A 66,505-nucleotide genomic window follows, 5' to 3' on the forward strand; every position below is an offset into this window, starting at 1 on the left:
TCAGAATTACTCAACGGAATCTCTCTTTTGGAAGAACAAAACTCCATACTTAAAAAAAATTATTATTGAAATCTATTGACAGATAATATTGTATAAATTTAAGGTATACAACATGTTAATTTGATACATTTATATATTGTAATATGATTGGTATTGTAGTGATAATTAGCATCTATCATGTTACAGAATTATCCTTTCTTTTTAGTGGTTGGACAAAGCTCTATTCTTGTGAAAACGAATGGAAGCAAAACCCAGATTGATTGTGGCAGGAACTCTGGGGGTAAAGGAGAGAAAAGGTTCAGGTATCGGGGGGCGGGGGGGGAGTAAACAGAGGAGGTGTATCTCTCTCTGAAATATTGGCAATGTGGCTATGCTGAGAGGTCGTATTTTTTCATACTGTATGGAAACAGCAGAGAGTGAACTATGAGAATGATGAGGCTAGGAAAGCTATCCTGGCCACCCCACTCCCTACCAAACAAATTCCTCAGTTACTTACATGTGAGCAAGAGAAGATGGATTGAGGCAACTGCATATAGAGATGTGTACTGAGTTAAATAGCATCCCCTGGAAATGCCCGTCCCCTGGAACCAGTGAATGTGGCCATATTTGGAAATAGGGTCTTTATCAAGTTAATATGAGGTCATACTGGGTTAGAGTGGTACCCTCATAAAAAGAAACAGACCCTCGGGGAGAAGCCCATGTGAAGATGGAAGCAGAGATAGGAGAGTTGTGTCTAAAGCCGAGGGATGCCAAGGATTGTCAGCAACCACCAGAAGCTGGGAAGAAGCAAGGAAGGATCTTCCTCTAGAGCCTTTAGAGAGGGCATTGCCCCGGTGACACCTTGATTTCAGACTTCTAGCCTCTAGAACTGTGAGAGAACAAACTTCTGTTATTTTCAGCCCTGTAGTTTGTGGTACTTTCTTACCGCAGCCCTAGGAAACTAATAAATCCTCATTCCATTCTCCCACCAGTTGGTGGCAGCCACTAATCTGATTTCTGGCCCTATGAATTAGCCTTTCTCCCAGAATTTTGGATTCAATAGGTCTGGGCTCCAGAACGTGCATTTCTAACAAGTTCCCGGGTGATGCTAATGCTGCTGGTTTGGGGCCACGCTTTGAGAACAGCCACTCTACAGCATCTCGAGTTTAGACCACTTGGGGTGCAGGTTCCGGCCAACGAAAGAGCAAACTAGGGCCACCCCCCAGCCCCTAGAGCTCACCCTGGAATCTGGACTCTGTCAATCAATTCATCTACCAGCTCCCCTTCCCAGACTGGCTGCCCAGTTTGCTGTCAATTTCAAGGGGAAGATCTTGCAATTCTTTTGGTGCGTGTCATAGTTCCTCACTGATCACGCTTTGTACCTCACCCAGTGGAGGCTGCCAGGAGTCAAGTCTAGAAGCATTTGGAGATAAGGAGGTGGATCCTGAGGAAGATCGGCAGCCCTGTGTCAGGCAGCAACCTCAGAGGATGGTCTTTGGACAAGGGGACACTAACCTGCTTCTACCAGAAAGGAGGCACTACAAGTTGGGGGCTCAAAGTGCTCAGACCGAGTGACAGGTGCTCGTTTGAACACATTTTGCAGGTTCCCTGTCTCATTCCCTCTTTCTGGGTCCCCGCCCCCCTTGTGGCATTTCAGATTCTGTTTCCAGTGAGAACTCTCCCTTGACTGAGCCAGTCTGGTTCCATCGGAGTGGGAAACTGTATTTTCTACAAGACACAGATCTTCATTTTCTCCAGGCATTGAATCCCTCCCATGACCTTCTGGGACCCACACTTATATTCCTTTTGACTGAGATGTTCCTCTCACTTGGACCTTGGAATTTAGATCAAGGGCTTGAGACCACAACTCCTGTGAGGCTGCAGTGGTCAGTCAGACACCTGGGGTCCAGCCAAAGCTGACCCACCCCTGTGAAATGTAGTCTAAATCTTTGACTTCAAATCTTTCCTAACCAGGAAATCACTTGCACAGCAATATTGAAATCTAAGTTGTGGAAAGGGAGGAAGATGGGCAACGTGCTCACTGAGACTGGATTCTGTGACAGTCATTACACTCCAAAGTCCATAAGCACCTGGATGGAAGCATTCAGATTCTCAGGTCCTTTTCCTGAGACCCAGGAATCCCAATCTTCAGCCCCTCCTCTCTCAGACCAGCGTGCCCAGGTTCTTATTCCCCTGTTCTCCAGGATCCAGGTGTCCAGGTGTCCAGCCCACTGATCCCTCAGGACCCAAGAGTGTGTTCCTAGAACCAACTACACCCCCAGAATCCAAGAGTCCTTGCCCCAGCACTGAGGACCAAGATGTCTTTCCATTCCTAGTGCTAAATGAACCCAGAAAACTACATTTCCCATGAGGCTGTGGGTCTGCTGTGTCATTTTTTAAAATGTCCCCTGTTTTTGAGTTACCTCAGAGAAATAGTTCCACAACACTAACACAAGGTTGGGGACAGGGGGAGGGGGAGGGGGAGAATAACAAGTCCTGTCCTGTCAAAGGGCAGGGATAGTCCAGAGTCCCTGGGAACAACTTAGTGGAGCAGAAATCTGAGGGCTGGCCAGGGGAGGGGGGCAGAAAGGCTGGGACTTTCCCACAGCCTTGTGGCAATGCGGGGGAGGGGGGGGCAAGGGGAGACAAGGAAGCTGACCCCATTTCCTCCCTCAAACACATGTGCTCACTCTGATCCTCCTCTCAGACTCTTTATTATTTCAAGTAAGAAAAAAAAGAAAATAAATAAGATAAATAATACAATAAATAAAGAGGAGACTCAGTAATAAACAGCCTGTAGCTTCAGGAAGTGTAGCTGGGGCTTCGGCCATGTGAAGGTCCCACCATGCTCAAGGGGTCCGAGGAACCCACGTTGGGAGGCTCGGGGGCCAAGATCCCTGGAGGCTCCAGGGGTGGCGGGAGGAAGCCTGGCAGCGGCAGGAAGCGAGCAGGTCCCCGGGGGGCCAGGTCCCAGTTGGAGGAGCGGTGCGGGGGCAGGCGGAGGGGAATGCCAAGAGCCTCAGACTGGTAAACGTTGTAACCATCCTCAAGAAGCAGCTCCCGGAAGCTGCAGGCCTGGGGGTTGAAGTGGAGCTGAGGGGATGAGAACAAAGATCAGAGACGTGGGATTCCTCTACACCTTCCTCCTGCAGGAACCCCAGCTCCATCCTCTCCCACACTCAGGGGTGCAGGCCCCCAGCTCTCTCTTCTTTCAGACCACAGAGTCCTGTCCTCCAGCAGGATGTGGGAGTCCCGGGACTCCTGGGGAGCCAGGGAACCCACTCCTTCCTCAGATGCAGAGTCCAGGTCCCCAGCCCCTTCCTCAAAACCACAGAAGCAGGCTCTTCCTTTACCCCTAGGCAGTCCCGCCAGGCTCACCTCCTTGCCCTCACTTCACAGAGAAGAATATTCCAGCCCAGGGATCAGTGGAGGCTCTCTAAGGCCTGGCAGGGGCATCTGGCTAGCACCCAAGGTCATGTTCACTTTACAGGCCATCGATTCCCAGAGTGACCCTGCACCCAGCATGAGTCAGGTCTGTAGGAGGCTGTGTGGTCAGCATGGGTTACGAGTCACAAGACTCGGTCTCCCAGGTCATTCTGTCATTCACAGGTTTTGTGACTTGGGGCCGGTGGTGGCCCTGCCTGAGCCTCAGTTTCCTCTTCTTGTGAACATGGATGACAACAGCTGCCCCCTCCAGGGATTGTGGCAAGGTCGGGGCATGCAGAGAGCATCGAGCCAAGCCTGGCCAAGGTCAAAGGTGCAAAACATGGTCCCCCAGCCTGTGAGGGTGGGGAGTGGAAGGGTGGAGCACAGGGACAGGGGTCCTGGAAACTCACCGATCCATACAGCCTCCCCTCTGGCCCCTGGCACAGGAACCTGGATGTTTTAACTCCCAAGATTTGAATGACCCCTGGCTTTAGGGCTTTCAGCTCCAGAAGACCTGAGAGGAGAAAGTGATCAGGGACTCAGAAGGCCTTTGCCCATCCCTCTCCTCCCTCAGACCCAGGAGGCCAGCCCCCAATTCTCTCCTCCCTCAGGACCAGGCCCTACCCCTACACTCACTTTCGGGGCTCCGGCGGGCCGTCCCCACCACTGTGCCATCAGCCCTGATCTCCAGGTGGGCCTCCGTCTCCTGGGCGTCATCCGTGTAGAGGTATCGCTGGCGGACTTGGCCCCCAAATTGGAGGAGGGGGCTGGAGTCAGGAATGGGATGTGCCTGGCAGGGTCCCAGCAGGACAGCTAGCACAGGGACCCACAGTCCCAGGTGCTCGAGTTTGGTCTTGTCGCAGCCCATCAATGGTTCACGTCCTCAAGTGAGGTATGGGGTCTGGGCTTTGAAGACCTGAATGGTCTAGATTCTGTTTCAGAGCCTGGTTGTCGGGGAGAGCAGATTCACGATGGCTTCTCTGGTAGCTGAAATGCCTGGGTCCTCTTGCACGTAGATTTACAGCTGACAGGACACCCAAATCTCTTGGGAAGAATGCAGATACTCCAGAATTTATACCCAGACAGACCCGCCCAATCACCTTCCCGACGCTTGACCCTTGATATTTGACCCACATGGCAGATGCTAGAATTCCACGGTGGCCAGGTCAGCCTGATCGGATGATGCAATCAGGGGTCCTTCCAGCTGAGGCCCTGGGCTCCTGGGTCTGAGGCATCAGGGGGATAGAAATGTGATGAAGTGGGACCTGAGTGAAAGGGGCTGGGGGCCCAGACCGTTTGGTCTGAGGCAGGAGGGAGCTGGGGTTTCAGACTCGTGGGTCTGAAGAAGCAGGAGGCTGGGGGTTCAGGCTCTTGGGTCTGAGGGAGGAGGGGGCTGGAGGCCTGGACTCCTGAGTCTGAGCAGGAAGGGGGCTGGGATCCACCTCTCTGCCTGACTGATGCAGATGGTGTCCCACAACTGGCGTTTCTGCATCTCACCTGACTTTCTGGGTTTCTGGGGGTCAGACACTGAGGTTCCTCTGGCATTTCTGCATCTCACCTGACTTTCTGGGTTTCTGGGGGTCAGACACTGAGGTTCCTTGGTCATTAAGAAAGCAGCAAGTGCTGCATGACCCAAGCGTTCTCCTCAAGGACACAGGAGTCCTGGTGTGGGAGCTTCAGACCAACCTGCCCACAAATCCCAGCCCAGGCACTCACACACCAAACATCCCAGCCTCCTCCTCCTGGACCCTGATGCAATCCTGATGTTTCTTTCACCAGAGAAGCTAACCAAGATCAGACCGGTGCCCTCAGAATAGCCTGGGGAAGTGGGGGGAGGGTGAGAATCTTTGACTCAGAGTTGACAACTGACGCAGGCTCAGGAGGGAGAAGTTAGACCCAAGATCCCAAAGGGAATGAGGGGTTGGGCAATTTCCTGGAACCTAAACGTGCAAGAGTCTGAACACCAGATCTGAAGGAGGCAGGTGACTGGAGGCCCGGACTTCTCATTCTGAGGAGGGGGCTGGGGGCTGGGAATCCTGGGTCTGGAGAAATTATGATTGGATCTCTAGAGAGTCAAGTCCAATTCCTGGGTCTTTGCTTTCTTGAATGGTAATGGTCAGACCGCTCGGGCCAGGCTGGGGGTTGGCGGGAAAAAGCCTCGGTGGAGGGAAGCCGCCTCAGGTCTGCAAAAGAGGGAGGCTTTTGCTCCTAGCCGGGTCTGCCTCGGCCTCTGTGGAAGAGAGTTTCTCTTCCACTTCTGCTTTCTCTGTTCCTGTCCTCGGGAGAGGCGGGACGTTCCCTTCACCGTCAGGTGCCGGACGCTAGGCTTCGCTCAGACGGAGAGACTGGGAGCCGGGACTCTCGAATTTGAGGGTGGGTGGGGCGGAGGGGGGATCGGCGGCCCCTGGTGGGCGCGGGGACACGTTCCCGCCAGAGGCTCTCACGCCGGGACTCAGAGCCGGCGGAGGCTTTGCACCCGCCCATGGAGCAGCCAGGTTAACAGGTTCTGCATCTCCACGGGAGGACGCGACAGGGGGCGGAAGCCGCTGGGCCGTGGCCGGACTCGGCGCATCCTGGTACACAGGGCGGATGGTGAACCCAGAAACTGGAGGGGAAGAGGGAGAGGTCGAAGTCCAGCATTGCAGCTGGGCGCTAGATCACGGTGTCCACGGAAGGATGGGCTGCTAGGAGGCCAGGTAGGCTGCCCCTCGCTGGCCGATGTCAGGCAGGAGGGGGGCTGGGGCGTGGGTCTCCTGGTCCGGGAGAGGGCAGACGGCGGGGGCTGCGGCCCTAGAACTGGGAGCTGGGGCTCGGCGCCAGGGAAGGGGCGGGGCTCCGCCTCCGAGCTACCTGCCGGCCGGGGAGGGGCGGGGCTGGGACCCTCCGGACCGCGTCCCCTCTCCCACCTCCGCTTCCCGAGCCCTCGCAGCCAGTCGGGGGAGGCGGCGTGGAGGGGGAGGGCTGTCGGGCCTGGGAACCTGGAGTCCAGGGTTCCGGGGGCCGCCGGATGTGGGCTGCACTTGGGGCCGGAACGCTCCGTTCACGCCAAGCTGACTGTGGAGCTCAGGTAAGTGAGAAACGCAGATGCCTCGGACCCAGGAATCGGGCCTTCAGTCCCAGGAGGCGCTCCCCCAACCTCTAACCCCCTATGACCCCCAGGAGTCTCCTCCACCCCAACCCCCAACTCCTGCTTCTCCAGGAAACAAGATCCCCCATCCAGGCCTGGACCTCCAGCCTCTCATGTTTTACTTGGCCCGTTGCTTCCTGCCACCTCCCTGGTGGACTCTGCCCCTCACACACAGGTTCACTGAGAAAGAAGTTGGGGGAACACTGTCCAACGTCAGTGGACCTTACAGCCTGGGAGAGTGAAATTCCAAGATGTGAGGACAAGGTGGTGGGTCCTGGACCATTGCTATTTTGGAAACCACTAATTTTCACCATCTTCCATCTGCCGCGATTCCAAGCCCTTAGCTTCTCCTAATTCATATCCAGGAGCCCTGATCCCCTTTTCCCTCAGACCCAGGTCTCCAAACCTAGAGTTTCCTTTCTCTCAGGCCTCTCCTCCTTGACATTCATTCTCAAGCTTCGAGTATCTCGTAATTCACTTTTCTTCCCTTGCAGCCATGTGGGCACCCAGGCTCCGTCACCTCTATCTGACCTTCCTGCTAACCTGTGTTTTTACCTCAATCTTCTTCTTCCACATCCGCCAAGACCTCTTTCACAATGGCTTAGGCCTGTCTGCCCTATGTCCAGACCGTAACCCAGTGACATCCCCTGTGGCCATCATCTGCCTGTCGGGCACACCCATAAACCCCAACGCCCCTTTTTCCTGTCCCAAGCATCCTGCTTCCCTCTCAGGAACCTGGACTATCTACCCAAACGGCCGGCTTGGGAACCAGATGGGGCAGTACGCCACGCTGCTGGCCCTGGCCCAGCTCAACGGCCGCCAGGCCTTCATCCAGCCTGCCATGCACGCCACCCTGGCCCCTGTGTTCCGCATCACCCTGCCCGTGCTGGCGCCTGAGGTGAACAGCCGTACACCTTGGCGGGAGCTGGAGCTTCACGACTGGATGTCGGAGGAGTACGCCCAACTGAAGGAGCCCTGGCTGAAGCTCAGCGGTTTCCCCTGCTCCTGGACTTTCTTCCATCATATCCGGGAACAGATCCGCAGTGAGTTCACCTTGCACGACCACCTTCGGCGAGAGGCCCGGAGTTTACTGAGTCAGCTCCGGCTCAGCCGCACGGGGGACCGCCCGAGCACTTTCGTGGGTGTCCACGTGCGCCGTGGGGACTACGTGAAGGTGATGCCCTATCACTGGAAGGGTGTAGTGGGTGATCGCGCTTACCTCCAGCAGGCTATGGACTGGTTCCGGGCCCGGCATGAAGCCCCGATCTTTGTGGTCACCAGCAACGGCATGGAGTGGTGCCGGGAAAACATCGACACCTCCCGGGGGGATGTGACCTTCACTGGCGATGGGCAAGAAGATGTCCCCAGCAAGGACTTTGCGCTGCTCACACAATGCAACCACACCATCATGACTATTGGCACCTTCGGCTTCTGGGCCACCTACCTGGCTGGTGGAGACACTGTCTACCTGGCCAACTTTACCCTGCCTAACTCCAGCTTCCTGAATATCTTTAAACCCAAGGCCACCTTCCTGCCTGAGTGGGTGGGCATTAATGCAGACTTGACTCCACTCCAGATGTTGGCTGAGCACTGAGCAGCAGGGAGACTTTCTGAAACAGTCTGATCAACCTAGGGCCAGTGTTATGTATCTCTGGAAGCCCAGCAGCTTCTGGAGAAGCTGGTGGTCCTGCAGCTGGTGGACACCCATTTCTAGAGTGATTCTAGTTGGCTAGACTTGGAGAAAAAGGGGGGCTGGCGTTCTGCAACTGCCAGAACATTCTAGAACCAATGGAAGATCTTTTCATGATGGCTGGCAACTCTGCAGAAGCTCATGGAAGTTCTAGAATGCACAGTGCCCACCTGTTCTTCCCAGCCCATATCCAGAGTACTTCTAGATCACTGCCCCACCAGGAACAGGGAACTCCCTGTTCCAGCATTGACCATCCTGGTCTTTTTGAGAAGAGATATTTCTCTTCCCTGGGTCATCAGGACAGAAGGAACTCATGGATGTGCTATAGCAAGCACTCACCAACTTCCCTTCTGTGTTTCTGGCGTGATTCCAGAGGAGGGATTTTTTCCGGAGAGGGTCAGCTCTAATGCCTGTAAAGAACCCTGTGGGGACCTTCCAGAGGGCTTGGGATTCTGGAATTCCAGATTAGCTCGGCAAAGAAGCTAACAAAGGTAAAACCAGCAGCCCAACACCTCACCACTGCTAGAAAGGTTGATGGACGACAAACTGTCTGTAGCTGGGGCAGTTTGTGTGACAAGTGGAACTTTACCCAACATTTCAGCCCCTGAAAAACCACAGATATGCTAAAACATGGGAGGGGTGGGGGAAGGGATGCTGCTGAATGCTGCAGCTTAAGGAGCAAAGCTCTGCAGAGATCTAGGGACACCATTTTTTTTTTTTAAGCTCAAAACTGCCAAAGGTAGACATGCACATCTTGGCTCCAAGTTCATGTTGCTTTACCCAGTTAAGGAAGTTTCCTCCTCTGCAGCTGGGCTGCTGGGGAGTGATGGTGTAACAGGGAAGAACAAAATCTGACTCCATGTTGGATGTTTCTTTTATGTTAACTTTTGCTTTCCCTTGCTTTTGTTACTATAATCACTAAAAGGATGCTATAAGCATACATGATGGTCTGCATGGGGAACTCTGCCCCTCTGACTGAATGTTAAACCAAAGTGCCTTTGTTCAGCTCACAGGGAAACATCCTGCCCACACACCCATGAAGGACTGCAAGAAAGAAGAAATTAACACACCCCCTCCCCGATGCTGGCCAAGCCAGGAGATGTTTTGCAAGACTTATGGCCTTTTTACTTTACTTCCTCACATCCTCCCCCTCTCTGTTCTATAAAAGAAACTAGCATCCAGGCCCCATAAGATGGTACTCTAGGACACTAGTCTGCCCTCTTCTCAAACACCCGGCTTTCTGAATAAAGTCACTGTTCCTTTCCTCAACACCTCATCTCCCAATTTATTGGCCTGTCATGCAATGCAGCGAGCTTGGACTCGGTAACAATGGGGTTGATTTACTGAAAGTCAGCTGGCGTAAGGGTGCCCTGTGGGCTTGCAGAAAGCTGCAGGTATTGTGCCCCTTGCCAACCACTCTCTGCCCCTGAATTCACAGAGCCTCTAAATCTGGCTTTGGGTAAGTCAGGGATGAAAGAATCAGAAGGTATGCAGACCCAAGACTGGTCTCCAACCCAGGCAGGAGCACAGCGTCTGGCCAAAGAGGATGGGATTCTTGACTCAGATTTCAGGACTCCCTTGAGGCTTTTTGAAGGAAGCGAAGGTAGACACTTTAATCACAGAGTTGTCTGAGAATTTAAGCCCTTTTCTAGTCTTCTCAGGGAGTTTTGGAGGACCAGTCCCTACTCAGCTGCCATAGGTGGGAGAGAGGGAAGTATGAATTAAAAATCCTCATCACCAACCCATCTCTGCAGGGTTTTGTTTTTTTTTTTTCCCCTTCGGTGTGCGGGCCTCTCACTGTTGTGGCCTCTCCCGTTGCGGAGCACAGGCTCCGGACGCGCAGGCTCAGCGGCTATGGGTCTCGGGCCCAGCCGCTCCACGGCATGTGGGATCTTCCCGGACTGGGGCACGAACCCGTGTCCCCTGCATCGGCAGGCGGACTCTCAACCACTGCACCACCAGGGAAGCCCTCTGCAGGTTTTTTTGAGTCTCGTGTGCATGAGGGTGTGTGTAAGTGAGTAGGAGTAAAGGTGTGGAGCTTCCGGGGACTCTCACTTCTCACGTCTTGGGATACTGTTCCTGCTCTCTTGTTAGTGCACTTGTGTGAGTTATGGTCTCAGAGACCCAATTCCTTTCCCGGACTCTCAGCACTGGCCTCCAGACCTCTCTTTCCCCTGGGACCTCAGCATCCAGCCCGAGGCTGGAGAAAGAAGGAGGAGGGGTGGATGGGGGAGTGAGCAAAGATTATAATTAAAAAAAAAAATTTTTTTTTGTCCACGCTGCTTGGCATGCGGGATCTTAATTCCCCCACCAGGGATCAAACTCGAGTCCCCTGCAGTGGAAGCGCAGAGTCTTAACCGATGGACCGCCAGTGAAGTCCCAACATTACAATTCTTGAACTACATTTCCCATAAAGCTATGGGGTTGTCTGCAGTAATCTCCTACGGAGAGACCCCAGGGCCTTCTGGGAGTGGTAGTCCTAGGGCTAGAAAGGACCACTTCCCACGTTTTCGTGGCTAGAGGACAGTTTTCCGAGGGCCGTGGGCAGCTAGCCAAAAGCCTGGGTCCTGGGGCCCAGAGAGAGGCGGAGATTGAAGGCTAGAAGCCCTTTCCTTAGCTTGGAAACCAGAGTCCCCAGGGTAAGCCCCCTTCGGTAGACTCTGGGAAAGTTCTAGTCTGAAAAGGGGGCTGTGACATCACGGAGCTATGGGCGGGGCCTCCCTTTGTTGCGGTCCAATCAGGCTAAGAGTTGGGCTTCTGGGCGGGGCCAAGGAAACCTCAGGGAATATCTCTTGGGAATTTGGGGCCCTGCGTGGGTAGCCGGAAGGCAGAGGCTTGGGAGTTCCTATTAGTAAGGGGCGAACCGTGGCTGTGAGCCCCAGTTAAAAACTGTCTATACCACGCAACCAACCTCACCCTCACCACCCTCCTCCGCCAAAATCTTTAATTTTGGTCGTGGGAAAAAGAGTGGAAGGAGTGGCCTGTTCTTCCTCTCTGAAAGCCCTCAAAACCTGGACTCTTCAGCGAACCCTAGTGTTGGAAGGTACAACAGTCAGGAGTCAAGGTCGGGCTGCGGCTGTTAGAGTGCTTCGGGACTCCTCGGTTTTCTAATGAGAAGTGTGCGCCCTGCAAATTGGGGCTACATTAGTCTCGGGGAAGGGTTTCTCTCCGTTTAGCTTTCACCTTCTCGGTTTGGGGTAAGAGGAGCCTCCCCGGAGTTCGGCGCGAACTGCGCGCTCTGGCCGCAATGGGGCCGTGGCGGCTCCCCCTCCTGGTGGCGGCTCTGGCCGGCTGCCTGCTTCCTGCCCGGGGCTGTGTCATGTGTGATCCAAACGTCGTGGAGGCGCTAAACTCCTTGGAGACGGATTACCTGCCTGGCCACCTGGAGGCCAAGCATCACAAAAACGTGATGAAAAGGGTAAAGCAGGCAGTGGAAGCTTTCAAGGACCTGCCGATTGACGAGGATTCCTATATGGGGGTCGTCGGTGAGGGCGGAGTGCGACTCCTGGGTCCTGGGAAAGGAGGGGTCTGGGGCCAGGATTACTGGGAGGTGCTGGGGAGAAAGGGCTGGAGGTACAGTCTCCTGGTTTCGGGAATGGAGAAGCCTGGGATGCAGATTCTGGGGTTCCCCAGGGCTGGCAAATACTGTTCTCCCTACCTTTTATCCTGCAATTTTATTCCATATGTAATAAATAAGACTACAACTCCCAGAAGGCAACGGCGTGGGTTAATCCCTTTACCAGGCGAATCCTTGCCCATTGGCCCCGTGGGTGTTGTAGTTTCTAAGACTAGGTGAGCCAATGAGACAGCAATGCTTGGAATCTGGGGTTTATCTCCCCCCACAGATGAGGCCACACTGGAAAAGGCAGCTTGGAGTTTGCTGAAGGATCTGAAACGCATCACGGACAGTGATGTAAAAGGTAAATGCACAGAGGGGGCAGGAGAGGGCTTCCAGAAACTCTCAGGGAAGTGATTGCTGGTGACACCTGGTCTGGTGGTCAGGTACTGGACTCTGGAACCAGACTGCCTAGGTTCAAATTCTGGCTCTGCCGGTTTCCTAGCTGTGTGGCGTTGAGCGCTTTGTCACCTCTAAAATGGAAACCATAACACAGCCTTCATCCCAGTTGTTGCTTAGCCCAGTGGCCAGCATTATGTTAAGTGGTCATTAAATTGTATTGTCTTTCCCTGAGGAGACCCAAGAGCCACGCTCTGCAGGCAGAGGTCAACTTCCTGTGCCTCACATCTGGGAGGAGCAGGAGGGTGGGGGTGGGGACTCCTCTCCGTCATCCTGCTTCTTCCCAGGCGAGCTCTTCGTGAAGGAGCTGTTATGGACGTTGCACCTGGCAAAGGATAACTTTGCCAGCTACGCTGCTCAGTTTCAAAAAGCGGGTGAGAGAAGATGGGAGGCCGGCATCCCAGCGTTCTCTTTTCACAGTCCAAGAGTCCCTGACCCCAGCCTTCTGCTTCTCCGAGTCCCATCCATCAGCTCTCCCAACCCCTTCCTCCCTCAGACCCAGGGGTCCAGACACCCAAGTCTTTCCTTCCTGGAACTCAAGAGCCCCAGCCCTAGCCTGTTCCTTCACCCCCTCTCTCATCCCCTTTAACGTAGAAATCTGATTTTTTTTTTTAATTCTTTATACCGAGGCAGCGTTTTGTCCCAACAAATGTGGTGAGTCCGGATTATGGGAACTGGTCCTCTATCCCTCATCCCTGCCCCGTGAATACCCAGCCTCCCTCTTTTGGGTCTGTGTGTTTTTTCATTCTCCACGTGGAGAGGTTCCTGGGTCTCCCGTATTCCTTTTGCACCTCGGACTTCTTGGGAAGCGTGCATATACTTTTTGCACTCTTTACTGAGCTTGGTTAGACCGGCTTCCTACAGGGCTGTGTTCTAGCCCAGCCCCGCAGGCTGACCTCCTCAGGATTCGGCTCTTGAGCCCGCCCCAGCCCTTGGCCCTGCCCTCTCCTCTTAGCCCCGCCTCTTAGTGGGAGAACACCGCCTCGAACCTGCCCCTTCAGGTTTGATGTTGCAGCCTCTGATCTGGTGCAGTACCTGCCAGAAGCAGGTTCACTCTTGTCGAAAGTCCTCGAATTGCGGAGGTGAGAAAGCTGGGCCCAGCCGGAGGGGTTGGCGCAAGAGGGGCGGAGCCAGAGGAGAGATCAAGAGTCTAAAGAGGTCGGAGACTGGAGACAGCCAACAAGAAAAGGCGGGGCGAGACCAAGTGGAAGGGGGTTGGGAGAGGGCCCAGAACCGTGAAAGAGCATCCCACAGTAACCGCCTATTCCCAGAGCGCAAAGTCAAGGTCCATCAGATGGAAGATATGATCCTGGACTGTGAGCTCAACTGGCATAAACTCTCTCAAGGCCTGACCGATTACAGCTTTTACAGGGTGGGGCCCTCCAACTCCCGTTACCCTTGAACTCCATCAGGCTTGCATGAGCCCCCTGGCCCCTGTATCCACAGGCCTGCACCCATAATGCCCATGACCCATGACCTACCAAGTCTGGCTTCTTCTGATCCCCTGGGAACCCATGCCCTGACCAGTACACCCTGAAGCCCCATGATCTTCTCACCCCTGTACTCCCCAACCCCTGAATTCCCCAGGCCTCTGTGACCCCTTGAGCTTGGGTTTAGGTTTGGGGGAACAATTCTGAGACCTTGATGTCCAAGGGGAAGGAGCCCACGCTGACCAAGACCATGGTGCGTCCAAAGGATGCAGGCACCTATCGCTGCGAGCTGGGCTCCGTGCAATCCAGTCCAGCCACGATCATCTATTTTCGTGTAACAGGTCAGTGCTGGGGAGTTGAGAGAAGTGGGATTCAGGGTCCTGGTGTGTGTGGGGGGGCGGCTTCAGGGGCGTGGCCTGCTTCAGGGGCGTGGCTTATGGGGCATAACTTCCCATCGGGGTGTGGTTTCAGGCCACGAGGGTATGGCTTCCTGTCCTGAGTGTGGCCTCTGGCCACTGGGCCAGGGCTCCCTTGTGGGTGTGTTTGGGCTTCACGCAGTTGGAGGCGTAATTATGTCCCGGAGGGCCTGGGTCCTGGGGCAAGTTACTGTGGGGAGAGCTTGCCTTGGCCTTGGCAGGACCTTCGCGCCCTCCCAGGACTGCTCCTTAACCCTGTTCTATCAGTATTGCCCAAAAGAATCGTGGAGGAGATACCGTCACCAAACACTGAAACCGAGGATGAGGTGGCCCCAGGTGAGGTGACTTTGGATCGTCCCCGGACGGCCACAACCCTCCAGTCACAGTCTCCGAAGCCAGAGAAAGTGCTGAGGAGCCGCCTGGCCGGGCTGCTGATCTGGGGCTTTGTCGTGCTGATAGCCAGTGTTGCCACCGTGTGAGCCGCCCACTGAAGAAGGCAGGGCTTGGAGCGAGGGGCGGGGGCTTCCAACTACCTAATACAGAAGGGGGTCTCCAGCCAAGGAGCGCTGAGAGCCGGACTTCCTCCGGGAGCGGGGCTTACCTAGGAGGGCGAAGCTTGGATAACTGCTAGAATAAGATCAAACATAGGGAGGCCGAGAGGGGTGTTCCTCCCTCATTAGGACCTAACCTTGTTTCTGCTATTTGTACCCCAACCAGGATACTTTTATCTCGGTCTGGGAAAGTGATCGATTTCATAAAGTCCTCCTGGTTCAGCACTGGCCGTGGAGCTGCTCAGGACTCTGAGGTTTCAGAAGAAAAGGCCAAAGAATCAAGGAGAAAATAAAGATTTATCTGGTTGTCTAAGTATCTGACTCACTCCTCCGGACTGATTCTAACTTTTGGTTCCCCTAGGGAAGCCTGGGGATGGTCTTCTGTCTGAGGGAGGAGGGGCTGGGAACCTGGTTCTGTGGGTCCTGGAAGGGGCCAACTGGCTGCGATGTAATTCCAGAATCAAGGAGTGGGGCCGGGCCAGCCTTCCCCAGGTCTCCTCCCCCAGGCCCGGTCCCCTCACAGGACGCCCCCTCCCCGCTCTTCCTGCCGGTTTCCTCTTGCCTTTTCCTGTCCCCCACCCAGTGCTGGGAGCTGGGGCAGAGGCAAAGGCTGAACAGGAGCAGCGGGGTCAGGAACCAACCAGGGCAAGCGGAGCCAGGGCCCCCGGGTGCTGCCGGGACCCGAAGCAGGGTAAGAGCTGGGGACCCAGGAGTCCAGCACCCTCCTCCCTCAGACCCAGGAGTCAGTCCCCAGCCACCCCCTATCCCAGCAACCAGCAATCCGGGCTCCCATCCCCTCCTCCGCCCAGATTCTGGGTCCCAGACCCCTCCTCCCTCTGACTCAGGAGTCCAGGTCCCCCTTCACCCCATCCCTACCTCTCAAGGCCTCAAGAGCCGGGATTTTATCCACCCTCCCTTAGGGCCATGCTATCTGGTGAGCGGAAGGAGGGCGGAAGCCCCCGCTTTGGGAAGCTCCATCTCCCGGTGGGCCTGTGGATCAATTCTCCCAGGAAGCAACTGGCCAAGCTGGGTCGACGCTGGCCCAGCGCTGTCTCTGTCAAGTGAGTGCCCACCTCCTCACGGCTCCTGCCCCTGCCCCACCTGCCTCCCATCTGTCCCTGTTTATGACCCAGTCCCTGCACTGGGTAATGCCAGGGAACTGGAAAGAGTTGGCTCCAGTTCCTGTCCTGAATGGGCAAGTGAGATGGCAGGCGGTAGGGGACAGTGGGCCCCAGTGATATAGGGTCCGGTGAGGGAAGTGCTGGGCCTGGAGATGGGCTTAGGCCAGTGGACACGGGGATAGGGACACAGTAGGAGTAGCGGTTTGGTTCACCTTCCTCCTCTCCCTGCTCACCTCTTGGAATTTCCTTCTGTGGGACTCGCCTTTATTTATTTATTTTCTCTCCTTCGCTCTCTCTTTGCCTCTGGCCTCTGCCCACGCCACCCCCCATCTCTATACACCTCGCGTCTCTCGTCCTTCTGGGGGTGTTTGTCCCCCACTATCTCTGGGTGTCTTTCTCTCCCTTTCTGGGTCTCTGTTCCTCCCCGCCCCCCCCACTCTGGTCTCTGCCCACCGCTCTCTTTCTCTAACCCCTACCCCCGTCTCTGCATGTCTTTCTGGTTCTCTCTCCCGTGTCTCTGCTCGCCGGTGGGCTCCCAGGTCTTCGTCTTCGGACACGGGGAGCCGCAGCAGCGAGCCACTGCCCCCGCCGCCGCCGCACGTGGAGCTGCGGCGAGTGGGCGCGGTCAAGGCGGCCGGGGGAGCCTCAGGGAGCCGCGCCAAGCGCATCTCTCAGCTCTTTCGGGGCTCGGGGACCACGGGGTCCGGTGGCGCGGGAGCCCCCGGGACTCCGGGGGCCGCGCAGCGCTGGGCCAGCGAGAAGAAGCTGCCGGAGCTGGCGGCGGGCGTGGCCCCCGAGCCGCCACTGGCCGCCCGCGCCACGGCGCCCCCGGGGGTCCTCAAGATCTTCGGCGCCGGGTTGGCTTCGGGCGCCAACTACAAGAGCGTGCTGGCCACGGCGCGCTCCACGGCGCGCGAGCTGGTGGCCGAGGCGCTGGAGCGCTACGGTCTGGCCGGCAGCCCCGGCAGCGGCCCCGGCGAGAGCAGCTGCGTGGACGCCTTCGCGCTGTGCGACGCGCTGGGCCGGCCCGCGGCGGGCACCATTGGCAGCGGCGAGTGGCGGGCGGAGCACCTGCGAGTTCTGGGCGACTCGGAGCGCCCACTGCTGGTGCAGGAGCTTTGGCGGGCGCGGCCCGGCTGGGCGCGGCGTTTCGAGCTGCGCGGCCGCGAGGAGGCGCGCCGCCTGGAGCAGGAGGCCTTCGGAGCGGCAGACGGCGACGGTGAGCTGGGGGTGGGTGGAGTGGGGAAGCCGGATTCTGGGGGCGGGGCCTGCGGAGGGATGGGTGGGACTTGGGACGGAGCCAGTGTGGGCGGGGCCTGAGGGACTGTTGGGACAGGATGGCGGGCGCCGGGGGAGGGGTCCGCGGGACGGGGACTGCGCGGGATCTATAGCACTGGGTCTAGGGGAAGGCGGAGGTGGGGCAGGACCTAGGTCAGCCAGATGGCCTAGGCCCGAGGACTTTGCTCTTGGGATAGGTGCAGAGTTGATGGGCGGGGCCTGCGATGCTGGGGCGGGGCCTCGGAATGGAGTAATAGGAAGGCAGAGATATTGCGCGGGGCAGATGAGTGGTCCTGATGGCAGATGGCCTCTCAGTAGTAGGCTGAATTGGCTCGTGAGGGGCATGGCCTATGTGAATGGAAGCTAGAAGGGGGACGCGCTTGGAAGGTGAAGAAATAGGCTATTAGATCAGGGCCTAAGAAAGGGCGGAGCTTCAGAAGGGTGGGCCTTGGACCAGGTGACCTTAGGCTGGGTTGACTGCAAAGCCTGAGTGGGGGCCTGAGGGTGGTGCACCGGAAATGAAGCGGTATTTGTATTGGCCAACGACCAGGCTACTTGGGGGCCTAGTATTTGAGAAGGCCCGGCCTGGAACAGGAGGTGCACCTGTGATGAAATAACAAAGGAGGGGGCACAGTCTGGCAGGGGTGGGGCTGGGCTCACAAAGATAGTGTCTGCTCAGGGAGCCTTCTCACAGCTTTTCTGTTCCCGAGTCTCCCTTTGAGAGATAGAGTGGTGTAGCAGTTACACTCATGGGCCGGTTAAACTTTCTTCGCCGGTTAAACCCAGCAAAATCCTAGGCGAAGATTCAATGATATAATGCATATAAAGGGGTTTAGCACAGGGTTTGGCACATAGTAGTTGCTAAATAAAGAATGCAATTATAACCATCATTGTCTTTTTTTCTTTTCCTTTTTTTTTTTTTTTCCAAAAAGCATTCACTGAACACCTTCTGTGGGCCACACATTATTTAGGGCCCTGGGGGAATACAGTGGGGACATTGACAAGTTCCCGACCTTCTAGATTTCACAGCCCAGTGAGAAAAACATCAGTTCACTCATTCAGCTCATTTCCACTGGGCACCTACTAGATGCCAGGGCTGTGTGTGACAAAGTTCGGAGTGCCAGTGGTGCCCTTCTCTGCTTCGACTTGGAATGTCAGGGAAGGGTGTTCAAGAGGAGGTGGTTTCTGCTTTCCTTGGGGCAGTATCTTCTCGGTTCTTCGTGAACAGTTCTAGTGCCTAGAACAGTGCCTGGCACATAGTAGGGGCTCAAAAAATATTAACTGAAAGAATGAATGAATTTTTAAAAAATTAATTAATTAATTTATTTTGGGCTGTGTTGGGTCTTCGTTTATGTACGAGGGCTTTCTCTAGTTGTGGCAAGCGGAGGCCACTCTTCATCGCGGTGCACGGGCCTCTCACTATCGTGGCCTCTCTTGTTGCGGAGCACAGGCTCCAGACGCGCAGGCTCAGTAGTTGTGGCTCACGGGCCTAGTTGCTCCGTGGCATGTGGGATCTTCCCAGACCAGGGCTCGAACCCGTGTCCCCTGCATTGGCAGGCGGACTCTCAACTACTGCGCCACCAGGGAAGCCCAGAATGAATGAATTTATGAGCTGAAATTACAAGATGGGTAGGAGTCAAGCAGGAAGTATGTTCCAGGCACAGGGAACAGCATATGCAAAAACCTAAATGTGGGAAGCAGCCTCACCTCTTTGCAGCCAATTGTCTCTTTAGAATCTCTAGCTCTTTCCAGTCTCTGTCTCATCTTTCTCCATCTCTCTCGGCAGGCACGGGCGCCCCCTCGTGGCGGCCACAGAAGAACCGCTCCCGCGCGGCGTCAGGTGGGGCGGCGCTGGCCAGTCCTGGCCCGGGGTCGGGGTCAGGGCCCTCGGCTGGGTCCGGGGGCAAGGAGCGCTCGGAAAACCTGTCCTTGCGGCGCAGCGTATCGGAGCTCAGTCTGCAGGGTCGGAGGCGGCGGCAGCAGGAGCGCAGGCAGCAGGCACTTAGCATGGCCCCAGGGGCAGCCGATGCCCAAATCGGACCTGTAGACCCCGGCGACTTCGATCAATTGACCCAGTGCCTCATCCAGGCCCCCAGCAACCGCCCCTACTTCCTGCTGCTGCAGGGCTACCAGGACGCCCAGGTAAGCGCAACCTGTCCTAACGAGAGAGACCTATGCCCCACCCTTCGGTTGAATGGGCGGCAAAACTACAACTCCCAGAATCCCGTGGGTCGCGTTAGTCTCAGGTATGTTGGAAGATATGGTCCCAGCCAGGTTCCAGAGTAGGGGATAATATCAGAGAAGAGAATGGGAGAGGTGGAGATAGATGTCGGAGAAGGATTTCACTGGAGGGGCAAGTAGGCGATGATTCATTTCTTTCAAAGTTGGGAGAAAGCAGTGTCTTCCTCCAGGGAGAATGGGAGAGCCCACTTTATTTTATATTTTATTTTATTTTCCCGCGCTGTGCGACTTGCGGGATCTCAGTTCCCCGACGAGGGATTGAACCCGGGCCACAGCAGTGAAAGCCCGGAATTCTAACCACTAGTCCATGCCCAGCCGTAACTCCTGGGAGAGCCTATTTTAGAAAGATCTTCTTGGAGGCCTCTCTTTCTTGAGGGAGAGTAATGGAAGAGTATCTTCTGGGGAGGGAGATAATTTGATTGATGCCTGGAATCTTGTTCGGGGTAAGCCTATGTTGTCTTAGGAGGAGTGGATTGAATCATTTTTTAAAGAATATTTAATTAATTTTTATTTTTGGCGGTCTTGGGTCTTAGTTGCGGCATGCGGGATCTCTTGTTGCGGGAGCGGACTCTTCGTTGTGGTGCAAGGGTTTCTCTCTAGTTGTGTCGCGCGGACTCCGTACTTTGCAGCACGTGGGCTTAGTTGCCCCGCAGCATGTGGGGTCTTAGTTCCCCGACCAGGGATCGAACCCGAGTCCCCTGCATTGGAAGGCGAATTCTTTACCACTGGACCACCAGGGAAGTCTCTAAATCATTTTTTTAAGTTGATGGTTTACTTTGGAACGATTGTGAACATTGTTGATGGGGACAGGTGGTAGTGATACTTTTATTTTACATATATGAGTGGCAATAGGAGAACTTGTTTGAGTGTTGGGGAACTAGAGAAAGAAAGGATTAGTGGTTGGGGGCCAGTGGTAAGTTATTTCATTAAAGAAGTGTAATGTATTATTGGAAATATTCATGTGTGTGTGTGTGTGTGTGTGTGTGTGTGTGTGTGTATGATAATTAGGAGAATCATTCTTATGGTTTTGTCCACCTTTGGGTAACAGTGGTACAGCCAAGCTCAACAGGTACAACTGGAATCAATGGGAAAGCCCACTCTGGAAGGTGGTGGAGTTTACTGAACAGTTCCGTTTTTACTCTCAGAGAGGGATCCATCTGGGTTAGGTCACTTGGCTGTGTATATGGGTGAGAGGTTAAAACTATTCAAAGAACTTGCATTGGAGGAATTCATTCTTCCTTGCTGGGGCAACAGGACAGGGAAAGTTCATTGTAGGAAGGGGTTTGTATATATTATAACAGCCCATTCCTCCAGACAAGGTTGGTGAATAGGAGGCTCTATTTAGGAAAGGTGGTCAAATTGGAAGGATCTATTCTGGGAATATAAGAAAGTACGTTATGGGAAGAGAGGGAAACATTGGAAACATCCATTCTTTCAGATGGGATTCATGAGAAATTTCTTTGTAAGAGGCTTCATTGGAAGTGTCCGTTCCTTGGGAACAGGAGTAATTGTTGAATCTCTTGTAGAGAGGAATTTCTTTGCATTCATCTATTCGTGGGTGTCTGTAATGTGAGAGTTCATGTGAGGTGCAGTGGAAGAATCCCTTCTTGGGTTAAGGAACAGGGGAGCCCATTGTAAAAAGGGGGTTCGGGTAGTCAGGATCATTCCATTCCTCCAGACAGGGATGAAAAATAGGAGATTCTACCTTCAGAAGGTGATCAGAAATATGGAAAGATCCATATTTCTCAAGAGGCAAATGAACCAATACATTGTAGTAAGGAAATTTAGAAATGTGCATTCATGGGGTGGAGGTAGTGGGAGAGAGTTCAGTGTAGGGAGGGGATTTATGGATATCAGGATGACTGTTTTCTCAGACATGAATGGGGAACAGAAGTGTCTACTTTAGGAAGGGGGTCAGACAGAGTGCTTCCATTTTTATAGGATGCAGATGAGAGAGTCATTTTTAGGAAGGGGTCTTCTGGAATGCACCTCTTCATCTGGTGGATGAAATGGGACACTCCATTATAAGAAGAGGGTCTCCTTGAAAACATCTATTTATAAGATGGGGTTACTAGAAGTGCAACTGTATGGAGATCTCCTTGGAGACGTCCTTTTTGGGGATGGGAATATTGAGAGCATCCGTTGATGGGAGGGAGAGTGTCTTTGGAATCCTCCATCCTGGGAGTGGGGGGAATAGGTGAGTCCGTTGTAGAATTACGGCTCCTTGGAAGTAAATTCATGGGGTGGGAAAAAATGAGAGTCCATTACAGAAAGTGGGTCTCCTTGGAAGTGTACATTCATGGGGTAGAGATAATGGAAGAAACCTTTGTTCAAAGGGGAAGTCTCTTTAAAGGTATCCTTGCTTTGGGAATATTGAGAGAAACTATTATTGGAAGGGGAAATGTCTTTGAAAGCCTCCATCACAGGGGTGGAATGATGGGCAAGTGGGGACTAGGGTAGGGAAATGGGAGAGTTCCTAGGAGAAAGAAGGTTTCCTTGGGAAGGTCCATTCTTAGAGGGTGAGGGTAGTGGGACAGTCCATTTTAGTAATGGAGATGTGGTGTCCTTGGAAGCACCCATTCTTTGGGCTGGATGTTATGGGAGAATCCACTGTAGGAAGGGATTGGCTTGAAGGAGTCCATTCAGAGGAGGTGAGAAGATGGGAGAATCCATTGGAAAAAGATCTCCCGGGAAGCATCCATTCTTTGAGGGAGGGAAATGGTAGAGCCCATGTCAAGAAAGGGGTTTCCTCGTATCCAGTCTTCAGGATGGATGTTATAGGACAGTTCACCATAGGAAGTGCCTTTGAAGAGTCCACTCATGGGAGGTCGGAGGTAATTGGTGAGTCCTTTGGGATCCCAGGAGATCTCCTTGGAAGTGCTCATTCAAGGGATCTGGTCAACTGTGGGTAAGGGATTTCCTCAGAAGCATCCAGTCCTCGTGGAGTGATGTCCTTTATTGCATCTTCACTTTGCCTCCAGGACTTCGTGGTGTATGTGATGACTCGGGAGCAGCACGTGTTCGGCCGGGGTGGGAACTCCTCGGCCCGCGGCGGGTCCCCAGCCCCGTATGTAGACACCTTTCTCAACGCCCCGGACATCCTGCCGCGTCACTGCACAGTGCGCGCAGGTCCTGAGCCCCCGGCGATGGTGCGCCCATCACGGGGAGCCCCGGTCACGCACAATGGGTGCCTCCTGCTGCGGGAGACTGAGCTGCATCCGGGCGACCTGCTGGGGCTCGGTGAGCACTTCCTGTTCATGTACAAGGACCCCCGCGCTGGGGGCGCGGGGCCGGCGAGGCCTCCGTGGCTGCCCGCACGCCCCGGGGCCACACCGCCGGGCCCCGGCTGGGCTTTCTCTTGCCGCCTGTGTGGCCGTGGCCTGCAGGAGCGTGGTGAGGCACTAGCGGCCTACCTGGACGGCCGCGAGCCCGTGCTGCGCTTTCGGCCGCGCGAGGAAGAGGCGCTGCTGGGTGAGATCGTGCGTGCCGCGGCCGCCGGTGCCGGGGACCTGCCGCCCCTGGGGCCCGCCACGCTGCTGGCGCTGTGTGTGCAGCACTCAGCTCGGGAGCTGGAGCTGGGCCACCTGCCGCGCCTGCTGGGCCGCCTGGCCCGTCTCATCAAGGAGGCTGTCTGGGTGAGCACTGCCAACCTGCGTCCAGTCCCATCTGCGCCCCAACTCCTTTCCCGAGCCTCCTCTAGCCACCTCCAACCTTAGTTCCGTAGTTGGGCAGGACAAAACTACATCTCCCAGGATACCTCAGGAGGGGGCTTGGGCTATTAAGCAAGGGGCCCCAAGGGATGCTGGGAGCTGTGGATTAATCCACAGTGCTTTAAGAGAAGACAGTACAGTAGTACCTATCTTTGCAGCCGGGGGATATTGGAAGAAACCATCCTGGGAGATGGGGTAGGGGAAGAGATCCCTGAAGGTTGGAGCCGTAGTGGGCGAGACCATTCTTGGAGGCGAGTGAGAACAAACCCACTGGACCAGCAGATGGAACTGCCAGGGAGAAGCCATTCAGAGTTGGGGGTGGGGGAGGCGGGGAAAGTTCCATCCTATTGAGCTGGGGCCTAGTTAGAAGAAAGGTTTAGGAGGTTGTTTTTGAATAGGGGGAAACTCCATTTGAGCAGAAGTAGACCTAAAGGGAGACAGACCACCATTAATCATAGGTGTGTGTGTTTTAAACTGTAAGAAGAGGATTGACTATTCTGAAGCTTGAGGATCAGAGTCCATTTGAAAATTGGGGAGAGTCTCTTGTCAAAAAGGAAAACTCAGGGCATTAACTCATAGGCCTCTCTTCCTCATCCACCTCACCTTAATTCTGATCTTACTGTTCCACAGGAAAAGATTAAGGAAATTGGAGACCGTCAGCCAGAAAAGTAAGAGAAACTCTGGGGAGAAGGGTCTAGAGTGATGTGGGGGTCAGGATTCGCAGCCAGTTCTATGTTCACATTTCCTTGCATGTTTTAGTGCAAGCTTCTTTGGGACTCAACTTTTCTAGTTGTGAAATGAGGGTTGGACTCTGACCCCAGTTAGACCCAGATCTCGGGGCTTGGACATATTTGGGGGGGGGGAATTGGGCAAGGATTCCAAGTCCCTTCTCCTTTTCCCAGCCACCCTGAGGGGGTTCCTGAGGTGCCCTTGACCCCTGAGGCTGTGTCTGTGGAGTTGCGGCCACTCATGCTATGGATGGCCAACACCACGGAGCTGCTGAGCTTTGTGCAGGAGAAGGTGCTAGAGATGGAGAAGGAGGCCGACCAGGAGGGTGAGCTCTGACCCAGGCCCATGCTTGTCCAAGCCTCCTGCCGTTCCCTGCACCTGGGGACCTGGGCTTCTGCCTGGCAGCCTCTGGTTCTCCCTCTCACTCCTATGCCTGTCCTCAGACCCACAGCTCTGCAATGACTTGGAATTGTGTGACGAGGCTATGGCCCTCCTGGATGAGGTCATCATGTGTACCTTCCAGCAGTCTGTCTACTACCTCACCAAGGTTGGCCTTGATCCCTGCTTCCTGTTTGGTGTAGCATCACTTCCTGTTTGAACTACATCACATGAACTACATCTGGTGTCACTTCTTATTTGACCTAGCAACATTTCCTGCTTCTGACATCACTTCCCATGTCCCAGCCCCTCCCCCACCTCGCACTTTGCTGTTCTGGTACCAGTTCCTGTTTGAGCTTACATCACTTCCTGCCTTCCTGACTTCTCTTCCTGTCTCTGCAACTATCCCCTCCTCATAGGCTGACTTCACTGCCTGGTTATATCACTGTTACCACTTTCTCAAGCTACTGTTTTCTAAGTCCAGTCTTAAGTCACTGATAAGTTAGATAGATAGATAGATAGATATAGATCAAATAATACTAGGCACTGTCATTTAAATTAAACCTCTTTATTCAGTCCTCACTTTCTGTGTTTGCTGACCTCACTTCCTATAGCTTTGAATTCATTCCCTTTTCTGAGCCACGAGCCTTTTTCTCCCTGGAGGGCCCATCCTGTAGGGCCTGCTTCCTGCCCCAGTCCCCCACCACCACTCTTTTTTTTTTTAATATTTATTTATTTGGTTGTGCTGGGCCTTAGTTGCGGCAGGTGGGCTCCTTAGTTTTGGCATGTGAACTCTTAGTTGCAGCACACATGTGGGATCTAGTTCCCTGACCAGGGATTGAACCTGGGCCCCCTGCATTGGGAGCATGGAGTCTTATCCACTGTGCCACCAGGGAAGTCCCACCACCCGCACTCTTGAACTTAATATTGCTTCTTGGAATTCTCAGGGTTTCTGTCTTATGGTGGGCCTCATTCCTTATCTGTAGAATGAAAGGGGATATTTTGGGACAGGTAGTCTCTATGTTCCTTGAGCAGCCTTGATTTGTGAAGCCCTTTCCTCCTAGGCTTCACTTCCTGTACATCCCTGCCAAGTGTGGTTTTATTTCTTCTTTGGCTCTGACCTCATTTCCTGTCCTTGGCCTGATCTCACTTTCCACTGGCTACCTGCCACCCCACTCCCACTTCCTGACTCTCCATTCTTTTCCTTTCCTTCGGGAATTCTGGATAAATAATTCTTTGATTGAAGGGAGCCTCTTTTTTCAACGTCCTTTGTCCTCCTTGAGCTGTCTCTGTTGAGAACTACATCAGAGGTGGTCTTAAAATACCCAAGACACTTCTGGAAAGCCCTTCTTAAACTTGAGGTATCCCAGGCTTGATGAATGCTAGGAACCTATCTGGAAAGTAGGATTTTGCTCATGGAGACCTTTGGGATGTTGAAGGTAGAATGGACTACAATTCCCAGAAGCCTTTGGTGGAGCTCCCCAGTACCTTCATGCTCCACTACCCTGAAGCTTCCAGGGAGTTGTAGTCCGATCCCTTGTTTGCATCTCTGTGTCTCCTCAGACTCTGTATTCAACGCTGCCTGCTCTCCTGGATAGTAACCCTTTCACAGCTGGGGCAGAGCTGCCGGGGCCTGGAGCCGAGCTGGGGGCCATGCCTCCAGGGTTGAGACCTACCCTGGGCGTGTTTCAAGCTGCCCTGGAACTGACCAGCCAGTGCGAGCTGCACCCGGACCTTGTGTCTCAGACTTTCGGCTACTTGTTCTTCTTCTCCAATGCATCCCTTCTCAACTCGCTGATGGAACGAGGTGAGGGTTGGTCTGGAAAGGGTCCGGGAAGCAGAGACAGGAGCCACTGAGACCTGCATCAGTTAAGACACATCAGAGGCTCAGGCCTCATCTTTAGGGACTCTGGAGAGGAAGCTCCAGATCCCAAGCTGAAGAATAGGAAAGGTCTGGGAGGCAGGAGGGCAGAGTCCGTGCACCCATTCTTCTCACACCCTTCCCCCACAGGTCAAGGCCGACCTTTCTATCAATGGTCCCGAGCTGTCCAAATCCGAACCAACCTGGACCTTGTCTTGGACTGGCTGCAGGGGGCCGGGCTGGGTGACATTGCCACTGAGTTCTTCCGGAAACTCTCCATAGCTGTGAACCTGCTCTGTGTGCCTCGCACCTCCCTGCTCAAGGTGACTCCTGACCCCTGACCTCTGAGTCCCCAATCCCACTCATCCATCTGTATTCAGCTTACCCTTGGATCTCCCCTTGGACTCCATGTTATCCCCAGTCCCAGTTCAGACACCATGGGTGATGCATCAGCAGCTAGAAGGAAGCCAGCCACATAAATGTCCAAGTTTGGCTGCATCTGAATCCCAGCTGGACTTATTAATAATAGTTTCCAGGGTCCCCTCCCTCAGACATGCTCATTCAGGAAGTCTGGTATGGGACCAAGGAATGTGACGTTTGAAACATTCATTGAACGTAAACTACACGCCAGATGCTGTGTTTAGCCTTTCTCACTGAATGCTGACTAAGCCTCGTGAAGTAGGTTATTAATTGACAATTTTGTTCAGACAAAGAAACTGAGAATCAGGCAGGCTAGGTGACTTCATTTATTTACTTTTATTTATCAAACTTCTACAGAGCATTTAATAAGCACCAGAGTTCTGTGTACTTTACAATCCTGCCATATTAAATCGTCCTAACAACCCTGTTAGGTAGTTCCTGTTCTCCCCCGATTTACAGGTGAGGAAACTGAGGCACAGGGTTTGTGAGAAGGTAATGAGTAGCCTGGGACCCAGGCAATCTGGGTTGAGTTTCTTGTTTTAACCACAGTGATGATTCTGTTGCCTAGATCTAGGTTAGGTACAGAAATTTTCAAACAGTTACAAAAAGTAGCCACAGTAGAATAATGAACACCTATGCACACAGTAACATAAACTAATGGTCAGTTTTGTTTCTTCTCCACCCCTGCCTACTCCTACCTCCTCACGTATTCCAAAGCAAATCACATTTTTCTTTTTTAAAGCTGAGAGTATGCCCTTTCCCACTATCACTTTGGTGACAACCATGTCTCACAGTACCTGGAAAACATTGCACAGACATCACTGTCTACCCACTACATCCATGCCCTCTTCTATGGAGGGCCTTCCACTTAGGATTTCTCAGCTGCCCCATAATGATCGTGGATTTTTCACCTCATCTTCCCACCAGGCTTCATGGAGCAGCCTACGAACTGACCACCCCACGCTGACCCCTGCTCAGCTCCACCATCTGCTCAGCCACTACCAGCTGGGTCCTGGCCGCGGGCCTCCACCTGCCTGGGATCCTCCCCCTGCAGAGCGAGACGCTGTGGACACAGGTGAGGAGAAATAGGGACAGAGGCATTGGGGCTGTCAGCTTTCTTCTGTCCTCAGGACCTAGGGATCCATAGCCCCAACTCCTTCCTCCTGGTCCAAGATTCTGGACCCCTAACCCTCTCCTGCTCCGGGATCTAAGTGCTGGATCCCAGGATACAGTATTCTCCCCCAGGATACAGGAGTTCAAGCCCCCAGCTCCTTATTTTTTTCGCAGCGGTTCAGGTCCCCAGCCTCTTTCCCCCTCTTTCCCTCTTTCCTCCTCACCTAGGAGGCCGAGTTCCAGGCCCCTCCACTCTAAGGAATCTGTACAACGAAGTTCCCAGTCCTTCCTCCCTAATGGACCCAAGAACCCAACTATATCGCCCGTTTCCCAGGCAACGGTGGCCTTTCATAGTCTGAACTACAGCTCCCATGATGCTTGGGGACTCCCAAGCGTCGCGTTTGAGGGGACCCTGCTCCAGTAGTTGCCGGGGTTTTTTTCCTTTCTTCGGGCGTGACGCAGTCTCGGCTATCCCCGACACTGCTGCCTCACGCCCATTTTCAGAATTTAACTCTGACTTCTTCGGTCTCATAGGGGACATCTTCGAAAGCTTCTCCTCCCACCCTCCCCTCATCCTGCCCTTGGGCAGCTCGCGCCTCAGCCTCACCGGTCCTGTGACGGACGACGCCCTGCACCGTGAACTGCGCAGGCTCCGCCGCCTCCTCTGGGATCTTGAGCAGCAGGAACTGCCGGCCAATCACCGCCACGGACCTCCCGTGGCCACGCCTCCTTGAAAACCAATAGCAAACGAGCGCGCGAACCTTGAAAACTCATCGGCTTCTCTAGAGTCTAGAGCCTGTCTGAGCGCAGAGCTTTCTGGGAGTTGTAGTTTCCCCCGCGTGGAATGCTGGGAGTTTGAGTTTTGGGGTAGTAGAGGATGGGACCGTGGGAAGATGGGTTTGGGAATTTGAGTGCCAGGAACAATAAAGGTATCTGTGGTATTGGCAATGCCTCTATTGTTAAGACTCGGGAGCGGTAGTGATGATTTTCTGTGGAATAAGGCATCAGGGCCCTTGCCTGGAGCATTGGGCTCCTGCCGAATCCTCCGTGATATTTATAGCCACGGCCTCAGCTTGCCCTCTTGCATGTAATCCAATCCAGGAGCACTGTGGCCTCCCACGCATCTCAGGACAGAGCCCTAAACTTGTTCTGCCAAAGATCACGCCCTCAGTCCTGCCAGTGGGAAATAGCCAGCGCTCCCTTCGACCTTCCATAGCCCATACTCCAGCCTCCTCCCTCAGACCCAGGAGTCTGGGTTCCCAAGCCCCTTCTGGACCTTTCTGCCTGTCGGGCACACTGATGAGTCGCAACGTTTCTTGTCCCTGTTCTGGAATCCCTCTTCCCTCACATCCGAAAGTATGGGCCCGCAACGCACTCCTCCCTCGGGCCCAGGAGTCCAAGCCTCTGCCTCTTTTTCTTCAAACGCAGGAATTCAGGTCTCCAGCCCCCTCCTCCCTCACACCCAGGAGTTCGGGGCTCCAGTTTGAACTTTTCCCTCCCCTGAATCCGACTCTGGCTGCTGCGTCAGGGAAAAAGTAAGCGACAGGTGGCACCTGCCCATAGGGACGGGGCACGACCACCTGCCGCTGCTGCTCACCCTGAGCCCCTCTCCTGGCACCTGCTTCTGTCAGTCCTCCCGCCGCTGCCCCTTTCGACCCCGCAGCCCCAGGACGTGGAGGAGGAGCGAGCCGGGAACCCCGACTTCCGCCCCGCCCCAGGCCCTCCCAGTCCGCGCTCCCGCCCCTTCTCAAGATGCCAGGAGGGGCTCCCGTCTCCCCCCGCCCCTCTCCATCGCTCCCGACACGCCCCCAAAAGGGGGGTACGAGGCGGTCCCAGGCCGGTAGGGCGGAACCTGCCGCCTCCAGCCTTGACTGCGGGACTCAACCCGCTCCAGAGCACAGCTGAGCCGAGCCCACCTGGTGAGAAGCCCCTGGGGTGGGGGGTGGGAGGGGAACCCGCCTTAACTCTTCTGTCACCTCTCTGATCCTAGTCCCTTCCCCACAGACCGTGGCGGCTGACACCCACCCACGCCCTTCTCAAGTGCAGGTGGCAGAGACCCTTCCATTCCCCAGGGACCTATCGGGTCCCCTTTCCCCTCTTGATCAAGGCTGTTGGATTCTAGGCCCCTTAGAGTATTGAGTTCCTTCCCTTCACCCCCTTTTCCTCCCTCTCCTTTCATAGACCCGGGGTCCAGGCCACCAGTGCCCTCCTTCTTAGGACCCAGGAGTCCCAGATCTGAGGTCCTTCCTCCCCCAGACTCCAGGAGTTGGGGCCCTCAGCGCGTCCTCCCTCTCACCCAGGAGTCTGGGCACCCAGCCCCCTCCTCCCCCAGGATCCAGAAGTTATGGCCCAAGGCCGCTCCCATCTCTAAGTTCCTCAGGCCCTTTCCCTGCTGCGTTCACATGCAAGGGACGCTTCCTGACCTCCACTCTGACCCTGCCTCCTGTGGGGGGCCTGCTCTCCCCGCCAGTCCAGGTGCCCATCCCAGCCTTGGCAATGACCCTGGCGGCTTCCTCCCAGCGCTCCCAAATCATTCGCTCCAAGTTCCGATCTGGTGAGAGTCTTCTCTCTGTGCACGTAGGGAAGGGAGTCTGGGAGTCCGCACGGCGGGGTGACATGGGAGGGGGGTGGTGACACATGCCAAAGGCATGTGTTTTCTGTGCAAGAGATTATTTATGTAAAGGAGGCCCCAGCAAAGGGGTGGAGTTGTGGTTGACAGTGAGTGTGCAAATGGCTGGTGCAATGCTCACGTGAATAGTGGGGAATGGGCGGCTAGGGGTGGGTGTGCAGAGGACCAGGTACTGCAAAGGAACAGGGGCTTAAATTGACACCTGTGCAAATCGGAGGAGCGCCCAGTGTGGAACTGTGGGCAAGGGGACAATGAGCTCTCAAGCCTTGAAAGCGGCAAAGGTTGCATTTCAGGTCCCAGCACAGGTGAAAAGTGTGCAAGTGGATACACCTGGAGGTAAAGTCCTGAGTAGACAGAGTGTACTTGAGTGTGCAAATGAGTCTGCTTCTGTGGTTGGGTGGGTGCGAAGACACCAGTAACCAAAGAGCAAGGAGTGTGCAAAAGAGTGCACGTGTACAAAGAAATGTGCAAAGAGATCCTTGCTCCACAACTGGGGGCCAAATTCTGAATGCGTTAACGTGGCTGGGTGCGTGCCGAGACAGTGAGCCTAGGATGAAGAGTGGCAAAGGGTACCAGTGCACAAAAGTGCTGTAGATGCAAAAATAGAGGCCAGGGAAATGCGTGTTTGAAGGTGGGTGTGCAAAGGGGGCGACTGAGGGGAGGCCCAGAGGTAGTGCAGAAGGGAGTGGGCGTGTGCAAAGCGGGGTGCGGGGATGAAAGGGGGCGAGGTACAAACACTAAGATGGTGATTGGGCGGAGGATGGGGTGGGCATCAGCTGACGAAGGGGGCAGGTGGAGGAGTTGGGGGCAGGGCTGCCTCCTGCCCGCACCGCTGGCTGGCTCCTGGCCCCAGAACGGCTCTGGCCTTCGGCGCTGTGCTGGCAGGGAACAAGCAGGAGGCCCTGGAAGGGAGCAGGCTGCCCGCCCACCCGCCTGCACGGGGTGTGTAAGGGGGCTGGGCACACGTGTCCCGCCAACAACTGCAGCTCACACTCGCCTGCCAGGCCAGGCTCTTGGACACTCCCTTCCCGCCTTTCTCCTCCCACCTTCCTCCACAGTCCTCCAGCTTCGGATCCACAGACGCTACCAGGACACGAGTAAGTGCGGGCCCTGAAAGGGAGGGGATGGCGGCCCTCCCTTGGGGCACCCTGGAGTGGAGTGCCACACATCTTGTTTCGGTTCCCGAGCCTCAGCCCCTATGCCCCAGGGTACATTGCAATCCCATCCTGCCCTTCCCCAGGACCCAGGAGTACAGACCCCTGGCTGCCCCACCCCTAGGAGCTTTTCTTCCTGCTCTTGGGCTTTTCTCACTCCAATGAAATGCATGGATCCAGATCCTGTTTCTTTGGAGAAGACAGGCATCCCACACCCCACACTTGGCACACATACAAATCTCAGGATGTGGCTTTCAGCTTCTTTCTCCCCAAGAACCAGGAGTGCTGGTCCCACCCCTGTCCCAGCAAAACCCCAGGAATCTGTGATCCTCAGCTACCACACCCCTCGGTGACTGAGGAGGAGATTCCTGCCTTTCTTCAGAATGTAAAATTCTGGGTCGCTAGCACTTCTGCCCTTAGATCCAGGAGTCCAGACAACCAGCTCCCGCCACTTGGGTTTCACTCCCTGGCTCTGTCCTCTTGCACCCGGGGGGGCTGGGGCCTCCAGGGTCCTCCTTCCCATGCAGCCTTGTTTCTCCCTGCCTGGCTTGCTGCCTGTAGGCCTCTCAGGGTCCTTTGCTGCCTCTCCATTCTCGGATCCAGATCCATGGATCTCAGCCGCAGACCCGGCTCTGGCTCCGGCCCCAGCCTCACCCTCGAGCCCAGCGCCTTTCCTCTTCAGCCCTGGGGTCCTTCTCCCTGAGCCAAAACACTACCCTTGGCGGTCCCTGAAGAAGGTGAGTCTCGACCAGAGTGAAGGGAAGTCCCCCTGAGAGTCTAGCCTTTGTCCTCCTTACTGCTGCCCATTTTGCTCCTCTCTGATGGGGACAAGCCGACCCCATACTTTTCATGGGGCTCTGGGGCAGGAAAGTGGGAATGGAGCAGAAGCATTTGACGTCATACCTGCTTTTTCAGGAGTCTCCCAAGATCTCCCAACATTGGAGGGAGCCCAAGCCCAAGAAGAACTTGACATACCACCAGTACATGCCCCCAGAGCCGAGACAAGGGTCCAGGGCAGACCCCCAGGCTGAAGGGTCGGCCTTGGGTCCCCCTGGACCACCTCCATGGGAATGGACAAACTCACAGCAGCCACCTCCTACGTATGACCCCTGTTTTTGTTCTCTGGGAAGTTCAGGCCCCCAGCTCCCTCCTCCCCCAGGACGCAAGAGTCCAAATCCCCGGCCCCTCTTCCTTCAGTTCCCAGAAATCCTGACCTCATCCCCGAGAGCCTGAGCCACCTCCTCCCCACCCCCGCCCCCTGCCGCGGTTCCTCTTCTCTCAGGCACCGGAACTAGCCTCCTCTGTTCTCGCGGAGCTTCAGAACTCAGGTCCCTTGCTTTCCTGCATCTTCATGAGCCCCTGTCTTTGAGGACTCCAGAATGCCTTTTCTCTCTGCTCCTTCTAACCTGTTTTCCCTTCACAACTCTCGCCAGGATGAAGCTCAGTCCCCTCACTCCCTCCCCACCAGGAGTCCCCAGCCCCTCGCCCTCTCCACACAAGTTGGAACTTCAGACTCTCAAACTGGAGGAGCTGACGGTGAGTTTGGGGAGTAGCTTCCCAGGCTGGCCCTCTCGCTCAGTGGGGACCCAGAAGTCTAACCTTGCAGCCTCTGCTCCATTGGAGATCCAGGACCTAGGGTCCCCAGTCCCTCCTCTCTCGGTTTCCAAATGTCCAGCTCCAACCTCCCCCTCCCCGCCACCTGCGCCCCGGAGCCCGCCTAGCACGGCCTCTTTCCGCCTCCCTCCCTAGGTCTCAGAGCTCCGGCAGCAGCTGCGCCTGCGGGGCCTCCCAGTGTCTGGGACCAAGTCGATGCTCCTGGAGCGCATGCGCGGTGGCGCCCCGCCCCGCGAGCGGCCGAAGCCGCGGCGCGAGGAAGGTCCGGCGGGTGCTCCCTGGCCTCGCTTCAGGCGCAAGGCTTTGGGAGCCGCTGGGAGGCCGGGCTCGGTGAGTGCGGGACTCCGCGCGTGGACCAATGAGGAGAAGACAAAGCGGGACGGGGCGGGAAGTCGAGAAAAGAATAGCCAATAAAGTGTGTGGGGCGCGGTTAAGAGCAAAGGGGGAGGATCTTAAGGGAAGGGAAGCCAATGAAAGAATAGGGGGCGAAGCCGAAGGGAGCCATGGATGAGTGAAGGCCTGGGCCGGGACCAGGAGGTGGAGCCACAGGTAGCAAGTGGATAGGGTTGCTCCCCGTGGGCACGGCTTAAAGGAACTCGCCCTCTTCGCCGTTCTAGTTGAAGCCGAGTCAGACATCTCACTCGCTGCCCCCTCCACGTGCCGCGGAAACACTTGTGACGGCTCCGGCTCCTGCTCCGGCTCCGGCTGCATCGACGGCTCAGGCTCCAGCTCCAGCTCCAGCTCCAGTACCGATTCCTTCTTCAGCAGCAGCCTCGACAGCCCTGACACTGGAGGAGGAGCTGCAGGAAGCGATCCGCAGAGCGCAGGTGAGAGGGAGCGGGCCTAGGGTCTCAGTCAGGATCAGGCTGGAGTCCCAGGTTCACGCCAGTTCTGCCCGTCCACAGTTGCTTCCGAACCGGGGCATCAATGACATCCTGGAGGATCAGGTGGAGCCTGAGGGTAAGAGCCGAAGTCCTAGATTTGGGGGGAAAGGGGGCCGAGGTTCTGGGCTTCTGTGTTCGCGGGAGGAATAGGTTGGTATCTGGACTCCTGAGGTGTCTGGACTCCTGAGTCCTAGGGAGGAATGCGCTGGGGGCCTAGACTCCTGGAAAGGACGAATAGGGAGCTGGGGTCCGGATCCCTGCCTTCCTAAGCTCACGCTTCATTCCTTTCCCTACAGACATGCTGCCCCCCATTCCCCTGGACTTCCCCGGCTCCTTCGACTTGCTGTCCCCCTCCCCGGACTCTGAAGGCCTCTCATCTGTCTTCTCTTCCTCGCTCCCATCCCCCACGAACTCCCCGTCCCCCTCTCCCAGGGGCCCCACCGACTCCTTGGATTGGCTGGAGGCTCTGAGTGGGGGTCCCCCACTGGGCTGTGGCCCCCCAGCCCCCAGCATTTTCTCTGCTGACTTATCTGATTCCAGTGGCACCAGGCTGTGGGACCTGCTGGAGGATCCATGGTGATGGATTTTGGGGTTTCCAGGGACTGTGAACTGGTGGGGATGGAGAGGCCACAGAGATAGACTCCCTGAGGGAGGGGTTGGAACAACCAGCAGAATCCCTCCCACCACAGACACAAAATCAGAGACAACTCTCATGCCCACCTGGCCCCTGCACTGCTGCTGACATGCCAACCTCCTGGCTTCTGCCTTACCTCCATGTGATCCCCTCCATGGTTGTGTGGTTGGGGGCAAAGAGGTTTCATTTGCTGCTGACCAGGGCAAAACAAGCTGCTTGCTGCTCCCCTCAGAGAACTCTTGGATGTTTCTGTTCCCACTTTCATCCCCCCATCCCACTGACTAGATGGATGCCTGTTGCTGGGGAGTCTGGAAGGTGGTCTGTGCTTTTTGGATGCAGGAGAGGGACAGGGAAGAGTAGGGAGAGAGAATAGTCTGCCAGACCCTTGGCTTCTGATTGGAGATGAGAAAAATCAGATGTGTCACATCTGGGGTCAGATTCTCTCGGAAGCAGAGTCTGAGACAAGGTTTGTGTATCCATGACTTGGGAAAGAAATGCTCCCAGGAGAAACCAATGAAGGAATAGATGAAACAGGACAGCGATGGGGGAGAAGACTAGCTAGAATGCGATTTCAGGTGAAGTCCCAGCCTTAGCCTGATCCCATGGGGAGCTCTGCAGGATAAATTAAGTGGTAGAGTCTTTCCCACCTTGAGGCAAAGGGAACTGGGCCTTTGAGGCAAAGGGAGATCTCTGTTTGGGTTTATTATTGCTGAATAACAAACCGCCCCTAAATTTAGAGTCTTAATTCCTGTCTGTGATGGTTCACAATTCCATGGATTGACGGCGCTCAGTGAGGCACCATATAATGTCAACTAAAGCTGCAGTCCTCTTAGGGCCCTACTGGGCTGTGGGATATCTGGACTTCTCTCATTCTGGGTTTGGTCTCAGTGCTCTCCCTCTCCACGTGGTTCCTTTCTCCAGCAGGTAGCTGGACCCCTCACATGGTAGCTCAGGGCCCCCCAAAGGGAGCATTCCTAGGGGAGGAAGCAAAAACTTCCAGTCTCTTAAAGACTAAGCTTGGAACTAGCACAACGTCACTTCCACCACATCTCATTGGTTAGTGCGAGTCAAGGTAGCCCAGGCTGAAAATGATATGGGATAAGACTACACAAATGTATGAATACCGGGGGCGTGGTCATTGGGCACTGTCTTTGGAGAACTGCCACTACACCCCTCTAGGCAGTCACGGGCCACAGGTCACAAGAAGGGGGCAGGATATAAACTCCAGGCACCTCAAGCTCAAGGGCAGTCTTGGGAACAAGGTTGCAGGGTAAGCCCTTAGCAGCAAACTGTTTTAAAATATAGGTTTATTATCACTCAGGTATGGTGTGGCCAATAGATCGGGAGACAATTGCCATTGAAAAGATAGTTTGTTATTTTCAGAGATCCCAAAGGAAGGGGGCATGCCAAGCTCTGCAGGGCACCAGGGTCGGTCAGGAGTTAGAGGGGAAGAGGAGAAACTTGGACAAGAGTCTTTACTGTGGTTTCCTTGGGAAGGAACAGATGAGGCAGGGTAAGCTTAGGATTGTCTAGTTTGAATAATTTCAGCAGGCTCTGGGGTGTAAGGGTTGTCCCCAGTTGCCTGGAACTTGGCCCTGGGGTGATGAATAGTGACCTGAAGTATAGAATGCCATAAAGGAAGTGGTTGGGGGTATGGGCTCTGGGTTGGTTGCTTTGCATGTGAAAGGCATACTTACATGTCAGTCCTTTATTACCTCTAGGAATTGGCTAGCCCTGGGAGGGGCAGTCCCTCCAATGTCAGCAAGGCCCCAGATGTCAAAGCACCAGAAATACAGAAATAAAAAGCCATGATTAATGCATAAAGCACACAGAAGCCGGGTGTTGGGTGCACAGAACTGGTAAGAGGAATCTGAGGGGACCTGGCAGGCTGCCAACTGTCCACTACAGGTGGGAATGTACAGTGGATTAGTTATGTGTTACAGGACCTAGAACCAGTGACTTCCCCTGGCTTGCTGTCATGTCAGTTTCCTTATTTGTACCTACAGCCAAGTGTGGCTGAGAGAGTTCACTGAGAATGTCCATGAACTGGACCTGGCATGTGACGTGTGATGATAAACATTAATCACCATTATTAGCTGCTGATCGACAATTCTAGTGCCTCGAAGTGTGTAAACTCTGGTGAACATTGAGGATCCAAGACAAAAATGGAAGGGAACAAATGCTCGTTACCATGAGGCAAAGGGAATCTTTGATGTCTTCCAAACCAATCAGGTAGAATTTGTCCTCCTTACTTTCCAGATGAATTAATTAAAGATCAGAGAAGGAGAGCGACCTGCTCAGTGTCACACAGACAGGAGGTGTTGGAGTAGGGTTTTGGGGGGTTTTTTTGCGGTATGCGGGCCTCTCACTGTTGTGGCCTCTCCCGTTGCGGAGCACAGGCTCCAGACGCGCAGGCTCAGTGGCCATGGCTCACGGGCCCAGCCGCTCCGCGGCATGTGGGATCTTCCCAGACCAGGGCACAAACCCATGTCCCCTGCATTGGCAGGTGGACTCTCAACCACTGCGCCACCAGGGAAACCCCTGGAGTAGGGTTTTAAATCAGATTAATATGTCTACAGCCTGTACCCTCAGGGTTGAAAAATCAAAGAACCTCAATCTCTGCTCTGGTGAAGCTCAGACATTTGCAAAGAGAGTCCCAAGGCAGGGTGATAGGTATTTTCATGGCAAAGGTACAAGGAATAGGAGGGGCGTGACTCCTAGAAAGTGACCAGAAGCTGCAGGGGAATGGGACAGGGTGGTCAGAGAAAATATTTTTGCCAAGACGCAAAGGGTGAGGAGAAGCTGGTCAGAGGAACCTCTTGGAAGACAGCATCCTTGTAGAGGGAGAAGAACATGCAAAGGCTTGAAGTTGTGAAGGGCGCTGCCACCTGGGGAAACTTGTGAGGTCAGGGTTCCTGGAATAAAAGGTGGGTGTTGGTGCTGCGGCAGAATTCAGGGCTGAAGAGGTGGGTGGCGGCCGAGTCCTACAGGACCCTTCACATCAGGATGAAAATTGCTGGAAAGATCAGAAGGGGTCTGGCAGGTCTTCCTCTGTCTCTCTTTCCCTTCTGACACTTCTATGCCTATACCCCTATATCAGTCTGTTCCCATCTCTGCCTGCCTCTGTGTCTTCACTCTGTCCCCATCTCTTCTGTGTCCAGAGGAGGGTGGCCTTGGGCTGAGAGCCTGTGGGCCCTGTGTGCAGTTTCAAAGAGAGTCAGGGCTAGGGGCGGCTAAGGAATTCTCTGGAAGGTGGAGATTTGAAAGACAGACCCAGGATTGCGAGGAGTGTGCAGGTTTGAGTCCAGAGTCTGAGGGGCGGGCTTGGGTCCTGCATTTTCCATGGCCTGTCCCTCAGCCCTCTTCCAGACATGTCAGCTACTTCCTCCTGCCCCTGAGGCAAGGACTGGGCCTCCCCCAAGGGGTTGGGGAAAAATGAGGGCTGGACCTATGGGGGAGCTGGGGGGAGGCTGAGGTCAGATGGGGACCCCACCCCCCACCATGCTGGCATCCCACGATCTCAATGGAAGCATGAAAAACACCAAGAATATATTTGACAAATTACCAATTTATTTTATAGACGTATTCCCCAGAAAGATACATTCATATTCATTGGGTAGACTGGAGAAGAATATATTTGGTTTTCTCCTCCTTCTCCTTCCCCCTGCTTCTCTTCTCTCCCCTCCAACCCCATTTCTCCCTCCCTCCCTTCGTTTCTCTCTTTCTCCCTCCTTTCTCTGTTACCACATAGCTAACTGGCTGCTTCCAATCACCGACTTCTATTCTATTCTGCCTTTTACCTCTACGTTATTATTATTATTATCATTATTATTTGGCCTCGCAGTTTGTGGGATCTTAGTTCCCCAACCAGGGATTGAACCTGGGCCCTCAGCAATGAAAGCATGGGGTCCTAACCACTGGACCGCCAGGGAATTCCCATCGTCCACCTTCTTTTTTCTTTCTGCTTCATCGGAGATGACCACCCCGCAGCTCCCAACTCCACCAACCACCTGAGATCCTCGTCATCATCGAGCACAGCCTCTTAGGGACCTGTGGGAGAATTTCTCTGGGAAACACACCCAGGAGAGCTTGACACAGAAGCAGGTGCCTTGGTGGTTGAGGGTCATCTCTGGGGCCAGATTTACCTGTGTGGACTTATCTCTCCATCACTAGCTGCCTGGCCTAGGGCAAGCCATTTAACCTCTCTGTGCCTCAGTTTCTTCATTCATATGATAGGAACAAGGGCAATAGTACTTTGTGTGGGTGGTGTGAGGAATAAATGAGTTGACCTGTGTAAGGTGCTTAGAACAATGCCTGGCGTATAGTAAGTGCTCATTAAGTGTCAGTGACTGTCACCGCCCCACAGGATTGATTTGATTTCCACTCCTCTGCCAAATGGCTGTGTCCCCCCATGCCACCACCGTGTATGTACGAGGGTTGCCCTGCCCTTGGTGTTGTCCAGCTATCTCATTTTCAGTCTGTCCACTGTTACCTCTTGTTTCTCTCAAATCTTGTTTATCCCTGATGGTGGGTGATGGGGACTCCCGTACCTCAGACAGCCTGGTGATGAAGACCTCAGAGCCAGGGCAGGGGGCAGTTAGATGGCTGAACTGGGAGGAAAAGAGGGAAATGGGAATTGTGAACATTTATTCTCTAGAAGACAGGCTCTTTCCTTCCCTTGGGCAAACTGCTTCAGTGCCAAACCTTCATTCAGACTTTGAACCCAGCCCCTCCCTATCTGGGGATCCTAGACAAGTTGTTTCTTCTCTCTGACCTCATAGATGACCAGGTTCCTAGGTATTTTCCCAAGAGAAGTGAAAACATGTTTGCATAAAGACTTGTACACAAATGTTGAGAACAGCATCATTCATTATAGCTCTAAACTGGGGAGAGCCCAAATGTCCATCAGATGGTGAACAGATAAGCACCCCATGGGACACCCACACAGTGCAATACTACTCAGCAGTGAAAAGGTGGTGAATGGTTGATACCTGCAAGGATATGAATGAATCTCAGAAACATGATGCTAAGTGAAGGAAGTCAAACACAAAACACTAAACATGGAACGATTCTTTATGATTCTAGAAAAGGCAAAACTAAAGTGACCAGGAGGTGTAACCAAGCAGGACCCTATGGAGCCTTCCCGGAACAGATCCCCCTACGTCCTCCACATACCTCTTGTCTGTAGAAACACTTTAGCCTCCTAGGCCTTCCCCGAGTTACAAAGAATAAATTTTATCAGGTGAGATATGCAGAAGCAAAGGAAAAACAGTCTAGCAAGACAATAATAGTTTAGCCATTAAACAAAGTCAAGGACCTTTAGTTCCTCCTCAAGGGCTATAGATAATATTCTGAGTCATATCCTTTGAGCTGTTTTGCAGATACTGAAACCCCCACCAGGTGGAAGAAGTTAATTGTATGCTGCCCACAAGAATGTAGACCCCAGACTGGTTGGAACCAGAAGGTTGATGATGTTGACTCCCAATTACCTCACTACCAACCAATCAGGAGAATGTCCAAGAGCTGATCACGCACCCCACAGCCCCTCTCCCTTACCCTGTCTTTAAAAACCTTTCCCTGGGCTTCCCTGGTGGCGCAGTGGTTGAGAGTCTGCCTGCCAATGCAGGGGACACGGGTTCGTGCCCCGGTCTGGGAAGATCCCACATGCCGCGGAGCGGCTGGGCCCGTGAGCCATGGCCGCTGAGGCCGTGCGTCTGGAGCCTGTGCTCCGCAACGGGAGAGGCCACAGCAGTGAGAGGCCCGCGTACCGCAACAACAACAACAAAACACCTTTCCCTGAAATCCATCGGGTCTTTTAAGCACTTGCTGCCTGGACTCCTTGCTTGGTGCCCTGCAATAAACACTGCACTTTCCTTCACCACAACCTGGTGTCAGTAGATTGTCTTCACTCCACGTGGGCAGGCAGACCCAAGCTAGGTTCAGTAACAGAAGCAGCTCAGTGGTTCCTTTTAGTATATTCACAGAGTGGCCCATCCAGCAGTACAGTCAATGTCAGAGCATTTTCATCACCACAAAAAGAGACCCCATCCATACCCATTAGCAGTCACTGCCCATTTCCTCCCAAACCTCTGCTCCTCCCACTAGGCAAACACTAATCTACCTTTTTTTTTTTAATTTTTATTTTTTATTTATTTGGCTGCGTCAGGTCTTAGTTGCAGCACAAGGAATCTTTAGTTACGGCATGTGGGATCTAGTTCCCTGACCAGGGATTGAACCCAGGCCCCCTGCATTGGGAGCGTGGAGTCTTAACCGCTGGACCACCAGGGAAGTTCCACTAATCTACTTTTTGTCTCTGTGGATTTGCCTCTTCTGAATATGTCATATGAATGGAACCACATGGGGTCCATTGTGTTCAGCTTCTTTCACTCAGCATAATGTTTCCAAGGTTCACCCATGTTTTAGCATGTACAGTATTAAAATGGAGCAGGACCCTATGGTCCTTCCCCGCCATGTCCTCTGCCTGCCTTTTGTCTGTGGAAAACCTTTAGCCAAAGAATAAATTTAATCAGAGAAGTGAGAAGATGCAGCAGCAAAAAAAGCAGTCAAACAGGACAAAACAGTAATAGCTTAGTCACTAAGCAAAGTCAAGGACCTTTAGTTCCTCTTCAAGGGCTATAGATAATATTCTGAGTCATGTCCTGTGATCCATCTTGTAGATACTGAAATCCCCACCAGGTGGAAGAAGTTAACTACATGATGACCAGAGTGTAGCCATGACATAAGCTGCCATAATTCTGAGAGTTGTCCTCAAGGAAATGGGAACAAACTGACCCTGGAACTGAAGACTAACCGTACTTAAAACAGTCAAGATGATGCTGGTCAGACCACCAATGACCAATTTCAAGACGACGGTCAGAGCTGACTGCTATTTCTGCATGTAGCCCCCTCCCTCTGTCTATAAAAGCTCTTTCCCACTGATTGTCAAGGGGGGCGAGTTGGCCTTTGGACAGAATTCCACCCTCACCCCCACCCCAGTTGCCAGCATCGAAAATAAGGCAAACTTTCTTTTCCACCAACTTTGCCTCTTTATTAGCTTTTGAGCGGTGAGCAGCCAGACCCCCACTTTCGGTTCCAGTATTTCACTCGTTTTTCTGGCTGAATAATATGCCATTTTATGGATCCACCGTATTTTGTTCAGCCCTTCAGCAGGTGATGGACATTTGGGTTGTTTCCCCTTTTTGGCTGTTATGAATAATGCTGCTCTCAAATGGGTGGATATTACGTATATAAATTGTATTCACTAAAGCTGGGAAATAAAGACCAAGCAGAACAAAATGGTTGTGTTTACAGACACATCCAGAGATGGTAAAAGGATAAAGAAAGGTAGAAATATGCCAACAAAAGTGAGGATCACCATCAACTGCAGTGGAGGGAGAGAGGCTTTCTGGGTGTTTCCGTATCCTGACAGCCTCCCTGGTGTGCAGTAAAGGGTTAACTCAACAGTCTTGGGGTGCTTAAACCCTGCACATTCCAAAGAGAGGACTGACCAATGATCAGCTCCTGGGACATAACCTCTAAGCTCTTGGCTTGTCCTACCTGATAAGAGTGTCTTTGTTTACTTGGGGCCTTGGACCACATGGTATCAGCTTAACTTCTGGAGGTACTGGAGACTGAGTAGCTGAGGTCAGTCCCATGGGCATCCAGCCATTCCTACACGACCAACCCACAGTAAAAATCCTGGACACCAAGGCTCGTGGGAGCTTCTCTGGTTGGCAATACTTAGTATGTGTTGTCCCACATCGTTGCCTGGAGACTTAAGTGCTGTTAATATGACTCCACTGGTAGGGACAACTGGAAGCTTCCACCTGGTCTCTCCTGAACTCTACCCTGTGCACCTTTTGCTGATTTTAATCTGTATCTTTTCACTGTAATAAAACACAAACATGAGTATAACGGCTTTCCTGTGAGTCCTTCCAGCAGATCATTGAACCCGAGAGCGGTCTTGGGGTCCACCGACACACCAGGTCTTAATCTGGATGGGAGTTTCTGCCGTTATTCTTTTTATTTATTTATTTATGTATTTAGGCTGCACCGGCTCTTAGTTGTGGCACGCAGGATATTCGTTGCTGCATGTGAACTCTTAGTTGCGGCATGCACGTGGGATCTAGTTCCCCGACCAGGGATCGAACCCAGGTCCCCTGCATTGGGAGCACGGAGTGTTACGTACTGGACTACCAGGGAAGTCCCTGCCCTGTTATTCTTTTTTTTTTTTTTTAATAAATTTATTTATTTATTTATTTTTGGCTGCATTGGGTCTTCGTTGCACAGCCTTTCTCTAGTTGCGGCAAGCGGGGGCTACTCTCTGTTGCGGTGCGCGGGCTTCTCATTGCGGTGGCTTCTCTTGTTGCGGAGCACGGGCTCTAGGCGTGCCGGCTTCAGTAGTTGTGGCTCGTGGGCTCTAGAGCACAGGGCTCAGTAGTTGTGGTGCATGGGCTTAGTTGCTCCGCGGCATGTGGGATCTTCCTGGACCAGGGCTTGAACCCATGTCCCCTGCATTAGCAGGCAGATTCTTAACCACTGCACCACCAGGGAAGCCCTGTTATTCTTTAAACTGCATTTTATGAATGTTTCACATGTATGATGTTAGAATTTAAAAAAATAATCAGGACTTCGTAATGAACAGAAGGCAAATAAAGAAAAGGGAAGAACTAAAAGTAAGTTTCAGGGCTGGGTTGCTGCAGAAGGCTTGCTGTGGCTGTTAAAAAAACATGCAAAAGAAATAGCTTCAAGGTGAGCAAAGTGAAGAATCAGTCAATTCACTTTGGCCTACTGAGTTTTAGAATCCGAGAATCTCGCTTAGCAGACTGACTTCAAAGCTCAGGAGAAGTGATAAAAAAGAGTAAAAGAGACCTCATTCAAAGAGAAATGTAATTGAAGATGGTGCGGTTTTCCCCCAAAGAAATCGGAGAAAATTTTAAAAGGTGGTAATATCCAACTTTGGCAAGACTGTGGGAGAATGGGCTTGGACAGAATATAAATGGGGTTGGACAGACTATAAATTTTTTCACAAGTTATACAGCATAGTTGATTTTAAACGCACACTTCATGACCCAGAAATTTCAATTCTAATAATATATCCTTTAAAAGAAATATTAGTATGCATGCATAAAGATTTCCCACACTATAGACAAACACGGCAAATGACAAGGATATTCTCCCCAGCATTATTTGTAATAGCAAAAAATAACAAACACCCTAAAAACCTTCAGGTGGAGTATGGACGTGCCATAGTTGAGGAATACAATAGAATCTTTTGCAACTACCGAAAGAGATTGGAAAGATGCTTACTACACAAAGCAGATTTAAAAAGAACAGCAAGGACTTCCCTGGTGGCGCAGTGGTTGAGAGTCCGCCTGCCGATGCCCGGGACGCGGGTTCGTGCCCCGGTCCGGGAAGATCCCACATGCCGCGGAGCAGCTGGGCCCGTGAGCCATGGCCGCTGAGCCTGCGGGTCCAGAGCCTGTGCTCCGCAACGGGAGAGGCCACAACACTGAGAGGCCCGCGTACCGCAAAATAAAATAAAATAAAATAAAATGTGAGAGTCATCAAAATACAGCATGTGAAACTATGAAATCACCCAGGGAGAACAATGGGCCATGGATAGAACCCTAGGAAAACTAATTCTTGGAAGGAACACCCCATGACCATGAACATAATTAATTAAATTAAAATGGACAGGGCAACAGCCAGCCTTTTACTGAAGCTTGGTTCACTGAAGAAACTCCATAAAATCACCAGAAACAACCCTCTCCCCTCCCCACTTTCTTAGGTACTTTTAGTTTCCTAAGGTTGCTGTAGCAAAGTACCCCCAACTGTGTGGCTTAAAAAGCAGAAATGTAGGGTTGCGGGGTCAGAATAATTCCCTAGGTAATGACAGGAGATGCAGTAGTAAGGAATCCCAGGAGAAAATACCTCCTATCCTAATATCCCACCACATACAGTCAGCCTCCAGAATCCAAAGTGACCTGAGAATCACCCCCTTCCCTCAGCTATGGGGTAGAGAGGGTGAGCTGTAAAAAGAAGCAGCTGGGAGCAGATCTCGGGACAGTGACGGAGGGGGAAGGAAAATAATCAACCTGAAAATGAACACATATCTTCATGTGCTAATTGACATTTGCTTATCATCATTTTCAAACCATCTGTTCAATTTCTCTTTTTTTGCGGTACGCGGGCCCCTCACTGTTGTGGCTTCTCTCGTTGCGGAGCACAGGCTCTGGACACGCAGGCTCAGCGGCCACGCCTCACGGGCCTAGCCACTCCGCAGCATGTGGGATCTTCCCGGACCGGGGGACGAACCCGCGTCCCCTGCATCGGCAGGCGGACTCTCAACCGCTGCGCCACCAGGGAAGCCCATCTGTTCAATTTTTTTTTGCCCATGTATTCTAATGAAGCTTTTGTCTTTTTCTTATTGACTTATAGATATTCTTTATATCTTCTGCATATGAACCTTGTTAAGTGTAGATACTGCAAACATGAAAAGTGTCTTTTTTTCCTTAGCTTTTTATTTTTTATTTTTTTGCCACACCTTGTGGTAGGCAGAACTTTCCGGATCATAAATTGAACCCGCATCCCCTCTCGTGGAAGCATGGAGTGTTAACCGCTGGACCACCTGGGAAGTCTGAAAAGGGTCTTTTAATGAATCAAAGTTTTTCATTTTAATGAAATCCAACATACCAATTTTTTTATGGTTACTGGGGTTTTTTGTGTGTGTGTCTTAGTTAGGAAACCTTTGCCCACATCAAGGTCATGAGCTTTTCTTCCGTGTTTTGTTCTAGAAGCTTTATGCTTTTAGCTTTCACCTTCTGGTTTGTGATCCATCTTGAATTAACATTTGTGCATGGTGTGAGGTAGGGGTCAAGGCTTACTTTTTCCCTATGAGTATACGATTTCTTGCATTTATTTATTTATTTTATTTATTTATTTTTAAAATTATTATTTTTTTTTTTAATATTAGTTTTTTTAACATCGTTACTGGAGTATAATTGCTTTACAATGTTGTGTTAGTTTCTGCTGTATAACAAAGTGAATCAGCTATATGCATACGTATATTCCCATATCCCCTCCCTCTCACCCTCCCCACCCCACCCCACCCCTCTAGGTGGACACAAAGCACCGAGCTGATCTCCCTGTGCTATGCGGCTGCTTCTCACTAGTTATCTATTTTACATTTGGTAGTGTATATATGTCCATACCACTCTCTCACTTTGTCCCAGCTTGCCCTTTCCCTCCACCGTGTCCTCAAGTCCATTCTCTATGTCTGCATCTTTATTCCTGTCCTGCCCCTAGGTTCTTCAGAACCAGTTGTTGTTTTTTTTTTTTTTAGATTCCATATATATGTGTTAACATATGGTATTTGTTTTTCTCTTTCTGACTTAACTTCACTCTGTATGACAGTCTCTAGGTCCATCCACCTCACTACAAATAACTCAATTTCATTTCTTTTTATGGCTGAGTAATATTCCGTTGTATATATGTGCCACATCTTCTTTATCTGTTCATCTGTCAATGGACAATTGGGTTGCTTCCATGTCCTGGCTACTGTAAATAGGGCTGCAGTGAACATTGTGGTACATGACTCTTTTTGAATTATGGTTTTCTCAGGGTATATGCCCAGTAGTGGGATTGCTGGGACCTATGGTAGTTCTTTTTTAGTTTTTTAAGGAACGCACATACTGTACTCCATAGTGGTTGTATCAGTTTACATTCCCACCAACAGTGCAAGAGGGTTCCCTTTTCTCCACACCCTCTCCAGCATTTATTGTTTGTAGGTTTTTTGATGATGGCCATTCTGACCAGTGTGAGGTGATACCTCATTGTAGTTTTTTTTTTTTAATTAATTAATTTATTTATTTGGTTGCACCGGGTCTTAGTTGCGGCACGCATGTGGGATCTAGTTCCCCGGCCAGAGATCGAACCCAGGCCCCCTGCATTGGGAGCATGGAGTCTCAACCACTGTGCCACCAGGGAAGTCCCCTCATTGTAGTTTTGATTTGCATTTCTGTAATGATTAGTGATATTGAGCATTCTTTCATGTGTTTGTTGGCAATCTGTATATCTTCTTTGGGGAAATTTCTATTTAGGTCTTCTGCCCATTTTTGGATTGGGTTGTTTGTTGTTTTGATATTGAGCTGCTTGTATATTTTGGAGATTAATCCTTTCTCAGTTGCTTCATTTTCAAATATTTTCTCCCATTCTGATGGTTGTCTTTTCGTCTTGTTTATGGTTTCCTTTGCTGTGCAAAAGCTTTGTAGTTTCATTAGGTCCCGTTTGTTTATTTTTGGTTCTATTCCCATTTCTCTAGGAGGAGGGTCAAAAAAGATCTTGCTGTGATTTATGTCATAGAGTGTTCTGCCTGTGTTTTCCTCTAAGAGTTTGATAGTGTCTGGCCTTACATTTAGGTCTTTAATCCATTTTGAGTTTATTTTTGTGTATGGTGTTAGGGAGTGATCTAATTTCATTCTTTTACATGTAGCTGTCCAGTTTTCCCAGCACGACTTATTGAAGAGGCTGTCTTTTCTCCATTGTATATTCTTACCTCCTTTATCAAAGATAAGGTGACCATATGTATAGTGGAATAACTGAGGACATGGAAAGGAGACGTGACCCATGAGCCCCCCCCCCCAGCAAACTGGGGGCTGGCGAATAAGCCAGAACTGCAAAGAGTCCTGATTGGTTTGAGCTCCCCCCCCACCCACAGCAAACCAGGGGCGTGCGAATAAGCATTGAGTGCTTTGGGCACTGATCCATGAGATGTCCTCAGTATAATCAGAATGGTGGGAACGCAAGGAAATGTCCTTGTGCTACTTCAGTATAATCAAAATAATGGTGGGAACTTTGTGCTGCTTTTGTGCTCAAGGACGAAGCATGGCATGTTTTCAAGAAAGCCCATTATTGCTTGTATAATCAATAGAAGCATATCTTGCTGCTTTGACATTTCTGAAATGTTAAGAAAACAAGTCTTAAAATGTAAACAGAGATAATGCTTTAATAAAAGCTACCACAGCAGGACAGACGGCGCTGTTTTGCCTGAGCGAGCGGCCGCCCTCTACTGCTGTGCTTCGGCACAATTCATCTCGTGTGATGAGCTTGCTTTCGGCCCTGTCATAAGATAAACTACAACACATATGTGCATGGGTTTATCTCTGGGCTTTCTATCCTGTTCCATTGATCTATATTTCTGTTTTTGTGCCAGTACCATACTGTCTTGATTACTGTAGCTTTGTAGTATAGTCTGAAGTCAGGGAACCTGATTCCTCCAGTTCCATTTTTCTTTGTCAAGATTGCTTTGGGGCTTCCCTGGTGGCACAGTGGTTAAGAATCCACCTGCCAATGCAGGGGACACGGGTTCAAGCCCTGGTCCAGGAAGATCCCATATGCCACAGAGCAACTAAGCCCTTGTGCCACAACTACTGAGCCTGTGCTCTAGAGCCCACAAGCCACAACTACTGAACCCACGTGCCACAGCTACTGAAGCCTGTGTGCCTAGAGCCTGTGTTCCTCAACAAGAGAAGCCACCACAGTGAGAAGCCTGTGCACCTCAACAAAGAGTAGCCCCTGCTTGCCGTGACTAGAGAAAGCCTGCACAGCAACGAAGACCCAATGCAGCCAAAAATAAATAAATTAAATAAATAAATTAAAAAAAAAAGATTGCTTTGGCTCTTTGGGGTCTTTTGTGTTTCCATACAAACTGTGAAATTTTTTGTTCTAGTTCTGTGGAAAATGCCATTGTTAATTTGATAGGGATTGCACTGAATCTGTAGATTGCTTTGGGCAGTATAGACATTTTCACAATGTTGATTCTTCCAATCCAAGAATATGGTATATCTCTCCAACTGTTTATATCATCTTTAATTTCTTTCATCAGTGTCTTATAGTTGTCTGCATACAGGTCTTTTGTTTCCTTAGGTAGATTTATTCCTAGGTATTTTATTCTTTTTGTTGCACTGGTAAATGGGGGTGTTTCCTTAGTTTCTCTTTCAGATTTTTCATCATTAGTGTATAGGAATGCAAGAGATTTCTATGCATTAACTTTGTATCCTGCTACTTTACCAAATTCATTGATTAGCTCTAGTAGTTTTCTGGTAGCATCTTAAGGATCCTCTATGTATAGTATCATGTCATCTTCAAACAGTGACAGTTTTACTTCTTCTTTTCTGATTTGGATTCCTTTTATTTCTTTTTCTTCTCTGATTGCTGTGGGTAAAACTTCCAAAACTATGTTGAATAATAATGGTGAGAGTGGGCAACCTTGTCTTTTTCCTGATCTTAGTGGAAATGGTTTCAGTTTTTCACCGTTGAGAATGATGTTGGCTGTGGGTTTGTCATATATGGCCTTTATTTTGCATTTATTGAAAAGCTCTTTCATTCCCCCACTGAATTGTGTTAATATCTTTGTCATAAATAAAGTGATCATATATATGTGGTCTGTTTCTGGACTCACTATTGGATTCCATTTCTCTATCTTTTATGTCGGTACCACTCTGTCGTAAGTTTACCTTTATGGTAAATCTTGAAATCTGGTAATCTCACTGGTCTCTAGCCTCAGTTCCACTATTACCTCACTGGTCCATTGTCACTGTTTGCTGGTTAATGTAGATCAAATTCATTCCTCGAGGTATATTTTTAATATATTTTTTTACAGCATAACTTTCTTATAATTGTGATACAGAATTATGCACACACACACACACACACTTTTTAAAATATTTATTTATTTATTTTAATTTTGGCTGCGTCAGATCTTAGTTGCAGCACGTGGGCTTAGTTGCCCCACGGCATGTGGGATCTTAGTTCCCTGACCAGGGATCAAACCTGAGTCCCCTGCACTGGAAGGTGGACTCCCATCCACTGGACCACCAGGGAAGTCCCTGACACACACACTTTTTAGCTCTAACTCTGGTTCACAGGAAATGCAGGGAACACAGGAACATGTTGAATGACAGAAAGAGGACTCAACCAGCCAAATGAAAATGACAAATGACTTGGTTTCATAACAAATTAATGGCTTTTTTTAAAAGAAAAGGAAGGGGATCATTATAGATTAAAAGATATTTAAGACACTTGTCAACCAAAGGCAATGGATGAAGTTTGTTTATTCTTTTTTCTTTATTCTGCTTTGCAGTAGTTATTTCCACTATTTTATCTTCCAGGTCACTTATCCGTTCTTCTGCCTCAGTTATTCTGCTATTGATCCCTTCTAGAGTATTTTTCATTTAATTTACTGTGTTGTTCATCGTTGCTTGTTTCCTCTTTAGTTCTTCTAGGTCCTTGTTAAATGTTTCTTGCATTTTGTCTATTCTATTTCCAAGATTTTGGATCATCTTTACTATCATTATTCTGAATTCTTTTTCAGGTAGACTGCCTATTTCCTCTTTATTTGTTAATAAATGATGGGTTTTTATCTTGCTCCTTCATCTGCTGTGTGTTTTTCTGTCTTCTCATTTTGTTTATCTTACTGTGTTTGGGGTCTCCTTTTTGCAGGCTGCAGGTTCGTAGTTCCCGTTGTTTTTGGTGTCTGTCCCCAGTGGCTGAGGTTGGTTTAGTGGGTTGTGTAGGCTTCCTGGTGGAGGGGACTGGTGCCTGTGTTCTGGTGGATGAGGCTGGATCTTGTCTTTCTGGTGGGCAGGTCCACGTCTGGTGGTGTGTTTTGGGGTGTCTGTGGACTTATTATGATTTTAGGCAGCCTCTCTGCTAATGGGTGGTGTTGTGTTCCTGTCTTGCTAGTTGTTTGGCATAGGGTGTCCAGCACTGTAGCTTGCTGGTCGCTGAGTGAAGCTGGGTGTTGGTGTTGAGATGGAGATCTCTGGGAGATATTCGCCGTTTGATATTACGTGGAGATGGGAAGTCTCTTGTGGACCAGTGTCCTAAAGTTGGCTCTCCCACGTCAGAGGCACAGCACTGACTCCTGGCTACAGCACCAAGAGCCTTTCATCCACACGGCTCAGAATAAAAGGGAGAAAAAGTAGAAAGAAAGAAAGAAAGAAAAAAAAAGAGGATAAAATAAAGTTATTAAAATAAAAAATAATTATTAAGAAATTTTTTTAATTTTTAAAGTAAAAACAAACAAAAAAACCGGACGGACAGAACCCTAGGACAAATGGTGAAAGCAAAGCTATACAGACAAAATCTCACACAGAAGCATACACATACTCACAAAAGGAGGAAAAGGGGAAAAAATAATATATCTTGCTCTCAAAGTCCACCTCCTCAATTAGGGGTGATTCGTTGTCTATTCATGTATTCCACAGATGCAGGGTACATCAAGTTGATTGTGGAGATTTAATCCGCTGCTCCTGAGGCTGCTGGGAGAAATTTCCCTTTCTCTTCTTTGTTCGCACAGCTCCCGGGGTTCAGTTTTGGATTGGGCCCCACCTCTGCATGTAAATCGCCGGAGGCCGTCTGTTCTTGGCTCAGACAGGACGGGGTTAAAGGAGCCGCTGACTCGGGGCTCTGGCTCACTCAGGCCGGGGGGCGGGGGGGGGGGGAGGGCACGGAGTGCGGAGCGAGCCTGCGGCGGCAGAGGCCGGCGTGACGTTGCACCAGCCTGAGGCGCGCCGTGCGTTCTCCCGGGGAAGTTGGCCCTGGATCCCGGGACCCTGGCAGTGGCGGGCTGCACAGGCTCCCCGGAAGGGAGGTGTGGATAGTAACCTGTGCTTGCACACAGGCTTCTTGGTGGCGGCAGCAGCAGCCTTAGCGTCTCATGCCCGTCTCTGGGGTCCGCGCTTTTAGCAGCGGCTCGCGCCGTCTCTGGAGCTCCTTTAAGCCGCGCTCTTAATCCCCTCTCCTCGCGCACCAGGAAACAAAGAGGGAAGAAAAAGTCTTGCCTCTTCGGCAGCTCCAGACCTTTTCCCGGACTCCCTCCCGGCTAGCCATGGCGCACTAACCCCTTCAGGCTGTGTTCACGCCGCCAACCCCAGTCCTCTCCCTGGGATCCGACCGAAGCCCGAGCCTCAGCTCCCAGCCCCGCCCGCCCCGCCGGGTGAGCAGACAAGCCTCTCGGGCTGGTGAGTGCCTGCCGGCACCGATCCTCTGCGGGAATCTCTCCGCTTTGCCCTCCGCACCCCTGTTGCTGCGCTCACCTCCGCGGCTCCCGTGAAGTTTGTTTACATCTGGATCCAAACACGGTAATAAGACATTTTTGAGACAGTCAGAAAAGTTTCAACACAGACTTCTGATAGACGATATTAACATATTATTATAAAATTGTCTTAGATATTTATGTGGTTATGTTTTTATTAATTCCTCATCCATTAGAGATACAGAATTCATGCATGGAAAAATTTGCTGTCTGAGATTTGCATAAAGTAAAAAGGGGGAAGATGAGGGGCATAGATGAAAGAAGAATGGGGACATTTTGAAATTATTGAATTGCGTGATGGGCATTTTCTACACTCTCTATTTTATGTATAAATGTTTAGTTTGTTTTTAAAGAGACTTCTACACCTGTCCAGGTGGAGATGGTTGTGACTTGGGCAGAATGGTTATGGTAAAGGAAGGAAAGAAGATCAGATTCAGGGTATATTTTCTAGGTAAAGCTGACAACTTGCTGGTGGATAAAATGTGAAAGAAAGAATCAAGGGTAAGTTTAAGTGTTTGGTTGAAGTAAATGGACAGCGCCATTTACTGACATGGGGGTGGGCAGGGGAAGGCTTGGTTGACTGAAATGAGGGGAGATGTTGTCACAGACATTTGGGGAAACTATGACTAACCGTGATGTTGTTTTAATTTAGAAGCATGTAAAATGTGCCCCCAATACATTTTTAAATGTACATGAAGAAAATAGAGAATGCTGAATTAATAAATGAACATAGAATTTCTTTTCTTTTGTTTTAAATAGCAAAACCTGGTCCAGTGACCACCACCCATTCAAGCTGTATAAAATAAGGCTGGAGGGCTTCCCTGGTGGCGCAGTGGTTGAGAGTCCGCCTGCCGATGCAGGGGACGCGGGTTCGTGCCCCGGTCCGGGAGGATCCCACATGCCGCGGAGGGGCTGGGCCCGTGAGCCATGGCCGCTGAGCTTGCGCGTCTGGAGCCTGTGCTCCGCAACGGGAGAGGCCACAACAGTGAGAGGCCCGAGTACCGCAAAAAAAAAAAAAAAAAAAAAGGCTGGAAATTTGAAAGGGGAATCCTTAAATAGAGTTACCGAGAAACCTATTAGCCTAGTAAGTACTGTGGCATCCCATTCCATGGGTACCAAGCCACAAGAAAGAGGCCCTAAGAGAACCACCCAGAGAGACTGAAGAGGCCTACAAGGGGATGTGTGGTAGTCGTTAGAGCCATGCATAAATCTGGGGCATGAGGGCAGGTTGCTCTTGCTTGCCCTCTGTGAAATAAAATTCATGTATTACGGCAAGATGAGAAAAATTTAAACATAAAGATTCTTCTCTGCCCTTTGGCCTCTCCTCTCCCCGCACTGTGCATTGTGTGTCTGCATTACCCATTGACAAACTCCCCCTCCCCCATGGGCAGGAGTCATAAAGAGCAACATTCTCCTAGCACTAACAAGACAACTCCTTAAAAGATAACATTCCTGGGCTTCCCTGGTGGCGCAGTGCTTGAGAGTCCGCCTGCCGATGCAGGGGACACGGGTTCCCCGGTCCGGGAAGATCCCACGTGCCGCGGAGTGGCTGGGCCCGTGAGCCATGGCCGCTGAGCCTGCGCGTCCGGAGCCTGTGCTCCGCAACGGGAGAGGCCACAACAGTGAGAGGCCCGCGTACCGCAAAAAAAAAAAAAAAGATAACATTCCTTCTTGATCTCGTAAGGCGTCACATGACCCACCAGGATGACGCTTAGATCTGGATTATGGAAACTGTCAATAACACATCATTTGATGTACAGCCCTCTGTCTCAAAAAAACTTATATAACTGTGCCTTGATTTCTAACCGGTGGAACAGTTCTCAGAGCTTTCTGAGATGCTCTTCCCTGGTTATAATCCTCAAATTTGGCCCAAATAAAATTTTCCATTTCTTTCTTAGGTCCACTGATTAAGTTTTCGTCGACACCTCTTTGAAATTGGGTATGACCACATGACTTTCTTCAGTCACTGAAATGTGAGTGGCAAACCTTTTTTTCCTCTGTACCCATTTTTGGAGCTTCCTCCCAATTTTTTTTCTTTTTTTTTTGCCACACCGTTCATCATGTGGGATCTTAGTTCCCCCACCAGGGATGCAACCCGTGCCCCCTGCAGTGGAAGCGTGGAGTCTTAACCACTGGACCACCAGGGAAGTCCCAGCATCTTCCCAATTCTTAGGGTATTCTTTCATTACCTTTTCTTGAATCAGCTCCCTTACAAATATGGTGGCCGTGCTTGTATTAGGTGACCCACCCCCATGACCTCATGGTGGATGAGTCAATGGATATCAATCCGATTGAGCCCATCAGATTATCTTTTTCAGGAATGTCAAACTGTGGCAGAGAGACACTAGGAGTTTCTGTTGGGCCCTTGAAATGAGACTTCTATTTCACCATTACCTCCGTGGTCCACCATCTCTGCATGCTGGAAGTGTTACAGTAGCCTTCTCACTGGTCTCTTTGTCTCCATCCTTGCCCTTACAGCCCTCTCTCCACATAGCAGCCAGATATGTCCACACAGCAAATCAGATCATATCACTCCCCTAATTAAATTAAAGCCCTCTGATGGCTTCCCATCGGTCTTAGAATAAAACCCAAAGTCCTCATCATGGTCGACAAGGCATTTCATGGTCCCACCCTGCTAACTTCTCCACCTATATCTGTCTCCATGTGCTCCAGTCACACTGGTCTCATTTCACTCTCATGTATAACTAGACTACCGCCCCGCCCCGCCCCAGGACCTTTGCACGTGGGATCTCAAGTCAGGTGAGGATATGCATGTTGGCCTCCTTCATGCCAAAGTCATAAAAGATTTTGCAAATGCATAACTAATCTATTTAGTTTGTTATCCAGTTATTTATGGCTGCCTAACAGATTATCCCCAAACTTAGTGGCACAAAACAATCAGAGTGCTGTGCTCACAGAATCTGTGAATCAGGAATATGGCTTGTCTCTGCAACATGTTGTCGGGAACCTCGGCTGGATCACTCTAAACGCTAGGTTGACTGGAACAACTGTGGAATCATCTGGAGGCTTCTACACTCACATGTCTGATGTGTGGGCTGGGATGACTTGAAGCTGGCCTCAGCTAAGACTGTTCCTCTGTGGCCTCTCACTGAGTTTGGGCCTCCTCACAGCATGGTCGCTTCAGGTGGCTGGACTTCTTACATGAGGATGACGACTGAGGACTCCAAGAGTAAGTGTTTCAGCAAACAGCTTGAAAGCCATGTTGTGAGGGAGTCCAAGCTATCCTGTCTTGCAGGATATTCCAAATGAGCGCCACTAAGTGCACCCAGCCAACGTTGCACTGGAGCAGAGAATCACCCAGCTGACCCACAGACTGGTGGGAAAGAGTGAATTGCTGTCACTTGAAGCCACTATGTTTTGTTAACGCAGTCCCTGAGAGCAGGGATCATGTTAGGTTCATCACTACAGGTATTTACTAAAAGAATGAATAGACTCTCGTCAAGTTCATTGAGCCATGCTGGTCTCTGAGTTCTCAACAATAATCGTCGTGGTCCCCAGAAGCCAGAGTTGCAGAGGTGGGGCACAAGGTCTTGGATTCACACCAACTACTAGCCAATATGGCTCTCTTGTAAAAACTGGGCAAAAGGTCCCCACTCTGGAGGGACTAATTAGAAAAAAGTGAGCCCTCTGGGTGGACACAGTCCCAGGGACACATGGCTTGGAGAGCAGACTGTAGGCTCTAGTTAAGCCCCACTTGCCTCCTTGTCTAGGGACCTTTGTGTAGTGACCAACTTGCACGATAATCCAGGGCTTCCCTGTTTTGCACCCTACAGACATTCCTCCCTTCTTCCTTGGTAAGAGCACCCCAATTTTCTTACTGCAAGCCACCATGTCCTTCAGAGGAAGCTGATCAACTCCCCAGCTGCAGGGGGCAAAGATTTATTGATCTGAAGCTAAGTCAATCCCAGGCTCTCATTCACCATGCCTTACAAGGGGTCAGGGGATATGTGACACAGTTCTGGTCAATGAGACATGGGACCAGTTGCTGGAGGATTTGGAAGGTTTCCCACACTCTTCAGAAGGGACCTGAGATAAGAACAAACCTCTTTTTGCTGCCTGGGGAAAAGGATATCTGTGTGACACCTGAGTAGGTGGCAGCTTCCTTGGGACCACGGGGAGCACGTGGGAGCTGATTTAAGAGATTATGGCAGCTCAACAAGATGGACAGAACTGGGGTCTTTTTTTTTTTTGACTTATTTTTATTAAAAAAATATTTATTTTATTTATTTATTTTTGGCTGCTTTAGGTCTTCGTTGCTGTGCGCGGGCTTTCTGTGGTTGCGGTGAGCAGGGGCTACTCTTTGCTGTCATGCGTGGGCTTCTCATTGCGGTGGCTTCTTGTTGCGGAGCACGGACTCTAGGCGCGCAGGCTTCAGTAGTTGTGGTGCACAGGCTCAGTAGTTGTGGCTCACGGGCTCTAGAGCACAAGCTCAGTAGTTGTGGTGCACTGGCTTAGCTGCTCCAGCAGCATGTGGGATTTTCCTGGACCAGGGCTTGAACCCATGTCCCCTGCATTGGTAGGCAGACCCCTAACCACTGCGCCACCAGGGAAGTCCCAGAACTGGGGTCTGGTTGAGCTGCTAAATTAACCCTGGAGATGTGCCACCTCTGGTCCTGTTGTGTGAGACACATGAACATGTTATTTAAACAAGTTAGTTGGGACTTCTGTTACTTGCAGCCTGAAGCATTATGGTACAAGAGGGCAGTGTTCTGGAACATGTAATAATGTGCTTCTCATACCTTGGAACAGATCTTGGGGGATCCAGAAGAGGGGAATGGAGTGCTGATGGACCAGCTAACATCAGTGCTTGAGGAGTGGGGACAGGTCTGCCGCGATCCCAGTCCAATCTGGCAGGAAGGCTGCCTCTGGCTTAAAGACTTTGAGGAAGGGAGAGTCTGGGAGGGTATAATTGGCCAGGTAGATGGTCTCTCCACCTGCGAGGTAGGCGGCCCAGATCCCAAACGTCCCAATGGTCATGATGGTGTGATTACATTGCGTGAGCAATGCAAAGTCCTTGGCGGGTGAGCCCTCAATGCCATTGCCGGCAAAGACCACATCCCCACGGGAAGCCTCAATGTTTTCCCGACACCAGGCCATGCCGTTGCTGGTGACCACGAAGATGGGGGAGCGGTAGCGAGCCCGGAACCAGTCCAGGGCCTGCTGCAGGTAGCCCCGGTCGGCCACCACGCCCTTCCACACGTTGGGCATAACGTGGACGTAGTCCCCCCGGCGCACGTGGACCCCTATGTAGGTGCTCGGCCGGCTCCCATTCACCTGCAGACCCCGCAGAAAATTCTGGGCCTCCTCACGCACGTGGTCGTGCAGGGTGAACTCCTGGAGGATCTCGGCGCGGACGTGGTGGTAGAAGGTCCAAGAGCAGGGGTAGCCGGTGAGGCGCACATACTCTCCCGGGATGTGTCGGTACCGCTCTTCCATCCAGTCGTTCAGGGGGTAGTTCTGCCAGGGGATCCTGCTGGCCGTGGTGTCGTGCAGGACGGGGAGGGTAATTCTGAAGATGGGGGCCAGCGTGCTGTGCATCTGGGGCGAGATGAAGGCCGGCCGCCCATTCATCTTGGCCAGGGCGAACAGGGTGGCGTACTCCCCCATCTGGTTCCCCAGGCGGCCTATGGCATTGATCGTCCACATGCCCTTTGGCCGGGGGCTCCGCTGGGGGCTCGAGGGAGATTCCTCGGTTGCTGGCTCCAGTGTCTGTAACTCCCATGTGGGCTGAATCTTCACTAGCCTCTGCTGAAGGTGAAATACGGTGGAAGCCGTGAAGACAAAGAGGATGAAGGGGGCCGTGGGGAAGAAGAAAGGTGCCTGTGTGCTGAGCATGGCTGTTAGGAGAGGGAGAGCAGGAAACGGTTAGCTCAGGGGACGGAGGCCCTGGGCTAGTGCATGAAGCTGGCGGCGCAGTTGTCCAGGCAGACATTGCGTGGACGTATGTACGTGTGGGTCTGCTTTGCATGTGCATGGAAATGAGTGTGAATACTCGGGTTACATGTATGCAGGTACAGCTCTGGAGTGTGTGTTATATGGCTGTGTCTCCACTGGACTCATGTGCATGTTTACATGTGTATATAGACACCCATGGCATGTGCGTTGTATGAGTAGATATGGGTATTTATATGCTGTGTACGTATGTGAGTGTGGAATTGTGTGCAGGTGAATGGACATGTGTACATTGTATTGTACGGTTGTGTATATATAGGCGGTTGTGTGTATACCTGATTCTATTGCACTTCGCAGATACTGCATTCTTTACAAATTGAAGGTTTGTGGCAAGCCTGCATTTTCAGATGATGGTTAGCATTTTTTAGCAATCAGGCGTTTTTTAAAATTTTTATTTCACACATAAAGTATGCAGATCTTAAGTGTCTAGACTGATGAAGTTGTTTTCTTCTTCTTTTTTTTTTTTATCTTTTGGCCACAGCGCATGGCATGTGGGATCTTACTTCCCCCACCAGGGATGGAACCTGCGCCCCCTGCAGTGGCAACACAGTCTTAACCACTGGACCATCAGGGAAGTCCTGCATCCAGGTATTTTGTTGTTGTTTTTGTTTTTTTAACTCTAATACAGTATTTATTTTTCATTCACCAGGTCTTTTTTTTTTAAATCAGGTGTTTTTAATTAAGGTATGTACATTGGATTTTTTTAGATATAAAGCTATTGCACATTTAATAGACTACAGTACAGGGTAAACACAACTTTTATATGCACTGGGAAACCAAAAAAAATTGTGTGACTTTGTTGTAATATTCGCTGTATTGTGGTGGTCTGAAACCAAACTCAAAATATCTCTGAGTGATAATTGTATTGTGTACATATAGGGGTGTGTACTACATATATGGTGTGCAGGTGACGGTGCACAAATAGCATGTGTGTATACGTGACACTATGCATACATTACGTGTATACACATTGTATGTTGAAATGTGGGTGTTTATAGACTGTAAGTATACATGTGTGGCTGTCTATATATAATGAGTTCAAGTGTACGAACCTACTATTTACTGGGGATCCAGTTTCTTTTTTTTTTTATAAATTTATTTATTTGTTTTTATTTTTTTGGCTGTGTTGGGTCTTCGTTGCCGTGCACAGGCTTTCCCTAGTTGCAGCGAGCGGGGGCTACTCTTTGCGGTGCGCGGGCTTCTCATTGCGGTGGCTTCTCTTGTTGTGGAGCACGGGCTCTAGGCTCGCGGGCTTCAGTAGTTGTGGCACACAGGCTCAGTAGTTGTGGCGCTCCGGCTTAGTTGCTCTGTGGCATGTGGGCTCTTCCCAGACCAGGGATTGAACCCGTGTCCCCTGCATTGGCAGACGGATTCTCCACCACTGCGCCACCAGGGAAGTCCGGGATCCAGTTTCTAGAGATGTCCATCTCTGCATGCCCTGCCTATATATATCCCCTTTGATGGGAAATTGCCCTGCTCATCAAGAGCTTGACCTGTCCACCCTCCCGGCCAGAGATGACTGAACTTGAGATAGATGCCTGGCTCCACAGTGGCTTCTCCTTTCCTTGGTTAAGGTCTTGACAAGTGTAGGCTGGCTCTAAAAGACGAGTTGGCCAATTCACTCTTTTATTAAAAGGCTCAGAAGGCAGTTGGTAGGTGAGAGTTTTTTCCTCCTGAGGCCATTCGGGTGTCCAACAATTCAAGTCAAATCTGACACTGTCTTCCTGGACTTTAGTATCAGATCCCACAAGTGAAACAGTTCAGCTCCAGAAGACTGCCTCCAACCTCAGACACCAGTCACAAGTCCAGGGCCATTCATACTCTGACTGACCAGTCATAGATCGGGGATTCCCATGACCAGGAAACTACCAGGCTTGATAATTTGCTAGAATGGCTCACAGAACTCAGGAAGACACTTTACTTATGTTTACTAGTTAATTATAAGGGAGACAAATGAGTAGTCAGAAGAGGCCCACAGGAGGTCCAGAGGGTCTGAGCACAGGGCTTCTGTCCCCTTGGATTTGGGGTAGAACACCCTCCTAGCTCACGTTTGCTAACTCAGAGGCTTCCTGAAACCCACTGTTTAGGGGTTTTGTGGAGGTATCATTATGTAGGTGCGATTGATTAAATCATTTGGCCACTGGTGATTTGCTCAATCTCTGGTCCGTCTCCCCTCCTCAGAGCTGAAACGGGCCAATCCTCTAATGAAGGCTTAGTCTTTCTGCTGACCAGCTGCCATCCTGAAGCCATCTAGAGGCCTGGCAACAGTTGCCTCATCAAGTCCTATCACTTATCAATGAGAAAATGCCAAGGATATTAGGTGTTATGTGCCAGGAACTGGGGACAAAGACCGAAGATCATTCTGTGACACCACAGCAGGTAATCTTGAAAGGGAGAGTAGGGGTAGGTGTGGCTGGGACATAACAGTGCAGGCTGAAGCAGAGGAAGCCAGTAACCAGAAGATACCTGAAGAGATGTGCAGACACCTCAAAGGAACTTCAACTACTGATCAAGAAATCCCAGAAAATCTGCTTATATTTGAACGATACAACCTGTTCCTTTCAACTCTGGTTACAACAGAAGCTAGTTCCAGGAGTTAGGGTGGTTGCATAGAACAGGCCTCCTGAAAACACATGGAACTCACTATGGTATTGAGACAGGAGGGAAGGGGGCAGGGCACACCCTTAAAGAATGACACAGCCATTGAGAAAAACAGGGTGTGACAAAAACTGGTTAGGGGCTTCCCTGGTGGCGCAGTGGTTGAGAGTCCGCCTGCCGATGCAGGGGACATGGGTTCATGCCCCGGTCCGGGAAGATCCCACATGCTGCGGAGAGGCTGGGCCCGTGAGCCGTGACCGCTGAGCCTGTGCGTCTGGAGCCTGTGCTCCGCAACGGGAGAGGCCACAGCAGTGAGAGGCCTGCATACCGCAAAAAACAAAACAAAACAAAACAAAAACAAAAAAACTGGTTAGAACCAGTTAGGTCCAAGATGGCGGAAGATTCAACTTCCAGTAGACCCTGAGCCTTATTCTATGCTCATCGTAATACATTAGCATATGCTAAATGACACACCCACAGGGGCCACGACAGTTCCGAGGCTGACCATAAGAGCCCAAACAGCGGGCGATGGTCCAGTTCCTAGAACTCTCTGTCCCTTCTCCAAAATAGGTGGAATAATCCTCCCACTTCTTAGCCTGTGAAATTTCCCAGCCCATAAAAACTAACCACCCCATATCTTGGGGCCACTCGCACCTTCTGAGATGGTCTGCATTCTGCCTATGGAATGTGTATCTCTCTAAATAAACTTGCTTTCACTTTACTATGGCCTGCTCTTGAATTCTTTCCTGTGCAAAGCCAAGGACCCTCACTTGGTGGCCCGTCCCAGAGACTCACCCGAGACCTGGGACGTGACAATCCTCTCACACCACATTCTCCTGCGACATCGTTATAGGAAGTCCAGGGCACTGAGGATTCCCCATCTTTGGTCATAAATCTTGACGCGGTGGTTTGTAGAGTGAAGCAGTTAATTAAGCTATTGGCTGAGATTGTTTAGAACAAATCAAAGGCCCCGAAAGGATGAGGTTGCAGAGCACAAGTAACGAAAAGCAGGAAATGAATTGGTTCTGACTCCCCATTACGTGGCTAGAAGGCAGCAAGGAAAAGCAGAAGAATCCTTACTTAATGTCATCACAGTTAACACCTTACTGTTGCTAAGACCCCATCTAGACATGATTGAGGGGCTTTGTCCTTCTGCAGTCTAGGCTGGACCAACACATGTCGCCGCAGGGAAAGTCCAGGTCTGGCCACTGACTCAGCAAGCTTGGACTCTGAGTGAATGGGAATGCCGATATCTGGGAGGAGTCCCAGGAAAGATGGCTTTCTGTTCTCTCAGCTCTTCCAAAGACTTCCCCCCTCCTTCTCTGTGAATATGAGGTTCCCACCCAGGTTAAAAAAAAAACCCTTCCTCCTGAGCAGGCTTTAATCGCAGCATATCCTGGAAGCTCTGCACCAAAGTAGGTTACAGATAAAGGTTTCTGTTTGGTTTGGTCTAGAGCTCGTGTTCCTGGTCAAACTGTTGAACCAAATGGCCATTAAGAAGGGAACCCTGGGGCTACATCCAGCTAGCTGTGACCTGATTGAAGCTGGGAAGCTTCCAGAAGCTATGCCGGTGTGGTCCTTTAGGGTTCATTATGGTTGAGAAAAGTTAGCACGAGACCTAAGGTAGCAACATCCCTGCTTCTGATCTATAAGCCTCCGAAACCCTCCGAGTCCATTAAGATCACAGGAGGGTTCTCTTTCCAGAAGAGACTCAGCCTTGACAACTAGATGCCTGGATTTGAATTGAACCAACTCAGCTGGGGGTGTGGGACCTTTGGGTGCCCCCAGGTGTTGGACACAACCAGAAATAGACTTCTGGGTGGTACAACCTCCTCTAGCCCCTTCCGCATTGAAAGGAAGGAGCCAGGGAGGCTGGGTTTGGTGAATAAGGTTTATTTCAAAGCTCAGTTTTGGTTCACGAAAGTCTCAGCCTTATTGAGCACAAGCTCCAGATAAGGCCGCTTTCTCAAGGCCACCGAAAGTGAAGCCTCCACTCACTCAGCCCTGCATGGAATGTACTTGACTCGGGGACTTGGAGAGGACAGCACTTTCATTCGGGTCCAGATCCCCACAGGATTCCTCAGACTCTGCCCCTGACGGGGGAGAGGAACCCTCTGAGGACCGGAAAGCTGGAGGAAGGAAGAGAGAGCATCGAGGGAGGAGGAGGAAAGCTCCTTGTGGAGTGGCCTCTGCCTGCTCCCCACCACGGTTTTCTCTTCCTTCCTCCAGCTTGAAGGGCAAGGAGAAGGCTTGGAGCCTCTGTCTGGCTCCAGATTTGCCGAGCTCGGGACATGGAACAACGGGGGCCAAGGGGGATGCTTGTAGGAAGGCAGAAGGATGGAGGGAAGGAAGGGAGAGAGAGAAGGAAGGAAGGGAGAGAGAGAGATGGGAAAAGACAGGAAAAGAGAAAGGGAAGTAGAAAGAAATGGAGAAAAAGACAGGGACAGAGAGAGACAAAAAGAGACTGAGACAGAGAAAGATGGAGGCAGGGAAAGAGAAACACAGAAAGAAACAGAGACAGGAATAGAATGACAACAGAAGAGACAGAGGGAGAGGCAGAGAGGGAGAGAGAAAAAGGCCGCCGGGCAGGATGGATCTTCCTCGACTGGGTCCCACCTCCAGCCCCTGCTCTGCCCCAACTCTCTCTCTCTCTCTAGGTCAGTCCCTTTCGAGATCTCTCAGTCTCAGTGTCTTTATTACACACTTCCTCCTGTGAAGGAAGGGACAGTGTCCATCTTGTCCCCTGTGTGTCCCTTACAGCCCTCGGAAGCTGGGCTCAGCTCATAGCAGGAGCTCAGGAAATACACGCGGTAAGAATGCAGTCCCTGTCTGGCCCCATTTTTTTTTTTCTCCCTCCTTAGTGAGTCTCTGCCAGCATCTCCCTGCCTCATTCATTTTCCTATATCCCCCCCTTGTTTTTTTTGGTCTCCATTTCCCAGCACCTAGTAGGTTAAAAAAAAATGAATATTAAAAGCACAGACCTTTACAATCAAACCTCTTCAATTCTGGACCGGCAGCGGGTGTCCCTGAATGTTCCTTCAAAATTTGTTTACAGCAGACAGAAAGACCAGGTAAAAGGAAATGCAGAATGTTCTAGAACAATGTCTCTCAGTCTACCTGGTTGCTTCTCCCCTCCCCACCCAGGAAGGGGGATTGGCCACTGCTGAGGAGCCTCACTGGCCTCCAGAACTCGACCCCATGACCTTGGCCGAGGCTTCGGGGAGAAGAGGAAGAGGTGGGGAGAGCCTCACAGGGTGAAACCCAGTGTCTGGGAGTAGGGGGCCACGCTGCGAGGTTTTGAAAGATTTAGGTTTGGAGAGAAGCTCTGTGGGGTGTGGCAAGAGTCTCTGATTAGCTGTGTGACCTTGACCAAGGGCCTCTCAGTGTCGTCATCCAAAAAGTGGGGATAATATAATATAATAACGGCACCTCTCTGCAGGGCTGTGGACCACACGGGCTGTTCCTTTCATCTGGAGCGGGGTTAATACCCCAAACTCACATTTATGTCGGGCTCGAACCAAACGTCCTGTCTGCTGTCGTCGTACTCCCCTTCCTCCTACTTCAGTTATCTTGCTGAATTTTAACAACAATCTTGCGATCATAAACACATCAATTTAAAAGCTAAGGAAACTGGGGCTCAGAGACCGGTCACAGAGCGGGTGAGTGGCAGGTTTGGGGAAAGGCCAGGGCTGCGGGGGGGTGGGGGGGAGGAGACCTGGAAATCGGCACCTCCTGACATCGTCGGGGTCATTGGAGGTGAGCTCTTGGGGAAAGCCGACAGCTGCAGTCAGAATTTAAGGCTGCACAGCTTCTGACAAAGGGGAGGAGTCTGCCTTTCCCTTCAGTCCTCTGAGGTCAGGAAGTCCATCTCCTTACCTGCCCTCAGTCCTTCCAGCTGCATCACACCCTTCAGGGAGGGGTAAGAGGAGGAGTCAAGATCCCTCGCTCCCCCCCCCCCCCGGTCCTCTGGGAGTCATCGCGTGAGGGGTTGCCCTAACTTGGCAGGGGGATTCTGCCTCCAAGTCCCTCAGAAAAGTGGGGCCACCCAAATCTGCTGATAGCTTCTTTTAGACTTTCTCGTTCTCGTCCACTTCCCTCTGTCCCAGGCCTGGCCTCATCCCCTCCCCTCTTGGAGTCTGGCCGGAGCCTCCGTGCCTCCCCTCCCCCCGCCATCTGTCCCCACATGAGAGCTCACCCTACCGGCTCCTCAGCTCAAAACCCCGACTCTCCCCAACCTGAAACCCAGTCCCATCACACCCTGTAATTTGCGTGTCCGATTCCTTGAGCTCAGTCCCTGCCCAGCTGCAGGATCCCCTCCACACCCACGCTGCCGGGCACGGGCAGCTTTGCCCTGTCCATCCCTGTCACCGAAATTCACCCTATAATCACAACGCTGAGGAAGAGCTTAAGACAACAACGTGAGGCTACCACTTTGAAATCCCCAGCGTTCTGCTCGGCCTAGAATGGAAACGGTGACTTAGGATAGAATCCAGGGAGTCAGGGATCCGCTCACCTCCCCGGCGGGGGGCTTGCCTGGGGCTGGAGCCTGCAGCCCGGACTCTCTGACCAGGGTCCTGCCGTCCGTCTCTCAGGGGTCGGCGAGCAGCCTACCGTGTGGGACCAGCACCCAGTTACTGCGGGCCCCATCCTGGCCTTTCGTTCTCAGTTTGCCTCGGTTCCGGGGAACCGGGTGACGGGAGGGAGGGAGGGAGCTGGTGGCCTTCGGTGGGGCAGGGGAGAGGGGTGGTGACAGAGGGGATGGGGGTGAGGTCAAGTAATAGATTTGCCAGGAAGGAAGGTGATGGGAGGCCGAGGAGGGCGGCTGGCTTGGGGGCTGACGGAGAGGTCAGGTGGCCAGTGTGCTGGGGGGCAGAGGCGGTGGGCGCCTGGGCTGGGAGGGATGGACCCTCTGCTTCCGGAGACGCCCCGGCGAACTGAGTCTCCACTTGCCGCTGAATCCCTGGGATCAAGTCTCTTCCCAGCTCTCTGTGGTATGTGTGTGTGTGTGTGTGTGTGTGTGTGTGTGCGCGCGCGTGCGTGCGTGCGTGTGTGTGTGTGTGTGTGTGTGTGTGTGTGTGTAAACACAAGTGTGCTGCAGGTGCAGGGAGAACTCCCAGTCGCCATCTCTCACCTGGTTCTGGCTGGACGACAAAGTGGCTCCGCGAGCAGCTCAGTGCATTCTGTTCCCTCGGGTTGACTTCTCGATCAGAATCTCCCGAACCTTCCAGCACCTGTGGCCGAAACCCGCCCAGGATCTACCCGGAGCCTGAGGGAGGCGGGAGCTGGAGCCAGGTGAGCCCGGAGCCCCTCCCTCTTCCCTGGGCGCTACCAGGACGCTGGCCCGGAAGGCTGCCTGAAGGAGGGGGAACAAAGTTCTGCTGGGCCCGGCTCTTCCCGGCTCAGTCGTCTCAGCGTCCTACATTTATTTAGCTTGGCAAACAACTGTTAGCACTTACCTGGCCAACCAAACTCATCCCATCTTCACAATTCCTTGAGAGGGGCACCCTCTCATGGTACAGAGAGGAAAACCGAGACACAGAGAGGCGAAGTAACTTGCCCAAGGCCACATGGCTAGAGAGTTGCAGAAGCTGGAATATGAAACCAGGCAGGACGGAATCTTGGAAAACACTTGGCAAGTAGCAACGCTTCTCAGTTTCCCTTATTTCAACAAAGATTCCCTTAGGAAATGACCGTTTTGCATCTCTTAATGGTATGTTATGGGTCCAGGTGTGAGCAAGCATTTTGCAGGAAACTACCCTCAGCCCCTTTCCCTCTCACTTTACTTATTTATTTTAATTTATCTATTTTTTAAATTTATTTTTGGTGGTGTTGGGTCTTCGTTGCTGTGCGCGGGCTTTCTCTAGTTGCAGCGAGCAGGGGGCTACTCTTCGTTGCGGTGCGAAGGCTTCTCATTGTGGTGGCTTCCCTTGTTGCTGAGCACCAGCTCTAGGCGCGCGGGCTTCACTAATTGTGGCGCACGGGCTTCAGTAGTTGTGGCTCGCGGGTTCTAGAGCACAGGCTCAGTAGTTGTGGCACACGGGCTTAGTAGCCCCGCGGCACGTGGGATCTTCCCGGGCCAGGGCTCGAACCCGTGACCCCTGCATTGGCAGGCGGATTCTTAACCACTGCGCCACCAGCGAAGCCCTTCCCTGTCACTTTAGCAAAGCTATATTATAATTAATTTTTAAACTCAGGCATCCTCATGCTCAACTCATCTCCAGCCCAAGTACACCTTTCACATCTTTTAATCGCATAATACCCTGCCTAACTTGTTGGTTCTTTCCGTGGATCAAAGAAGTAGAAATGAAGAATTAACAGATGACCAGATCTCTCCCCTAGCTTCCCCTTCAGTAATCTCCTGAACAAACTGTGTGACCAAACTGTGTGAACAAGATAACATCTAGAGGAAGATTACGAGAGTCCACAAGCCTGCACA

General features: G+C 51.8%; 6 protein-coding genes and 1 long non-coding RNA gene across 30 annotated transcripts; 5 read left to right on the forward strand and 2 right to left on the reverse strand.

The window, feature by feature from the left end:
• Nucleotides 1–2,781: 2,781 nt before the first annotated feature.
• FGF21 (fibroblast growth factor 21) lies at nt 2,782–4,273 on the reverse strand. Its single transcript, XM_060132190.1, has 3 exons — nt 4,042–4,273; nt 3,816–3,919; nt 2,782–3,072 (listed from the first exon to the last, which is right to left on the reverse strand). Exons 1-3 carry the CDS (start codon nt 4,271–4,273, stop codon nt 2,782–2,784), a joined length of 627 nt encoding a protein of 208 aa, XP_059988173.1.
• A 995-nt stretch (nt 4,274–5,268) lies between these two features.
• FUT1 (fucosyltransferase 1 (H blood group)) lies at nt 5,269–9,735 on the forward strand. 7 transcript variants are annotated; one of them, XM_060131123.1, is made up of 5 exons: nt 6,266–6,472; nt 6,605–6,785; nt 7,027–8,075; nt 8,596–8,713; nt 9,229–9,366. In XM_060131123.1, the coding sequence occupies exons 1-4, from the start codon at nt 6,413–6,415 to the stop codon at nt 8,689–8,691; spliced, it is 1,386 nt and encodes a 461-aa protein (XP_059987106.1). In that variant the 5' UTR covers nt 6,266–6,412; the 3' UTR covers nt 8,692–8,713; nt 9,229–9,366. The 7 variants fall into 7 exon arrangements, 6 of the variants coding, with proteins under 6 accessions (XP_059987109.1, XP_059987108.1, XP_059987106.1 ...); XM_060131126.1 differs by lacking the exons at nt 6,266–6,472; nt 6,605–6,785; nt 8,596–8,713 and adding exons at nt 5,269–5,387; nt 5,929–6,101 and having other exon boundaries at nt 9,229–9,735; XM_060131125.1 differs by lacking the exons at nt 6,266–6,472; nt 6,605–6,785; nt 8,596–8,713 and adding exons at nt 5,326–5,514; nt 5,929–6,101 and having other exon boundaries at nt 9,229–9,735.
• A 1,064-nt stretch (nt 9,736–10,799) lies between these two features.
• IZUMO1 (izumo sperm-oocyte fusion 1) lies at nt 10,800–14,948 on the forward strand. Of its 9 annotated transcripts, none has more exons than XM_060131816.1 (9): nt 10,800–10,861; nt 11,224–11,707; nt 12,068–12,142; nt 12,525–12,611; nt 12,871–12,891; nt 13,239–13,609; nt 13,855–14,008; nt 14,351–14,558; nt 14,801–14,948. In XM_060131816.1, the coding sequence occupies exons 2-9, from the start codon at nt 11,470–11,472 to the stop codon at nt 14,925–14,927; spliced, it is 1,281 nt and encodes a 426-aa protein (XP_059987799.1). In that variant the 5' UTR covers nt 10,800–10,861; nt 11,224–11,469; the 3' UTR covers nt 14,928–14,948. The 9 variants fall into 9 exon arrangements, with proteins under 9 accessions (XP_059987799.1, XP_059987807.1, XP_059987802.1 ...); XM_060131820.1 differs by lacking the exon at nt 10,800–10,861 and having other exon boundaries at nt 10,995–11,707; nt 13,239–13,319; nt 13,509–13,609; XM_060131824.1 differs by lacking the exon at nt 10,800–10,861 and having other exon boundaries at nt 10,926–11,707; nt 14,351–14,419.
• Nucleotides 14,949–15,010: 62 nt separating this feature from the next.
• Nucleotides 15,011–28,433, forward strand: RASIP1 (Ras interacting protein 1). Its single transcript, XM_060131807.1, has 12 exons — nt 15,011–15,325; nt 15,555–15,695; nt 16,295–16,974; nt 18,820–19,175; nt 22,256–22,909; nt 23,615–23,652; nt 23,887–24,038; nt 24,157–24,260; nt 25,655–25,898; nt 26,103–26,275; nt 27,300–27,447; nt 28,020–28,433. The coding sequence occupies exons 2-12, from the start codon at nt 15,559–15,561 to the stop codon at nt 28,217–28,219; spliced, it is 2,886 nt and encodes a 961-aa protein (XP_059987790.1). The 5' UTR covers nt 15,011–15,325; nt 15,555–15,558; the 3' UTR covers nt 28,220–28,433.
• A 147-nt stretch (nt 28,434–28,580) lies between these two features.
• On the forward strand, nt 28,581–35,145 carry MAMSTR (MEF2 activating motif and SAP domain containing transcriptional regulator). Of its 7 annotated transcripts, none has more exons than XM_060131809.1 (10): nt 28,581–29,404; nt 29,956–30,039; nt 31,173–31,211; nt 31,830–32,005; nt 32,184–32,368; nt 32,702–32,804; nt 33,018–33,212; nt 33,500–33,709; nt 33,788–33,842; nt 34,063–35,145. In XM_060131809.1, exons 2-10 carry the CDS (start codon nt 29,982–29,984, stop codon nt 34,344–34,346), a joined length of 1,305 nt encoding a protein of 434 aa, XP_059987792.1. In that variant the 5' UTR covers nt 28,581–29,404; nt 29,956–29,981; the 3' UTR covers nt 34,347–35,145. The 7 variants fall into 7 exon arrangements, with proteins under 7 accessions (XP_059987792.1, XP_059987796.1, XP_059987794.1 ...); XM_060131813.1 differs by having other exon boundaries at nt 31,872–32,005; XM_060131811.1 differs by having other exon boundaries at nt 29,961–30,039.
• A 96-nt stretch (nt 35,146–35,241) lies between these two features.
• Nucleotides 35,242–36,224, forward strand: LOC132510073 (uncharacterized). The gene is made up of 2 exons (XR_009537225.1): nt 35,242–35,456; nt 36,122–36,224. It is a non-coding gene; the product is annotated as an uncharacterized LOC132510073 (long non-coding RNA).
• Nucleotides 36,225–47,341: 11,117 nt separating this feature from the next.
• FUT2 (fucosyltransferase 2) lies at nt 47,342–65,401 on the reverse strand. 4 transcript variants are annotated; one of them, XR_009536986.1, is made up of 3 exons: nt 60,865–61,115; nt 56,259–57,356; nt 47,342–47,357 (listed from the first exon to the last, which is right to left on the reverse strand). XR_009536986.1 is itself a non-coding variant. In XM_060130491.1 (2 exons), the coding sequence occupies exons 1-2, from the start codon at nt 60,899–60,901 to the stop codon at nt 56,320–56,322; spliced, it is 1,074 nt and encodes a 357-aa protein (XP_059986474.1). In that variant the 5' UTR covers nt 60,902–61,115; the 3' UTR covers nt 56,200–56,319. The 4 variants fall into 4 exon arrangements, 1 of the variants encoding a protein (XP_059986474.1); XR_009536987.1 differs by lacking the exons at nt 47,342–47,357; nt 56,259–57,356; nt 60,865–61,115 and adding exons at nt 50,969–51,529; nt 65,201–65,401; XR_009536988.1 differs by lacking the exons at nt 47,342–47,357; nt 56,259–57,356 and adding an exon at nt 50,969–51,529.
• Between the last annotated feature and the right edge of the window lie 1,104 nt (nt 65,402–66,505).

The sequence above is a fragment of the Lagenorhynchus albirostris genome, chromosome 19 (genome assembly GCF_949774975.1).
Source record: "Lagenorhynchus albirostris chromosome 19, mLagAlb1.1, whole genome shotgun sequence".
In the NCBI taxonomy this organism is placed as follows: Eukaryota; Metazoa; Chordata; class Mammalia; order Artiodactyla; family Delphinidae; genus Lagenorhynchus; species Lagenorhynchus albirostris.

Coding starts and splice junctions, on each gene's coding strand:
- MAMSTR (XM_060131808.1), top strand. CDS start 30,857: ATGGTGATTGGGCGGAGGATGGGGTGGGCATCAGCTGACGAAGGGGGC. Junction 31,212..31,829: donor CAGACGCTACCAGGACACGA/GTAAGTGCGGGC, acceptor TGCTGCCTGTAG/GCCTCTCAGGGTCCTTTGCT. Junction 32,369..32,701: donor TCACAGCAGCCACCTCCTAC/GTATGACCCCTG, acceptor AACTCTCGCCAG/GATGAAGCTCAGTCCCCTCA.
- FUT2 (XM_060130491.1), bottom strand. CDS start 60,901: ATGTGGTGTGAGAGGATTGTCACGTCCCAGGTCTCGG. Junction 57,357..60,864: donor TGTCACGTCCCAGGTCTCGG/GTGAGTCTCTGG, acceptor CTCTCCTAACAG/CCATGCTCAGCACACAGGCA.
- FUT1 (XM_060131122.1), top strand. CDS start 6,413: ATGTGGGCTGCACTTGGGGCCGGAACGCTCCGTTCACGCCAAGCTGAC. Junction 6,473..6,604: donor AAGCTGACTGTGGAGCTCAG/GTAAGTGAGAAA, acceptor CTGCTTCTCCAG/GAAACAAGATCCCCCATCCA. Junction 6,786..7,026: donor GGAGAGTGAAATTCCAAGAT/GTGAGGACAAGG, acceptor CTTCCCTTGCAG/CCATGTGGGCACCCAGGCTC.
- RASIP1 (XM_060131807.1), top strand. CDS start 15,559: ATGCTATCTGGTGAGCGGAAGGAGGGCGGAAGCCCCCGCTTTGGGAAG. Junction 26,276..27,299: donor CTCGCACCTCCCTGCTCAAG/GTGACTCCTGAC, acceptor TCTTCCCACCAG/GCTTCATGGAGCAGCCTACG. Junction 27,448..28,019: donor GCGAGACGCTGTGGACACAG/GTGAGGAGAAAT, acceptor TCGGTCTCATAG/GGGACATCTTCGAAAGCTTC.
- IZUMO1 (XM_060131816.1), top strand. CDS start 11,470: ATGGGGCCGTGGCGGCTCCCCCTCCTGGTGGCGGCTCTGGCCGGCTGC. Junction 14,009..14,350: donor CATCTATTTTCGTGTAACAG/GTCAGTGCTGGG, acceptor CTGTTCTATCAG/TATTGCCCAAAAGAATCGTG. Junction 14,559..14,800: donor ATAGCCAGTGTTGCCACCGT/GTGAGCCGCCCA, acceptor TACCCCAACCAG/GATACTTTTATCTCGGTCTG.
- FGF21 (XM_060132190.1), bottom strand. CDS start 4,273: ATGGGCTGCGACAAGACCAAACTCGAGCACCTGGGACTGTGGGTCCCT. Junction 3,920..4,041: donor GGCCCGCCGGAGCCCCGAAA/GTGAGTGTAGGG, acceptor TTCTCCTCTCAG/GTCTTCTGGAGCTGAAAGCC. Junction 3,073..3,815: donor AGGGGAGGCTGTATGGATCG/GTGAGTTTCCAG, acceptor TCATCCCCTCAG/CTCCACTTCAACCCCCAGGC.